Below are 72,089 nucleotides of genomic sequence, written 5' to 3' on the forward strand. Positions count from 1 at the left end.
ATCCTCATTATGAGTAGCGACGAGGATGTGGGACCGTCCAACCGAAACACCTATCTCTCAACGAGGGTCTTATGTCCTTGTAATCAATGCAAGCATGCTGTGCGACGGACAAGACGTGTTTCTTTGCAGCACGTTCGCGAATTTGGCGAGTTCGATCCATCTATTATAGATCGAGTTGTTGCCAATTATAACTCGTCGGACTCTGACGCTGGCCAACAAGCAGCAATCTTGCATCCCAATAGACGTGTTCGCAGGCGCTTTGGTCAAGCAGCATATGTGAGGCCACAAGATGTAGCCTCTGACAGCTCGGGGGATGGTCATGCAGAGCACATTCCCAACGAGGCAATGTTTGAGCCCGAGATTGATGAAATGATCGAGACGATCATGGATTCAGAAAGGCTTATCTATGATGATATGAAAAGTGAAGCCGATACGCCATTGTATAATGGAGCACGTATGTCTAGATTGAAAGCACTCCTGGTTCTTCTCAACATGCAGGCAAAGTTTGGATGGAGTGACACTAGCGTCACAGCGCTTTTCAGGTGATCTATTACAATTAGTTTACTTTAATAGAACTCTAAATGTACAATGATCTGATAGATTTTTACACGACTGTATCATATTTTTATGTTGTGTAGATTGCTGAAAGAGCACATACTACCAGCTGACAATGTGATGCCAGATTCCCGAGATGAAGCAAGAAAGATTTTGCGAAACTTGGGGATGGATTACAATTCTATCCACGCTTGTCCTAATGACTGCATTCTTTTCAGAGGGGAATACACAGACATGGAGAAGTGTCCGAAATGTGATTCCGAAAGATATCGAGTAGATCTCCACGGGACAAAAATTCCACAAAAGGTTTTGCGACATTTTCCTCTGCTTCCTCGCATCAAGCATTTCTTCGAATGTAAGTCCATGGCCGCCCTAGCATCATGGCATGAGGAGAATAAATCTTCGGATGGTGTGCTACGAATTCCTGCAGATTGCGCAGCCTGGAAACATATAGATGGAACATGGTCGGATTTTGCCAGGGAAGCTCGAAATTTGCGCTTAGGCCTGGCTATGGATGGCATAAATCCATTTGGTCAAAGATCAACATCTTACAGTGTATGGCCCGTTGTCATCGTCAACTACAACATTCCCCCGTGGTTGACTACGAAGAAGGGGCACCTATGGCTAAGCTTGATTGTGCCAGGGCGATATAAAGTGGGGAATATGGATGTGTATCTTCGTCCACTATTGGAAGAGCTACAACAATTGTGGATTGGCATAGAGGTGGTGGATATGAGCCGACACACAGGACGACGGAATGCTTTGATCAGAGGCATTCTAATGTGGACCATGCATGACTATCCCGGGCTAACAGAATGCTCAGGTGATGATCTATTGACACTCCTCACTCAGACACTGTAAATATTGTTTTTTCCCATAGTTGATCTATTATCATGTGTATACATGCAGGGCTTCAAACAAGCGGATATAGAGCATGTGTCACATGTGGACCTAGACTGAATGCACGTAGGGCACCCTCACTGAAGAAGCAAATCTACGAAGGTCATCAAGCGTATCTTCCAGAGAATCATGTGTTACGCGACGGCTTTTTGGGAAGAGAGCCACCAAGGATGTCTGCACAAGCATGGTTAGAGCAAAAGGAGATGTGCGATGACGGATTGCCTCAAGGGATGAAGAGACTATCTCTATGGTACGAGTTACCATACTGGCCCCGACTCATGATCAATCACTTGCTCGATCCAATGCACATATTCAAGAATGTGGGTAATCTACTATGGGACCATTTGACCGGCAAGAAAGATACTTTGGGAGCCAGAGTTGACCTTAGAAATGTGGATCGTATGGAGCAATATTGGCCGCAAACAGCGTCTGATGGATCGAGAAAACTCCCTAAAGCACCATGGATTTTCACAGGAGCCCAAGAACGCAAAGTAAAAGAGGCCATTCGATCTTTGCGGACCCCCACTGGCGTAATGCACTCGCTCCGAACGTGTTTTACTAAAGAAGGAAAGCTTACCGGTTTGAAGTCACACGATTGGCATAAAATGTGTCAGGTACGTTCATAGTGGTCTTTAATATCATTGCATAAAATGTGGACTTTAATATCATTGCTGCACATACTTTACAGTTTATTTTACCGGTTGCCATTGAGGGATGTTTGTCTCTCGACATCCGTAACACAATCTACAAACTTGCAAAGCTGGTGCAATGGATCTCACAAAAGGAGATCAACGTAGACTCCATACCATTCGCCAAACTAAATGCTGCGGAGCTTGTGTGCATGTTTGAGAAACATTTTCCTACTACAATGCTAACCATTCAGGTGCATCTTCTTGTTCACATAGTTGATGAGGTGGAAATAGCTGGCACAGTTCATTCCAGATGGATGTTCTTCTTAGAGCGTTTCATGAAAACGCTTAAGGGATATGTGCGTCAAAAGGCACGTCCGGAGGGTAGCATGGCAGAAGGTTGGTTGGTATCAGAGTCCCTAGTGTACATTGGAGAGTGGCTAGACGGAGTTGATAAATCCCGGGACACGCTATGGCGAACCATAGATGATCAGCGCATATCTGGGATTGTCATGTGCAATCTCGGTGTTGAGAAGAAGATGACGGAAGATCTAGAGGCTAAAATCAACCGATTTTGCATGCTTCACAATCCAGTGATGCAAAAGTGGATTTCACAATATGAGGATGCAAAGCAAGAGCGACAAAGGGCACGAATCGAGTGGAGACGCGGAAGACGACCACCGATGCACTATCCAGCGGTTCTGGAGAGCCTACCAACCTTCATGAGCTTAAGGTGGTTGCACAACCAATTGAAAAGCGCACAACAATGCGGTGACGAAGTGACTGAAGAAGAGTGGGAGTACTCTCGGGGTTGTGCGACCAAGGTAAGTTTGCAATGTACGACTAGCAAGTGACTTTATTTATAAACGTTTGAACGGCCACTCATAATCTTTGTTCGTTGTAGTATAAGTCATACACAGCAGCATGGTGTAAAGGTCGACATTTTAGGGTGGAACGAATCGACAAAAAGCGTTTTACTCAAGATTGTGGAATCATGGCAAAATTTGAACAGTCTAGTCGACGACGTTCCTCTGATGCAGATCCTGTGGTGGCGGAACTCACTTACTTCGGCACGCTGCAAGAGATTTTGAGGATCGATTACAGAGGATTTTTTGTCGACTTGTTGTCTCTCTCTGCTCGTGTACAACTTGGACTATGCGTTGTGTGATTTGAGGTATGTAGATTTTTTCGTTTCATGGATTGTAGTATATTGTTTTTGCTATTTTGTAGGGCTTGCGACGTTTCCAACTGTAGCAACCGACTGCCTACTCATTCAAGCTCGCCTATTGCCTTGCTGCATTGTGTGTGTGTGTGTGTGTTTGTAACACACCATCAATCACTTCTTCTCTTGTTGTTCACGGTGTCCTTCTCCCAGTGCTACCGAAGGGCACTCGGAGCTCGACTTGCTGCACAGTTAGCTCGATTTTTGTTTGCAATCCGACTTGCTGCATGCTTCCTCAATCCTGGCTGGTCCTACACACACACAATGTGTGTCTACTCGATTGCCTGCAATTGAATATTGTTGCTCCCTCTCTCTCATTTCCCGCAAAATTTGCTTTGTCTGTTCGCTCTTGATTGCAAATGTTACCTCGGCTGTGTTCCCTACTGCTCGTGATACCCAGATTTGTTGGCAAGCTTACACACACTGTGTGTGTGTGTGTGTGTGTTATACACAACACTATCTCGTCTCGTTGATTCTGCTTCAGAAGCGTCAGTATATTTGTTATTGTTGTTCCTTGCCTGGCATGGAGCTCCAATTACCGACTCATGCCTTGGATTTCTTTGTTTGAATTCAAGTGCTTGGCATTTCTTGCTTACTGCTCAGTACCCTTTGCCCGTGAGCACACCAAACTTCGCAGCAGTGTGTGTGTGTGTAACTACACACACCAATTGATGTCAATTGATATTTCTTCACCTGCTCTTGTTGCCCGATCTTGCTTTCCACTGCAGTGCTCAATGGCTTCAATCTCTTCTCACGAGTAAATGATTGCCCTCGACATTGAATCTGCTGCTTCGAATGCTCAATCCGGTAGAGCTCCCTCTCTCGAGCTCCAAACTTTCGAGCTCCGAGCTCCAAGCCCGGTTATGGCTGAGCTCTCTCCCGTGCTCCAAGCTCCGCGATCTGCAACCGCCACTGTTGCCGTTCCCACCTGAGCTCTGATACCAATTGATGTGGTTGGAGTGCGCGTGTGCGGAGTGTGCTAGAGAGGGTAGGATGCAAGAGAAGGGGGAAGAGAATTGGGGAAGAAGTAGTTGCACAGAGAGTTGGGTTAGTGGAGAGGAAAGTGAGAGAGTGGGTCAACTCTCTCACTTTCTCTCCCTATATTGATTAGGGAAAAAAGTTAATAAGGGTGGTTTCCCACGACCACCTGGCCTACACCCCAACACTGCATGACAAGCGCGGCGTAGCTGGAACCTGGCGTGGCCTACTTAATAGGAGAGTGAGCTGGTTGGAGTTAGAGAAAATTGATACACGTGCTGCCATAAGAGTAGCTCTATAACCAAGCATCATGGGGTCATGATTCATAACTGTTATGCGTTGCAAAAACTACCTACCGCACCAAGATTGAGCCGACCATGGACAACTGGGAGGAAACCGAAGCCCTCCTTTTCACTCCCATTTTCCATAAAAGAAATGTTCGTTTTTCATAATTAAATCACCTCCTTTAACTGCAACACTTTAACCTTCTTTCCTTATGAGCGTGAGGCATGGCGCTCCTGCCCAATACTCTAAACACCCAAAGAAATCTCAATTTGGACCCCTAGACCACACTCCCACCTTAGGTGGCCTTAACTTGGCCCCTTTACCCTATACCAAATGAGGAGATTTTACTTTTCCTATTCTACTTAGTCATAGGGATCTAAAGTGAAAGACCGACTTTTGGTGAGTAAAAAGAAAAAAGAAAAAAGGTCGGCATCTCTATTTCATAAGCAGCCCGACAATTAACACAATATGAGATGGTATCAATAGTACATAGCCAATCAGCGCGGCATAAGCCAACAAACCCAAACCATAGGTGCGCCAAAAAGGAAAAGGCGGCAACCTTAAATGACAAGTAGCCGACAATTTAGTTCAATAGACAATGGTCTCAACAGTATGTAGAGAGCAAAGCGGCATAAGTCATTAAACACAAACCAGAGGCCAGATACCCGACGCCCTTTCAGGCAAGGAACACCACCATTCCTTACATAATACTGCACCGCTGTCCCTGCAAGTGCTATGAGCAAACAATAACAACCTTCGATATCCCCCCATTTTTTTTATCATTAAACTGTTAGCGCAAAACTTTTACACAATATTATGTCAAAGGACCAAAATGATGCAAATTTTACAGGTCTGATCACTTTGTTCATGAAAAAAACACCATTAATCCAAACCCTATGATCGTAGTTTCCAGTCACCGATTGCTATTAATACCAAGGAATATCAACACCTTAACAACCTTAAGGCGGTGTAGAATACTGTAAAGAATGCAATAGTTTTTTTAAAAAAATCTAGCCTTAGTACCAACTTGTGAAGCCTCCTTACGTTCAACCATCTCCATAGCCACACAGTAAGCAAATGTTCAGGCCCCAAAAAACTCTCTTTCACATACACACACAGGAAATGCAAGAGCCAAGGCTAAGTGAGGGACATAGAGCAACCCTCACCTGGTTTTAAATATCCAGTTTGGTACACGTTCTGAGGAGCCACAATTCAGACGGATTGTCTTTGATCTGTCATCATCACAAGGAGTATACTATCACTACAAGAGGTTGTGTGCTCTTGTGACGTTGTTAGCGACGGAAATACATTGGGTTTTTATAACCCCCGGCGTCGCTACGAGCGTCGCTACGAGAGCATCGCTATAGGCGTCGCTATATGCGTCGCCATATAGCGACGCATATAGCGACGCCTATAGCGACGTTTACACAGAAGACTATAGCGACGCTCATAGCGACGCTTATAGCGACGCCCGAGAGAATATTTTTTTGGTGGCAGGGCATTGAATGCCCTGCCACCCATCAACCATATTGTACTTGATTCACTTTTTAAAAAAAGTGCAAAGGTAGATAATAGACCCAAAATAGTCACCCACAAGACGCATTGTTTGCAAAATTGACAATTGTACACATCATAGGCAAAATGAATTGATTGGCAAATGTAATAATGACATTTGTACAACATCATAGGCATAAAGAATTGATTGGCAAAAGGAACTGCGGTGACAAATGTAATAATATACATGGTTCAAAAAGACGTATAAAATCCGTCTCATGATACATAAGCTATGAGAAACCCTAAACTAATGCTATCTAGGTACGGCTAAACTGACGTCGTCTAGTCAGACGTCTCATCGCGTCCAAGCGGCGTATTTGTCGGATTCTGCAAAAAAAGACAATAAGACAGCTTTCAGTAAGTATAAACATATAACGACATTTATAAAACAATACAAAAAATAAAAAAGAGTAAACCCTAATACTAACCATGCCGCCGCGAGAACTGAGAATGTCCATAAGGGCGTTTAAGCCCTTCCTGCCTACGTACTCGCGCTCGTACGGTGTGGGATCACGTCCTGTCATCGACCACTGTCAAAACATACAAAGATTTCATTATGTTAGAACTAAAAAACTCATAAACCCTAAACTATCGAACATGCATAAAGAGCAATGTGAAAAGACTTACAAAATCGGCCTCAAATGATGCCCATCCACCGCTCCCCAAGTGGTGCGAGCTCCCTGCCTCTACTCGCGCTCTGGCTGCATCCTTTTGTTGCTTCCACTTGTCGGGATTCTCGCGCGCTGCTTTCTTCGCATTCTTCCAATCTTCTTTGGCCAGCCAATATGGCCTGTTCCACCCATTCTTGATTGCTTTTTGCACTTCGGAAAGCTTGTGTTTGCAGTATTCGCGCATTCGAATCTTCATCAGGTCTTCATTGAAGCGCTGATCCCGTGTTGGAACGGGAAACTCATCATGAAGTATGCTGATGACTCTGTTTTTTAAATCACTTGGTACTTCACTCCATTTGTTTAGTATGTAGTGTCTAAACAGCTGAGAGCAAAGACCACGCATGCGCGAGATCACCTTCTTGTCGTCATCATCCATGATGATGCCGCCGCTGATGTCGACGGAGTAAGGCAAGCCCTCTGGCCGGTGACGCGTGAACCTGGGTGTCCCGGCAGGGGTCTCTAGCGGCGTGTCGATGGGAGTACGGACGTCAGGTGTCTCCACCGGCGTCTGGGCCCCGAAGCGAGGAGTGTCGAGTGGGGTGGCTCCTGGCGGAGTAGGTAGAGGTGTGTAGCTTCTAGGAACAGTCAGTCGTGCAAAACCTGGCGTAGATGGCGATGCCGTGGCTGGTGTGGGGGCGGGCAAAGAAGGGGAGGGTAAAGAGCCTCATCGAACACGAGGCGGTGTGGAGGCATCGGTGGCGGAATCCCCACAACAACCGCCACCGCCACCACTAGAGCGCCGGTGTCTAGACGAGTGTGAAGCTCGTCTCGTCGACGCCGAAGCTTCGGAGCGCGCCGAATGCTCCGAAAGAGAGGGAGATGCGGATGGTGTAGGAACGCGCGATGATGCGCCAGAGCGATGACGCTCCACGTACCACTGTCTCTGCTGCGGTGACAAAGAAGAAAGAAACTCCTCATCATCCATACCTGCATTAAACACACGAATATTTAAACTTAATATTGAATGAATAGAGTAGACAATGACTCAAAGACCATTAAATACAATAACGTAATGACGCATATAAATACAATGACGCAATGAATCGAGTGATAGAAGAGGCAAGTCGAAAACTCAGAATTTTCAATCAAAAGATGTGAGCGCGAGTAGAAAAGAGCGTTATACACCATGGAAGGTACTTAGAGAGCCAGAGCTTTTACAACACGGAGCAAAATTGTTCAAATACAATATTTGTGGCTTTAAGAGATCTCTCTCTCATCCTCGCATAACTCAGCATAACTTCCTATATCTATATAGAGCTCTCCGTTTAAACACATATCCTCTGTTTCATTTTGTAGCTCCTCTGCATGCACCCCATATAGAGTAGTAGCATCTTGATGCTCGTCTGGCACCACCGCAGCGGCTTCTGATTGAGCATCTTCTCTGATCTCCTCCATTGATGTCGTTGTGATTGGCACATGGTAGCCTTCATACGTCCTTGCACTACGAGGGGCTACCTCTATGACGTACCACCAGTTTGATGTAGACTTTGTAGGATGAAATATTACCTGCCAGAGCCACATAACTTACATGAGAGCTTTCAAGCACATAACTTGTAAAAGGGGGATGTTAACTATTTACATACTTACTTGTTCACAATGCTCGGGTAGTACGAAAGTGTCTCTTAGGTCAGTCCATTTCTTAGTAGAATCCACCTCAAGAAAACCAGACTCTCCTCTACGCACAGTAGCGTTGCGACCCTCCATGATTATCTTGAACCATTGCACGAGCAAGATAGATTGAGAGAGCTTGTGCAGATGCACCTCCTAGAACGGAGTGCTACGCCAACACGACGAGAGAGAAGAGGGGAGAGGAGAGGAGAATAACACAGACACTGGGTGCAATCTCCCCCCGTGCAAGAGTGACCACTTCCCTCTTGCACGTATTTCATTTATAGATTTCTTGAATGGTCAAAGTGATTACAAACTGGCCGGTCGGTCATAAATGGCCAAAGCTCATAAAAGAGCACTTGAATAATAAATTGTACAATATATATGTTTCCATTCGCATAAATCCTAGCTCGGTCCAGTCTTTTCCACCTGTCAATTGCAGTAAATAATAAAATATCAATTCCATAACATACCTCTCCGTTGGAGAGCAACTGTCCTCAGTTGCAAAGATAAAAATCTGCAAACAATACTTGTCAAAAACAAGGATTATAAATCTGTATCAAATAATTAAAAAATCCATAAAATTAGACAACATTGCTTATGCCTGTCGTCATCCACATACTACCTATTCTAGTGTCCCATACCACTAGAATAAGCAGTATATGTCATACCCTGATGAATCAGGATATCATTGGTCACACTCATCATCAATCTCATAACGTCAAGTCTCATCACATAAACACTACGGTAATAATTACCAGATACCAAATCCCAATTCAATTCCAGCTCCACAATATAATTCCAAATCCAAATCACTTTCATTATGTACCTAGGTAACAAAATCATACCAGTTACAGTGGTGGTTAGCCATTGCATCATGATTTTGTGATCGGTGTTGCCTAAATCGGCAAATCTACACCAATAAGACATGCTGCCTAAATCGACGAATCTGCAATAATGCTACCTAAATGTCAGGACAAGGGTCCTGTAACCTAAGAACTAGGATGGTCATGGACTATGGCCAGGGGTTGGGCTAGACAGTGTGAACAGGGGATCCGTCTAGGGCAAGGGGCTAGGAGTCCGCCTATATAATGGGAGGTTGGGAGGAGGATCTTCGGTCTAGTTTCCCCTAGTTCTTACACTGGTATCAGAGCTTAGGTTGTCTAGGAAGTGTCTCTTCCACTCTCTCTCTAGACATGCTCACTTTTGGCTCCTAAAAATAGGGCTTTAAGGTGTGAACCGTGGCTCTTTTAGAGATTTTACCAAATTTAGCAAGTTGGCTTGCCTAAATCGGGTATGTTGCCCGTTTTGGACGAGGGGGTGTGGTGCACAAAACTGTGCGCGCTCAGGCTTGAAGGGAGCACCTTGGTCAAGATGTTGTGCTTCTAAGAGCACTTGGCCTAATTCTGCCATTACAAGCCGCACACGGTCTTCTTCTTGCTCGCGTTACCTGCTCACGCTGCTTGCAATATTTTTCCTCAAAAAAATCATTTTAGTTCACATGGCATGGCCAATTGAAACAAGGTTTTGAGTCTTGGACCTTCTTGGTGGTCCTTCCCACAAGCAAGGCAACTCACAAGCAAGAACCTCCGTGCTCGGTGCAAGAATCAAGCCGTGTCGGCTTTCCCTCGGGCCTATAACGGCTTACAATTCCGCTCAGTTCTTGCAGAAAATTCCAGATTTCTGCATATTTTTACAATTGCGACAGTTTCAGTTGGAGTTCATGCAACATAATCGTTCGCCGATTAAGAAAGCTTCAATAATCAAGCTTCTTCACAACGGTGACAATTCGACCATCTCCACTACAAGATTTCAGTTGTCTTGTGAACCACGGGCGATTTTGCGGAGTTCATTTTTTACACCGCTTGTGCAAATTCTTCCTTTTTCGACGGTCAGGTGCTACGACGCACAAGTGGAGTTAGCTATACTTGGCAAGTGCTATCAAACATCAGGTATTTTTTTCTGAGTACTTCTTTCACTGCACAGTGTAGCCATGGACTCGGATATCAACATGACATTCGATTCTCCTGATCCTACCAATGACGGCTCGCAGCCGGATCCTCTCAAGGAGAGTACCCGCGACGCTACGGCGGTAGAAGATACTTACGAATTGCTCGATATTCAAGAATTTCGTGCACTTCAGACACGCATGACAGTCATGGATGAAAATTTTCAAGCTTTAAATGAAATGTTACTAAACTTTCCACATTAGTCATTCAATTAATGCAACACGAGTCTAAGAGTCCCGCTGACACCCACATGCATGAGCACGTTAGAACACAAGGGCAAGGCCCAATTAATGAAACACTACATACTCTCACTGCCAAAGAGGTGGATGACTTGTTAAAGAACTTTAAACCACCAGTTTTCAAGGGCGACGACCGAGACCGCAATAAGGATGCAGTGAACATCTTTCTCAGTAAATGGGATGGAATTCATGCCTTACGACGTACTCCGGATGCAGTCAGAGCTCTGCAAACGAGCTTAACTCTAGAAGGCAAGGCCTACAAATGGTGGATGTCTCTCAAGGAGAAGAACACCATACCATAGAGTTGGGCAGCCTTTGAAGCAATGTTTAGCAAGGGATTTTTGCCTACAAACGAGGCCGATTGGAATTGGACCGCTTGGGACACATGTTCCATGCGCCAATATCCATCGCTCCTTGAATATACCTCTCACTATCGGAACGTTATCCTCAAGTTGGAAGGCTTGGATACCTTTCAACAAGTACGAGGGTTCATACGAGGTCTGACTCCAGAGCTTAAGAAGTATGTCAAGACCCAAGACCCTAAAACACTTGAGGAAGCCATAGTGAAAGCACATATTCATGATGACCCTGATGATAAGAAAACACATAATAGTAACGTGCCTGCTAGTATACATGGTAATACAGGCACTCAGTATGGGCACAATAAAAGAAAATTTCTAGTTGCTAGTTCAGATGCATCTAAAAAACCCAAGGGGTCCAGGGGTCCTCTCTCTCCTGAGGATTTTGATAAAGCCAAGAAAGAGAAACTATGCTTTCAATGTTTAGGAAGAGGCCATGGCAAAAAGGATTGTCCCAAGGGGATATTTGCTGCTCAGGGGAAGGAGAAAGCAGTGCACACGGTGCAACTACTGCCTCTTGAGTCTTCCTCAAAATTCTCCACAGTGGAAGTAACACACACTGAGGTGGTGCATGAATGTTGTCTCACAGCTTCCATGTGGCAACAAACCTTTGGACCACATGAGTTAGTACGCATGCACGGATATCTACAAGGGCACAAGGTGCACATCTTGGTAGATGACGGTGCTACTCACAATTTCATCAATTATGGATTGGTGAAAAAGCTCAAACTGCCTCAAACTCCGAGTACCCACCGCTACAAGGTAGCAATGATGAATGGACATGATACTGAAATATGGGATACTCAATGCCGAGCTGTTCCATTGGAAGTACAAGGGTACTCTACTTGTTTGGATTTTCAGGTTATGAACATGGAAAGGGTGGATGTGGTTCTTGGTAGGGAGTGGTTGCATAGCCTAGGACCATCACTGAAGCGTAGCTATGAGCACAACAGCTTGATGTTTGATTCCCATGGCACACATGTGTTGTTGTTAGGAGCAAAGTATATACCTTCATCACCACAGATTTGTGTTGCTGAGCTGATGCAGCTCGTTTCTGATAATGAAATAGAACAAGTTTTCTTGTGTTACTCACTATCTCATTTTCTTTCTAACATTGAGTTTGTTGAACATTCCTCAACGCAGCATGCTTCTCTCTTCTCTATTCCACCAATTGCTAATTCTACACAAGCAAACATTGCTAATCAATTACAAAAATTATTAACGGAATTTCAAGATGTATTTCCTAATGATTTGCCATCAGGATTACCGCCGACACGCTCAATACAACATGGCATTGACGTGGCTATAGGCTATAAACCTGTTAGTAAACCACCTTACCGTATGAGTTACTCAGAGGCTACTGAGGTGGAACGTCAGCTTGCTGACTACCTTAGCAAAGGGTTTATATAGCTCAGTTCTTCACCATGGGCTTCGCCTATCCTTTTAGTGAAGAAAAGGACGGCAGTATGCGCATGTGCGTAGACTACCAAGGCTTAAATGCGGTTACAGTTAAGAACAAATACCCATTGGCAAGGGTAGATGAGTTATTTGATAAGCTAACTCATGCTCGTATTTTTACGAAAATCGACTTGCGGTCAAGATATCACCAAGTCCGTATTCGGCTTGCCGATATACCTAAGATTGCATTCCGAACACGGTTTGGACACTACGAGTTTTGGTGATGCCCTTTGGGTTAACCAATGCGCCCACAACATTCATGACACTTATGGATAGTGTCTTAAAGCCATATTTGGGCAAATTTGTCATTGTGTTCCTCGATGACATTCTAATTTTTAGTGCTTCTGAAGGAGAACACTTACAACATCTCAGGCAGGTATTTGAGTTGTTACGCACAAACAAGTTATATGCCAAGGAATCTAAATGTGATTTTCTCAAGGAGGAAATTCATTATTTAGGGCATGTTATTTCAGCTAATGGACTATACATGGATCAATCCAAAGTGGATACCATCCGGAAATGGCCACCTCCTAAAAATCTGAAAGAATTACAGATCTTTTTAGACTTTGCCAATTTTTACTGAAGGTTTGTTAAAAACTACGCTCACATTGTTGTCCCTATGACGGACCAACTAAAAGGCAAAGGTAAAGCTTTTCAATGGGGTTCCGCTCAACAGCACAGTTTTGAAACACTCAAAGATGCATTAGCTACAGCTCCTATACTGCCATTGTAGATCCTTTGAAACCATTCATTTTGGAAACGGATGCCAGTGATTGTGCTATTGGAGCAGTCCTGTTACAAGACGGACAGCCGATTGCATTTGAAAGTAAAAAGCTTGATGCAGCTCAGCAGAACTATTCTGCTTACGAACGCGAACTCTATGCAATAGTGTTTGCCTTAAAGACATGGCGGCACTATCTGTATGGTGCTCAGTTCAAGATTGTGTTTGACCATGAAAGCATCAAATGGTTTACACAACAAACAGATTCAAAGGGTCGAAAAGCCAGGTGGGCCGAGATCCTTTAGGAATATGACGCCAAATTAAGGTATCACAAAGGCCGATACAATGTAGTGGCAAACGCTCTCAGTCGAATGCCAGAGATCATTTGCTCTTGTTCACGAAACTTCGTAGTGAATTTCTAGATTCTCTCAAGGGCAAATATGAGCATGATGAAACATATTCCAAAGTGTGGAGCCATGTTCAAAAGAGGGATCCTTCTCACTCCAATGCATGTAGTGTACAATTAACCTCCACACCTAGTTCTCCTTTATCAAAACCTAGTTCTCCTTTATCAAGTGTTCAAAAGAGGGATCCTTCTCACTCCAATGCAGGTAGTGTACAATTAACCTCCACACCTAGTTCTCCTTTATCAAGTGATGAAACATATTCCAAAGTGTGGAGCCATGTTCAAAAGAGGGATCCTTCTCACTCCAATGCAGGTAGTGTACAATTAACCTCCACACCTGGTTCTTCTTTATCAAGTGATGAATTACATCGATGGAAACATTTTACCATCGACAATGGGTACCTACTCCACAAGGGGAGAGTTTGTGTACCGATGGACACAGACATTTGGCGCCAAATTCTTTATGAATGTCATGATAGTCCAAGTGCAGGGCACCCGGGGATTAGAAAAACTTATTCTCTCGTACGACGACAGTTTTACTGGCTAGGTCTACATGGCTTTGTTCAAGCTTATGTCTTGCATTGCCAAAAATGTCAAGTTAGCAAGGCAGAGCGTCTGAAAGCAGGAGGACTCTTACATCCTTTGGAAATTCCCAATGGAAAATGGGAAAGTATCTCTATGGATTTCATTGTAGGTTTACCAATCACTATAGGAGGTCATGACTCAGTATGGGTGGTCGTAGACAGGTTGACTAAACTATGTAAGTTTATTCTGATCAAATCAACGGTTAAGACACCGGAACTAGCCAAGTTATTTGTGGACAATCTATACAAATTGTATGGGTTGCCAAGTAACATTGTTAGTGACCGTGATCCCAAGTTTAACAGCCACTTTTGGAGAGCTGTATTTAAAGGATTGGGTACACAACTCAACCTCACTGACAGCTGATCATCCAGAAAAGGATGGTCAAACAGAATGGGTTGACCAGGTGCTAGAGGATATGCTAAGAGCATACGTCAGCAAAAAACACTCAGATTGGGAAGAATACTTACCTATTCTCGAGTTTGCCTACAACAGTTCTAAGCATGTCACAACAGATTTTAGTCCTTTCATGCTCATGTATGGGTTTCAACCTAGGTCACCAGTTACGATGGGGTTGGCAACCGAAAAACTCCAACAGGTTAAGGATTTTCTCCAAGACCACATGGATATGCTGAAACTTGCTCGTCAGAATGTCCAACAAGCACAGGATTGGTATAAGAAATACGTTGATGAGAAACGTCGGCAAGTTACCTTCGAAGAAGGGGAGGAAGTATTTTTACGTGTGCCAGAATATTCAGAAAATCTGAAAACTGGACCGACACCTAAATTATCTCCCCGATATTGTGGGCCTTTCAAAATACTCAAGCGAGTCGGTGATCGTGCCTACAAACTATTACTACCATCACATTCTCGCATTCATCCAGTGTTTCATGTAAGCCGTCTACGAAAGCGGTTACATGGGGACGACAACGTCATTGACCAACAGGTTTTGGTTGATTACATTGAACCTCCTACCTTACCGCATGAACCTGAACGTGTTCTGGATTATCATGAGTTGCGTACACGACATCACGTACGACAACAAGCCTTAATCAAGTGGAAAGACCGACAGAAGGTGCCACTTGGGAAAACATTAGTGTTCTTAAGAAGAAGTTTCCCACTTTTGTTTTCGAGGATGAAAACTCTTCTTAAGGGGGGAGTAATGTTAGGACAAGGGTCCTGTAACCTAAGAACTAGGATGGTCATGGACTACAGCCAAGGGTCGGGCTAGACAGTGTGGACAGGGGATCCGTCTAGGGCAAGGGGCTAGGAGTCCGCCTATATAATGGGAGGTTGGGAGGAGGATCTTTAGTTTAGTTTCCCCTAGTTCTTACACTAAATCGACGAATCTGCATTTTGTATAAGTTTAAAAATCATGAATCTGCAAGTTATCAATGTGCTGCCTAAATCGACGAATCTGCACTAGGATGAGCATTTACACACCGCCTAAATCGGCGAATCTGTGTGCTTGTGACCAATGGACTAGACAAGACATAAAGGATAAAAAAGTATATTTACTACGTTGTCAACATCACAATGCAGTATATCACCAAAGGACTTACAAATGGTTGTGCACTATCCCATAGAACCTTAGCTCGCATGAGTAGCTGCATAGCTTACTGACAAATCATCTCAACAAAAATTTCTTTCAATACAATTAGAGGGCATGACCTTAGCAGTGTAAGAGGGTATCATAAAATCAAATAAAATATGGTTAGGAGATTAGTACGAAAGCTGTAAAATGAGTTTGCAAAATAAAGTAAAGAGATTACTTATTTGACGTCCTCGCATTATGGTCTGCATAGTTTATATATAAAAAAAGAATCCTTAAATGAGTTAGAGAAATGTAACAAAAACACATGAAGATCGTGATAAAAATCATTTGATTAAGGTCAAGTAAGACAGATACTTTAGTTTCCTTAAAATTGTGGTAAACCAAATAAAGGTAATGGTGTTGAGCAGTGCTACTGTACAGCAACTAGTAAAATATAACAATGTGCCATTTGAAGAGGAGGAAACCTAGAAAATCTTCAAAATAAAAAAAGTGCAGCCAATTGTAAGTCACCAATTAAGAATGCATGACATTTGATAACGTGATCGATACAAGGAATTGCAGAAAGAGCATGCAATATAGCCTAGCCGGAATTAGATGAAGTTGCAAAAAGTGGTCACCGAGCAAGCTAGCAGTAGGAGTATGAGCATAGAACATTTTGTACCAACTTGTGCTAATCAAAACATTAACCAGCTGAAAATAGAATGCTAACAACATTGCTACGTATCGCAAAGGATTGAAAATATTGTGCTACGTACCGAAAAAAAGATCATGCAAATCATGCCATAAAAATCCACAGATGATAAGTAAAATAAAATCTCTGCAAACAGTGTGATGGAATCCATTGAAGATATTAGAGTTATATAAACCTAAATCTTATTATCACTTTATGAAGCGTGATTGTGGTCGTCTCCAGCGTATCATTTCGTAGTTGTGTTTCAAATACTTTCTGCCTTGATTAGTGTTGTTACCCACCACAAATTTGTACCATTCGTCAGTGTCTAGTCACATTGTAATCGTCGATAGGGCATATCGTCAATGTAATTGTGAGGGGGGGGGCTCTTTTGTGGAGGTGTCAAATGCAGCAGACGAGGGGGAAAGAGCGAGAAATGAAATGAAATAGAATGTTACATTAAATGCCTTCAAAGGCCAAATTTATATTGTGAGTCAAAATTGATGCAATCAGTGTGAATCTAATCCAATGTGATCTGTGTACTAAAAATAAGATGAGGTAAAATGAAAGGCTAAAATTAAAACCCTAAAAACATCACACTAAAATCGTCATCATCATTGTTGATGACTGAGGATACATGGCATCAGGCGTTGTGCGAGAAAGTAGTGCATTGCTCGCCAAAGAACGTCAACAATGTGCGCCTCTGTAAGCAGCGATACTGGGAGGGGAAAGAGGGAAAGTGAAATGAAATAAAAGGTTATATTACTCATCATCAAAAGGCCTATGAGACAACGTTGATGAAATCTTTATGGATTGAATACAATGTATGGGTACAAAATTGTAATCAAATAAAGTGAAAAACTAAAAGTCTAAAGGCATTAGACTAAGTTCGAAATAGCTTCGTCAATGTCCGTCTCTGTAAGTAGTCGGGGGGACTCCAGTGTTGTGTGGGCATCGGATGTAGCGAACTGAGAGAGAGAGAGAGAGAGAGAGAGAGAGAGAGAGAGAGAGAGAGAGAGAGAGAGCGAGAAAGGGGGGGGGGGGGGGTGTTCCAATGGCGTACAATCTTATTACACCACTCTTATGAATCTAATACAATGTGTGGGTGTTAAACTGAAATGTATAGTGCAATGCCAGAACCAAAAAAAAAGTCAAACTATCAGAGTAAAATAATCATCGTCGTCATTGTGCCGAGGTTGCCCGGCAGCGGCCATTGTCTGCCAAGGTAATGCACCCGTCCCTTTGTTAATTTTTTTTGTCCTAGACACTGCGCAAAGGCGCCATGCAGGGTACTGCCGCTAGCGTGGGTAGTGAGGAGAGAGGTTGGGCGGGAAGGCTTCATGTCTGTTGAGGGGTGTGGTTACTACTCCTCACCTCATATTATCGACGCCCTAATGATAGCTCCCAAGCCTAAGCTCATCTGCGCCTCTGCAAGTGGTAGTTATGTGAAGGAGATGAAAGGCAGGGTAGACTCGCACCAGCAAAATGACGCATGTGGCCATGCACGGTGGAGGCACGAGGGGGGAGTGTGATAGTGGAGGAGGTGGCCGGCCAGCTTGAGCCGAGTGAAGAATCGAGGAGACGGAGGATGTTGCTGCTTCCTTCCAAAAAAAAAGCTCTCATCCACGCCAAAAAAATCTTTATGTGCAAACCTTTGGCCAAACCATTCAACCTCGTGTACTGTGGTAAAATCACCATGCCCAATTGACTGCTTGATTGTGAACTGAAGAGGATCTTTCCACAAGCACTCTAGTAACCTATCATTTGATGGTGACTATCATCACCAGCAACTATTTTCACCACATACTACCAATTGCAAGCTGCTGCCAACCTTTCGTCAACTATGGGCTCGCTTCATTTAAGTCTCTCTTTTCCAGCTTCCATGCAACTCCGTCCCCTTCCAAGCACTAGTCGGATCCCCTTTTCATCTCCCATTAGCATCATACTCATGCTATTGTGGTTGGTAACTGGAAGCTAGGAACGGTTGTGAGTGCATGTGGCTTGCAGGCGAGAGTGAAAGGGGTGGTGCTACAGCTTACGAGCTAGAAAAAGAGAGAGTGAACACACACTTGATGGCAGCATGTGATCATCTGCATGTGTGGGCTGAAGACCTGTGCGCTGCAATCAACTGCGCTCTTGCATGGCCATCAAAAAGATGGTGGGTGAGACTGGGAGTGATGTGACTACAACTCCGAGGGTTGGTGGGGTAGGCACGGCTATAGAGAGCGGCTTGTGAACGTGAGAGAGAGAGAGAGAGAGAGAGAGAGAGAGAGAGAGAGAGAGAGAGAGAGAGAGAGAGAGAGAGAGAGCGTTCAACGATGTTTTGTGTGAGTGTGTGTGCATGGTGGCTAGAGTTAGGTAGGGAGTGTGGGGCGACGGCTGAAGACAGAGAGAGAGAGTGAGACACCAGTGGTCATGCATTAGTTGGTGGCTTGGGCGATCGCCTTCATGTCTACTGACCTGCATGCAGCCCATTATAGAGAGCTGATAACGTACGCAAGCAAATGTGTGTGGTTGGCACGCATACCATGCAACCAAAAGGGTGTGCATGTGGTTGGTAGGTAAGAAAAAAGAGAGAGAGGCGGGCTGAGTGTTGTTCGAGAAGTGACCACCGCTGCAAATGTTGCATGGCGGGTAGGAGAGAGAGAGAGAGAGAGAGAGAGAGAGAGAGAGAGAGAGAGAGAGAGAGAGAGAGAGAGAGAGAGAGAGAGAGAGAGAGAGAGTCCCCTGCACACAAGCTGCGCCCATCCCTCCGACATGCCGACAAAAAATAAAAATGAAAAAATTCTACCATTCCTCCATCCAAAAGACTTGCTCTGTACAGTGCCTTCAGCCAATATAGCTCCAACTGATGTGTGAGGATGACAATAGACTGTCCAGGTCTCTCGTCTGTACATGCTTCAGCTACAAGCCACAGGGAGCGCGCTTGGGATTGGTTCCCACTAAGAGAATAATAAGGTGTTTTGAACTCAAAATTAGACAGATAGGTCTTGTTCTTCGGGGATTTTTTCTACACGAGAACCCACTCCGGTTTCTCCAATTGCTTAGTCGCTCTTTGGATTGTCATTATATAACATTATATATATATATATATATTTATTATTATTATTATTATTTATTTATTTATATATAATCCACTTTTTATTATTCTCTTTCTTCTACAATCTCTATATGTGCTTCATTCTAATTTACCTTAATCGAGATCTTAATTGAGCTAAACATGTTCTAATTTTACATTACATCACAATCTAAGTACTTGTAATATCCTATCTAATGCTATGCACTATTCCTGTTTTTGGTAATTGAGTATCCCCATATGATTTAATTCAATTAATTTTATTATTATTATGTTTAATTAACATAATATTTACACTAACAATCACTTACTATGACAATAAAGAAGGGACTCTCTCTCTCTCTAATTCCAGAAATCACTAATTATATCATGCAATCAACACTAATTGGTGCAATTGACAGAATCTACATACATAAGAAAGCAAATTACTTAGCTTCTGCTTGTCAATACTTTAATCTTGGAGCGTAGCCTAGGCTCCGATACCACTGCTACAGTCGGAAACGTCGCAAGCCCTGCAAAATAGCAAAAAAAATATACTACAAGCCATGAAACGAACAAATCTGCATACCTCAAATCACACAACACATAGTCCAAGTTGTACACGAGCAGAGAGAGACAAAGAGCAAGATAGATTGAGAGAGCACGTGCAGGCGCACCTCCTAGAGCGGAGTGCTACGCCAACACGGCGAGAGAGAAGATGGGAGAGGAGAGGAGAATAACACAGACACTAGGTGCAATCTCCCCCCGTGCAAGAGTGACCATTTCCCTCTTGCACGTATTTCATTTATAGATTTCTGGTTGTGTGCGTTTCTCTGCAACCCTAATTTCAACAAGGATTTTCGTTTCAAGCTCTTTAGGAGAGAGTTTATTTTTACCTTTGTAAACTCCTTCTCCTTGGACCGATTGTTGTTGAAATGGCCGTGGGAAAAATTCTGGGCATTAATTTTTCCCTTTGCATCACTTTTGTCTTTATTTCCATGGGTTTGACATTCCGTCCAACCCCTTGTTGGAAATTGATGTGTGAAGCAACCATGGTATGGTAGATTACTTCCCTAATAGAGTCAAGCCGTTGAGAGTTGACATACTCGGCCATCTCTTCAAGTAATCCCGCACATAATTGTTGTTTTTGCTCAGCAAAGTCTATCTTTTGAAAGACAGTAGCCTTGAGATGTAAATCCCAAAACGTGTCCACATATTTGTGGATAGACTCATGAGAGAGAAGCCTTAAACTCCGCCATTCGGTGAGCACTTTGTCCTTTGCATCACCTACAAGGAATTGCTTCATGATGGAAACTCGTAGAGTTTTCCATGTCTTTGGGGCTTCACCATTGCCTCAAAGGCTAGCCCACCATTGATGAGCCGATTTTTGGAAGTGCATAGCTACATGGCGTAGCTTGGAGGACTCTTGAAGCCCTCTTCTCCAAAGGCCGCATCAAATTCTTGGATAAAGGCCAATACTTTGTCGATAGCACCAAAGGTGCCATCATAGGTGAGAAAAAAGATACTCTTTCCTCTCTCTTTGAACTTCTTGAGCTTTTGTGACCTTCACCATGCAAGGTAAGATTTGCGATGTCCTCCCCTCTTATATTCTCTAGGAGAATAGCCATAGCTTTCATCGGTAGAGGAGGAAGGTGAAGAAGAAGGAGAAGAGGGTGAACTCTTTCTTGCCCTTTTCTTCCTTGGTTTCCTCTCTTCCCTTTTGGAGTGACGAGGAGAAGGACTATGGGTTAACCGTTTCCTCTTGGGAGAAGTTGGAGATCGTTTAGTCCTCCTTCTTCGTGGAGCCACATCTTCGGAGGAATTTAGGGATTCATTGCTTTCTTGATCTTTGGATTCCTCCTCTTGTATGGGAGAGAGTCTTATTTTAAGGGTCTCTTCAAGAGGCCTCGTAAGCTCTTTCTCCTCTTGGAGAGGAAAGGAAATTCCATAAGCACGAAGTTGTTGAGTAACTTCGGCTTGCAAAGTGGCGTTGCCCATGGCTTGTTGCAACCTAGTGATAAGATAATTAACAAACATGGGGGCATCATCATTGGCACCTTCATGTGCAAAATCAAAGTTATCAATGTTCATTCTCCTCTCTTGGTTATTGTCAGCCATGCTAATTAAACTTATGTGTTTACTTAGTGTATGCTTTGGCAATTCAAAACCTTAGTTGCTACTCCTCTTAGCCTTTGAAAATAGGCACTTAAGTATCTACACCCACGGCTCGAATTGGTTAATTATAGAGAGTAGTGGAGTGAGTCTAGCATAGCAAAGTTGTCGAGGGATAGCTCCTTCCGGACTTCTTATGGCTCAATAATGTAAAACCGTAGGCAAGTCTAAAAAGACTCCATTATTAAGACCAAAGCTCTCGAGGTGTGCACCGTATCCCACATAGTGGGCTCAACAAAATCGATAATAGATCCTAGACCCACTTACCCTAATATAATTAACAAAAACAACCATTAATAGGCTACTTAAGGACCTCTCTTCTTAAGCAAGAAAAGAGAAACCAAATGCTCAGATACCAATGTAATGGAAATTGCCTATGCACTTTGAGAGTAGCGGAATTATGAAATTAGGTGAAGCACTTTTGAGAGATTCTTTATGAGCATAGTGGTTGAACTTAATTGATGGTAGCAACATAAACATGGTACTTACTTAACTTGGCATGAACAATACTTTTGCAAGAGAGAGAGTTTAGAGAACATGACAATAGTTGAGGACCGGATTCATATGGAGTCGGTCCCCCCTCCAATAGGCATTTGTATTATAGTTTCTCCCATTAAGAGAGACTTGGTACAATACAATCTTTGTGTTCCTTGTAACCTAGGTGATGCAATGAAGATGGAAAGCTTCATGCATCACAAGCATAACATAAATTTGAAGAAAGCATTAACTATCTCAAGCCTCAATCCCAAGGCCTCAAACACCTTCGAAGGTGGAGAGAGCTAGCGGGGAATGAGGATAGGGAAGAGGAAGAAGAAACATTCCATAGGAGAAAGAAATAGTTCCTCACTTATCATTACTCTTCTGGCTAGCATACATGATAGCATAGTAATGAAGATGGAGAAGATGGCAAGTTTAAGCATTGAAGCATGACTCTTGGTTGAATTTGCATTCCATAGCCAAGAGTGTTGGTGTAGGCTTTCACTCTCACAAGCTTGGAGAAGGAGGTGGTGTTCCTCAACTTTCACCAAGTGAAAATGGCTTTGCAAATGAGTGTGTGTGTGTGTGGAGTATATCCCCCTGGTGACCTTTCTGCATGTTGCAAGCTCATTGGACCCCTCTCCCCCTAGCCAATCACATGTAGCATGCAGTCAAGTACATGGGTAGTCTTTTGACAAGTGTCCTCCTTACCCCGAGAGAGAGAGCTTGAAAATATCTATATATTTTCTAGATGGAAGTAGAAGCTCATTGGACCCCTCTTTAGCTCAACCAATAGCATTCAAGCACACCATGTGGTTAAGCTTAGTGAGAGTCTGACATGTGTCTCATGTGCTCTTTTAGATTTCCCCTAACTTTGAGATTTTTATGCATAGGAAGTTTCTCAAGCAACTTCCTCATTAAGTGTGTAGGTTCTCTTTTTGACTCAAGCATCTTACCCCCCATTCATAGGAAGCTTCTCAAGCAACTTCCTCATTAAATGTGACAAGTACCTCAAGTACCTTAGTCATCAAGCATGACAAGCACCTTAGGTGGAGTTCCCACCTCAAGCACAGCCCTAGCTTGCTTAAGTTTAGGTCGGGTTCCCACCTCAAGCATAGCCCTAGATTGTTTAAGTTTAGGTCGGGTTCCCACCTCAAGCACATCCCTAGCTTGCTTAAGTTTAGGTCAGGTTCCCACCTCAAGCTCAGCCCTAGTTTGCTTAAGGTCAAAGGACTTTTAACGCTAACCATTGGAGGTCTTTAATGAAGCTAACCCTAAGGTCTTTTAAGCTTCATTAGTTAACCTTTCTCTTTGACAGACCATCTCTCATTTGGGCCCCTTTACCATTGGCCCCGTGTTGAGATAGATTCGGAAGCACATGTCTATATTCTACCCTTGTTCCCGTTTATTATCCCATATTAAATAATCAGTTTAATATGAGATAATTATTTGGGTTGGTTAGATATTAGATATTTAATGACAAGGAAAGTGTCCATATAATCTTCCTCATGCATAATCTTCAATTCCAGCTCTTTACGCAGCAAAGCAATTTTAGCCTCATTGCGGCTTTGCATAAAGACCTCCTAGAATATCCCAAGCTTGTTTTGCAGATTTTGTTGAACGAATGTGAGGAACAATGGTGTGCTTCACAGACAACACAATCAATGCATGAGCTTGCTCATCCTTTACATCCCAACAAGCTTGTTCTGTCGTAGGCAAAACAATTCTAATAGCAGCAACGCGTGCAGCAAGACCTGCAACATCCTCAACATTGCCTACATCCTCAAAACTAGGACGTACATCAATGCCCTGCACAATGTTCCTAACGCCCTTTGACACAAGAACATGTTGCATCATATAAGCCCGCATAGGTTAATTGTCCCCATCCAACCTGTCATATTAATCAATATCTAATTCTCCTAAATGATTTTCTCATGTTACTCTGATAATTTAATATGGGGAAGTGCCAGGGGAGAAAAAGCTAGAATATTGGTTAAGCTAGCAGACTGGCCACAGTAGGGATCCAAAGGAGGAAAAATAGGGATCCAAAGGGGGGGCCATCTGCAAAAGAGCTATCTGCAACAATGGGCTCAAAAGACCCTCGGGTTCAGCCCATTAAGACTTCCAAAATGCTAAGGTTCCAAAATTCAAAGGTTGTGTCCAAAGGTCAAACATTAGGGGAATTGGATGCTTTGTGTGTGTCCCAAAAAGTCTTTGTCGAGCCCTACATAGGAGGGGGCGATCCCAAGATGTAAGGGATGAGAGAGAAACACCCACACACACTCACAAGCTTCATTTGTACACAAGGGAAAAGAGGGACATATGTCAGCTCCCTAGGCCAGATGCCCACAAGGTGTACTCAAATCCTATTGGATGGCCATGGAGGTGGACCAATGAGAATTAGGCTAGAGTAAATCTAGTTTAATTAATTCAAAAACACTTAATAAAGGAACCAATAAGAGTTAAGCTCTCTAAAAGACTATTGGACAATCTCCCAAGGGGACCAGTGAGCATTCAACAACCGAATGGCTTGCCTGATTCCTATTGGCCAAGAGGCAAAGGGGTCCAATGAGAGTTTAGTTGCATTTATTAATTACCTAAAGCTCTCACAAAAGGGGAAAGGTGGACACATGTCAGAAGGCTATCACTTATGCTGCTTAATTTCCATTGGCTAGGCCTGGGGAGGTCCAATAGGGCTGTAACATGAGCATTTAGCAAGGGGGGTCGACCAAGAGAGAGAGGGGGCTGATTTTTGCAAGGCATTATCACACACACACACACACACACACACACACACACACACACACTCACACAATATCATGTGTGAAGCAAAAAAGACTCTCTCTCCTTCTCAAGCTTTAATGGAAAGCTTACCACCTACTCCAAGCTTGTGAGAAGGGATGCCTACACCAACAACTCTTGGCTTTGTGATGCAAATCCAACCAAGAGCCAAGCTTCAATGCATGCTCATCTCCTCCACCATGCTAATTACTAAGCTAAGCTATGCTAATATGAGTGATTATGTGAGGAGATGTACATCTTTCTCGTAAGAATACTCCTTCTTCCTCTGAATCTACTGTCATACCCTGCTAGCTCTCACCATCTTCGAAGGTGTGTGAGGTCTTGGGTCTGAGACCGTGAGGGAATTGATGTTGTGCTTGATAAGTGTTTTTGCTTAGTGCATGAAGTTTCCATCTTCATTGCACTAGCCAGTATTGAAGGGACATAAAGAATTGTATTGTAAAATGTCTCTCTTGATGGGAGAAACCATAATACAAAGCCTTTTGGAGGGGGGACCGGATCCATGCAAATCCGGTCCTCAACTGTTGTCAATTGCTTAATTTCTCTCTCTTTTGAAGTATTGTTCATGCTATCTAACTAGGTGTTATGCTTTTTGTTGCTCTCTCCACCCAAGCACTCTTGTTATTCTCATTAGGAAGCTATTCTAATGAAATGATCACTATGTTCATGCTATTTTCCTCTACACACAAGTTACTAGGCCATTAAATGTTACACAACCTGTTCTCAGCAGCAAACATCTTGAACACATATGTGTTGTTGTCAGCCATGGTAAATGCTGCACTTGATGTGAAAACTGTCCGAAAAAGGAGAAACGAAGCGGGAACAACACGTGCTATATAGCAAAAACCGTAGAAGACTGTAAGGCATCTATTATGCCGAAAACGGCACGGACACAAATTTTGCACAAAATGACCTGCCTGTAGTGGAAACGGAGGCCGAGCCTGAATCAAAAATCTGAGCAGACTTAGCTCTATGAGCTATCCCAAAATATTGGTCGACTTGCGAACGCTCGCCAAACCTCACTGAAATCAGAGAAAGTGGGCATGCGCGTGCTGGAGCAGCTGACGACTAAGCCCGAGAAGACGCAACCTGCTCTAATACCAATTGTTGGAATTAGGGTTGTAGAGAAACGCACACAACTTGGAGAAGACGAAGGAAGCTCAAGGCACACAATAGAGTGTGTTACTTAGTGTGAAATGGAAAGATTGATAGTTCTAGAGTGATGGGTGTATATACAATGCTTGGGGGAAAAAACCTCCTAAAGAGGGAAAAAATGCCCTGGTGGTCCTAGTGTGTTCACACACATAACTACCACATGTATACTAGTATTTCGAGTTTGCATCTGGATAAGCAAGAAACTCGTCGCTTAGGCAAAAAGACTTTCCTGAACACTATGTGAGGTATTGATAAACGGTCTTCTCATTTAAAGAATTTTTTAAAAAATCACTTCACTAAATTGCTCTATTATTTTCTATGCTTATTAAATCTATCTTTTATTGTAATACGAAAATATTAAAATATTCTTTTGTTTTAATTGTGAATGTATCTTATTTCTTTTATTTTGTTTCAAAACGATGAGGTGCAATGTGCACTATTTATCTTATTATTTAAGAGGGGCCCTTCGCAATATATAAGCCATTTGCAAGGTAGGGGGTATCGACTAGAAGAAAATAAAAAAATGGCTCATTAATGGAGATCACGAGAAGTTGCATGAGGAGATTTAGAGGTAGAGGATTGAGAAGGGGGAGGTAGGACACATGGAGGCCATGCCTCCCAGAAGGGACCTGTGTGTGTGTGTGTGTGTGCCGTAGAGGACAGATAGGGATGCTTCATAAGGCATAGGTGAATAAAATCTCTCTCTCTCTCTCTCTCTCTCTCTCTCTCATTGCAGAGAGCAGAGGTAGGGATGCTTCATAAAGCATAGGCGAATAAAATCTCTTCTTCTCGGTCTCTCTCTCTATAGCTCTTGCATCCTTCCTCGATATAGGCATAATGGAGATGACGTGGGGGGACTGCTTTGTAGGTGCAAGTCCATGAATGGCGGGGGAAGCTTAGGTGCAAGCTCACAAAAAAGACAAATTTGCAGGCTCCCATGGACGCGTCAAGAGGTAGGGAAGTGCAACACATAGACTGGAGAAGGTTTTGGCGATTTGAGTAGTAAGTGAGAGCTAGGCAATGAGAGTAGAAGAAATCTTGAAGATTTTAAGCGAACCAATAAGAGCCACTTTTAAAAATATATAATACAATTTTATATTAAAACAGAGCAAAAATTTCATATGATTATAAGCACTTATTTTAATTTACTCTCCTTTGTCCCCCCCTAACTTAGCAGACTAGTGCCTCTTCACCTTGTTTTAAATTAACCTGTTATCCTTTTAAAAGGTAAAGTTATAATCCAAAAAACATTTTTTGTGGGAGCGTATATGTTTTATTTAAAATTTTGATGGATACAATTGTGTTGGCGTTTTTAAAGGCCCAGCTATGGCCTCCATGCACTATAGTCTCGCGTGGGCATCCACTTCATCGACATCTGTATTTCTGAGTACCATCGCTGCTCACTCTCAACCCGCTTGCTGGAGACGCTCCCTCCACATCAGCTCAGCTCTTCAACGCTCTTCCCAAAAGCTCTCTTCAGGTCTCTCTCTCTCTCTCTCTCTCTCTCTCTCTCTCTCTCTCTCTCTCTCTCTCTCTGTGTGTGTGTGTGTGTGCGCGCGCGTGTTTTGGCTCTAGCTGCAATTTTCCGATGCAGATCATTGCAGTTGAGCCAAAGGTTAATAGTGGAAAATTCTCAAATGTTGCTTAACTCTCCCGTGAGCGCGCGCGCGTGCGTGTTGGCTCTCGCGCGCTGCTACTTTCCGATGCAGATCATTGCAATTGAGCCAAAGGTTAATACTGGAAAATTCTCAAATGTGGCTTAACTCTCCCGTGAGCTGAGACTGAGAGAGAGAGAGAGAGAGAGAGAGAGAGAGAGAGAGAGAGAGAGAGAGAGAGAGAGAGTATTAGCTTGTATGTAGATGAGAAAGCCACCGAGTTCAGGTTCGCTCACATGTGCATAGGGTATGGTGTGCACTTTTGTACCCTGCTCTGATGGGTGCGTGTGTGTACAGGTTTTCTCTGTTGGGGTTCGGTTTGCTGGCTGGTACAGGGGGGGGAAGGATGAGAGGCCACAGAGACTTTGGCTTGTAACGATGTCCGTAGTTAACCTGGGGCTGCTCATCACTTGGCTGTTGGGAGTTACGTGGGATGCTTCACAATCTGTGGAGAGTTTGGTGGCAAACATAGATAGAGAAACTTACGAGTTTAGCTTCATTCTGGAAAAGTGCGGCTTTAGCATTAACTTGTTGAAGGAGAGAAAGAACTTGAGCAATGTCATCAGAAGACTGATGTAACAGCAAAAATTGGAAATATGAAATGACCACTCAGGAAAAAGATAAGGAAAATTAGACATAAAATTAGAAATTTATTTTTTGGTATAGGTTTCAACAATAGATTTCACTTTGAACTTAGTTGGTGAAATACTTTATCTTTTATTACTAGCTTATGTAAAAAACAGGATTGTGCTTTTACTTTGCTGTTCAACAAAAGTTGACTTACTAAAGAGTGTATTACGGAGTTACGAAGTAAAGGGTGATACATAAGACATGCAAAGTTCAAACAAGAGAAATCGACATATTTTAGTTGAAGTTTTTAGTAAGCTAAGACCTTTTAGGTCATGCACTCATGCAAAGGGTGACTCTACAGGTTTGCAAGAGTGTGCATACTTGCTATGCTTATAGGTGGAAGCCTAGTAGGGTAGGGTCTTGATGTATATTCTTGTAGACTCTAGAGATGGAAGTTCTTTTTGTAGGGACATGTATTTCATGGTAACTACGGTTTTGTTAATTTCCTTAATGTAATGCCTTTGTCATTGCAAGGCTTCAACACGTCAAGTCCTCTATGAAGTCACGATTTTAACTCAGCTCACGGAAATTTGTGTTGATGTATGGTCTTGTTTGTGCATGCTGTATTGCGTCGGGAGCATATATCGGTAAGGTTATGCGAGTGGGAGTCATCGTATGTAGTCAATACTACGCATGAGGGAGGTGTTGGATGACTGCCATGAGTCTATAATTCCTTCATCATGTTGGGAAGCAAGAGGAAGAGAAGAACAGAGAGATGATACGCAGAGATTGCAACCCCAAAGTGTGTAGAATACTCACACTGTTGGGAAGAGAGAGGAAAAGAAGAACAGAGAGACGATACGTAGAGACTGCAACCTCAAATTGTGTAGAATACTCACATTGGATGCATATGTATAGAGGGGACTTAGGGGCTATATATAGAGCAACTATATATATAGCTCTACACATAAATGAATTTTGCCCGTTCTTAAATTCATCTAGATGTATGTTCAAGTTGTATTAGAGTACCATCAGTTGAAAAAAGTGAAATTCTTCTTATCTTCTCAGGACGTATCCTCTACTAATTACCTTTTGTGGTATATTGATTCTTTCTATTCTAATGCTTGTATTTAGTGCTTGGCTTCAATATGGCTGAGTCTGCCCTGCACCTCTAGAGTCAAGACAGTAACTTAGTTTGTTGGAATTTGTATGCTCATTTATGTTTGTGCTAGGAACAGTTGCTGACATGTAGTCCTCAACCCACCATGGGGCCTTGTAGACTGTTGATGTTAACGAGTACTATTATTAGGCTGTAGTATCTATTCAATTCAATGCATTATGATTATTTTGTCTTGTTCATAAGTCTATAACTTTATTTTCCCATTCGGTGAATCTGGGCTTTTGCTGAGCTATATAAATTCTTGTAGATTTATCTAGGTATGTATTATTGAGAGCTGGATTCTGTGGCGGTTGTGGGAAATGCATTTTAGTTCAAATCAAAGTGTCATATTTTGGTTTACTAAAATTAATGTTTCACAAAGCTCATTGGTTGAAAAGCATGAAGTCCTCTTATCAAATCAGCTGGAACGTTTTTTGGAAAGTTTAGTGTGTTAGCAGGAATGATGTGAAATTTTTCTTATTACTGTGAGGTTGGAGATGTCTATTATCTTCATAACAAAATATAATTTTTATCCTTTGTCGCCCTTTGGCCATCGCTTAATGATTAATGAGACCTTTTGCTGCTTATTGTTTTCAATTTGTTCACATTTGTCTGACATCTGAAGGCTTTTCTCTGAAGGCTTTGCAATTTGCTATGTTAGAAACATCATAGCATGTTTTCATATAATCCTTCAGTCTTTATTGAAGTTTTCTGTGCAGACCATTTTTTGCAGAGCTTTAAGAATTGCAGTCATCGGAGGATACTAGCGAACATGGCTGGTGTTGATACTACCGTGAGCGACAACAGGAGGTTTCTTCATGTTGTATATAGAGTGGGTGACCTAGAAAAAACAATCAAGTGAGCAAACTTTTGTTTGTATTATTTGACATGAAGGCCTGTAGTTTATGGACTGACACATTTTGATCTGAATGCACAGGTTTTACACGGAGTGTCTTGGCATGAAGCTTTTGCGGAAGCGAGATATCACAGAAGAGAAATACACCAATGCTTTTCTTGGCTATGGTCCAGAAGATACTCATTTTGTTGTGGAGTTGACTTACAGTAAGCCTTACTGTTTGAGGAGTACTCTTTTACAGAAGACTTCCTTCACTCTGTGCTCATTGATTGCCATGGTTCCTCTGCAGACTACGGCGTTGATAAATACGATTTAGGAGCAGGTTTTGGCCATTTTGGTATTGCTGTTGAAGATGTGGGTTAACTTATCAAGCTTTGTGATTTAAGATAATATGATTGAAAAAGATGCCCCAGTTAGTTACCTGAAGAATGTTGTTGCATCTGATACTCTTATGTTGATGGAGCTATTTAGGTCTACAAAACTATAGAGCTTGTGAAGGCCAAGGGTGGTAAGGTTTCTCGAGAAGCAGGTCCGGTCAAAGGAGGAAGTACTGTTATTGCGTTTGTTGAAGATCCAGATGGCTACAAATTTGAGCTGATACAGAGAGGCCCCACCCCAGAGCCTCTTTGTCAAGTCATGCTAAGAGTTGGGGACCTTGATCGTTCTATCAAGTTTTATGAAAAGGTTTATAGTTTTCTCTACCTGGAGTAAAGGCTGTGCTAGTAATAACGGTTAAAGCTAAGCTCCTTTCTGGATTTTGTAGGCCTATGGAATGCAGCTTCTTAGAACAAGAGATAATCCTGATTACAAGGTTTGAACTTCTAGCATGTTTTTCTTTTTTATTGCTTTATGTTTTGTGTGTTTACTGGAAGTTCTTTCAGTACTTGTTTCAATCAAACTGCCAGGATGTGGGGGTGCTTCTGTAGTGGTTCATCTAGCATTTTAATTGTTATTGTTTTTTGTGAGGTTGATTTGGAAGTTCTCCAAATACTTGTTTCAATGAAAATTCCAGGAATGTGGGGTGGTTTTTTTTTCTTGATATGCAGTTTGTATACTTGCATTTGAACTTGAGACTATAGATATTCTTCCATTGATCTTCTTAGAGCAGAGTTTGGTTTTTATTTGGGGCGTGGATGAAATGGGTTTGTTTTCCAGAAGATTCGGTTTTGTAATTGTTTGGCAGGTTGGTGTCTATCTGCTGTTAGGACAATAGGCTCTACATTTGGTGCTGTGATGTGAATGTGAGATTAATTTCTCTTTCTTCATTTTTGATAATAGTACACGCTCGCAATGCTTGGATATGGACCAGAGGACAAGTCCACTGTTATGGAGCTGACTTACAACTATGGGGTGTCTGAATATGAAAAGGGGAATGCATATGCTCAGGTAGCCTCTTTGTTGCTATTATTTAGTATTTCTCGTCATATTGTTGGGTGTTACCCTTATTTTTTGCCATCTTTGGGCAGGTTGCGATTGGAACTGACGATGTTTATAAGACTGCCGAGGCTGTCCGTGAAGCAGGTGGAAAAATTACTCGGGAGCCAGGCCCTTTACCGGGGATCAATACTAAGATATTTGCTTGCCTTGATCCAGATGGCTGGAAAACGGTAATTTCTTATCTGCTGATAAGATGTTGTTTGTGGTCTATTTCAGCTCCATAATCTGGGTGTTGAAAACGTGATGGGTTTTTCTTTTCCAAGATAGAAGTATCTGGTCTTTTATTGTTTTTGGCCATTTTTGTATGGGAGGAACCTTTTTACTCGGGTCTATATGGTTTCTGTCGCATGATTGCACTTTAATCACTGAGGCCCTCGCATCACCTGCCTTTGAAGAGCTCTTAGGGTAGCATCCTTATTTTTCTTGGGCTCAAGGAAATTGATGTCACAAACTGCTGACGTGTCAAGCCACTGAAGAACAGAACCGACTTGCAGATCCCGGCCAAAAGGGCCTAAACCCTAGAAGCAGCAGCAGAAGAAGCAGAGCAGTAGAAGAAGTTTCACCAATAGGCAAAGTCTTGAGGAGTTGCCTTATTTTTAAGAGGAGTTCCCTGCAACTTATGGGACCCCATCTGATGGGGCCCAATTCACTAGAGAAATAAAGCAAGACCAAAACACACACACACACACACACACACACACAAGATGCACAACCAACTGATGATGTGGTAGGAGTGTTTGGAAGTCTCGGATTTCGTGCTGAGGTGCTGACGTGGCTGGTGCACGGATTCTTGTAAAACGCGTTGACAATGCTGACGTGGCAACTGTACGGATTTTTGCAAAACGCACTGGTTGCTTTTGAGTTTGAAGCTTTTCATGTAACTGCTTTTCATAGGCCAAGGGCCTTTGAATATGTGCCATGGGCTCATTCTTCTGTTTGAGTTGGGCGGGTGTAAGATCTTCTGCAAACCAAAGTGTGGCGTCTTTGAGAAGCCTCGATTGCTCGAGGAATTTGATTCGATCCGCCTTGGTCTTGAAAGTGAGGATCGCATGGTTGGTGCGGTGTTCATGCGTGAGGGTGGTGATTGTTGCTTGATTCCAATGTACTTCCGTAGGGATTATTGCCTGAATTTGGGCAAGGGACTCATTGAACTTGAGGTCCCCCTCCCCTTTTCAATTGCTTGGGAGCCTGCCAATGCGAACATTGAGAGCTATGTCACAAAGTGATGACGTGGCGGACAACAGAAACCCTAATTTCTACCAGAAACCCTAAAATTCCTGCAAACCCTAATTTCTGCCAAAAACCCTAATTTCCGGAAATCGCGGAGGTGGAATATTATTATTATTATTTTTTTGGGGAAATTTTGAGCGACGCAAATCTCAGCTTTTCGCTTTGATTTGGGAGAAAGAAAGAGAAAAAGAGAACTTGCTTTTTACTGACTCTCATTGAGAGAGAGAGAGAATCTGCTTTTGCTTTCAAGCTTTTGGGGCTTTGCTTTTGGGGCTTTGCTTTTGGGCATCCCTTGTAACCTTTACACTTTAAATTAGTGGTGAGGGCCTCACTTCTCAGAGCATCTGGACGCAGAGTCTGAGAGTGAAACCCTAACCGCTCTCTTGTACTTTGATGATTGATTAATATCAAAAGAAATACCGAAAGGGGCGCCAGTCTTTGGGGCCAATATCTCTAGGCAAGAAACTCCGCCGGGCCAGTGCAAATCTATTGTGATCTGTGAATTGTTTTGAAGTGGTTATTTGGTGCTATCGCGATTGATTCTTGACTTGGAGTGTCCAAGTCTATTACAGTGGTATCAGAGCACGACCGATTTCTCTTCTACGGGAAATCCGATCCCCTAATTTTTTTTCCCGCGGCACCTATGGCTTCAGCCAATGATCAGTCGACTCCCTCTGCATCTGGAGATGCGGGCTGGGATCACAACAAAGATTCAGACAGAGAGTATGGCCCGCCTCGGCCTACTCAGGCGGAGCAAAGAGAGATGGAGCGTCGTCAATTGATTGGCGATGCAACAAAGATGATGCTCAATTTTGCCAAGGACTCGAAGATGGCAAAATATATGCCTCTTTGGAAGGTACAGATGGAGTGGCAAAGAACCACAACACCACTCCCGGACCCGCTCTCAAGAAACCTTTTGCCTCCAAGAAATATACGGAGAAGGAACTAGAGACCGTGGTTGATGCACGGATTGCTCAACTTTTCGACGTGCAAAAGAATGGCAAAAAGCACGGCAAAAAGCAGAAGAAACTTCCCAGGATATTTGGGTCGTCGGTTGACATTTGACAAGGCAAAGAAACGGAAGAAGCGTGTTCGATTTGAAGGAGTACCCAGTTCTTCTTCTTCTTCTTCTGACAGTTCTTCTAGCTCCTCGGATTCGAGCGAAGAAGACAGAAAAAGCAAAAAAGCGAAGCAAGAAACAAAGCTTCGGAAAGGGCAAGAAAAAAGGCAAAGAAGGCTACATCTCGCCCAGAGACTGACAGTTCTACTCAGGACTCGTCTACAGACAGCTCAGATTCCGATGACGGAAACTTTTATGCGAACAAGAAGAATTTTTTTTACAAAGCCAACCAGTATGACTTTCTCGAAGATGAAAGCAAGAAAGTCCGAGAGTTTAAGGAAGGTGGCCACTCGATCAAGTTTGATACTTATTCAGGATACTCAGATGCTTCGAAGGCTTTGTCTTTCATACAACAGTTTGACATCGCTTTCGCGGGAGGACGCTATTCAGAGCACTCCAAGATTCGGAGAGCTGCCTCTTACTTTAAGGGGAATGCTCGTACTTGGTGGTCCACGCTTCTTTTAAACAAGACTGCGCCAGTTAAATGGCTGAAATTCAAGAGGCTTTTTATTTCTTCTTGGTTGACTCAAGAGTTTGAGCGAGATATACGAGCTGCTTGGAACCATCTCCGGATGACCAAGAGCGATACAGTGAATTCTTACTGTGAAAGATTCTGGAACTCTTTTCTACCTGCCTCTTCATTCAAGAAGATCTCGTTCAGAGAACAGATTGAGCGGTTTACATTGGGTCTACCTACAGAGATCCGAGACCACTGCTTGGAACAGAAGTCAGCTTCTACTCAGGAGTTGACAAGTCATGCGAAGGGAGGCTTTGCCATTCACTCTGGCAGTCTGACCTACCCCACAGATGAGGCCATGACACAACGAGCCGAACAGACTTTTGGGAATGAAAGTAGAAAGAAAAAAGAGCAACCCAGAGAAAAAGAATGCACGACCCAAGCTTAATCCTGAGGAGAGAGCTCGCTTCATCAGAGAGGGGAAGTGCTTTGGATGCGGGGAACATGGACATATCTCCGCGAAGTGTCCTAAAAAGGCACAGAAAGAACAGAATGATAAAGACGACGACAGGTCTGAGAGTTCGAGAGCAGCTGAGGAATGTGGCAGAAAAGGCAGATAGAAAAGCAGAACTGGTACCACATGGCGTGGGACCTACACCGAATCTTATGAATGAAAGTACAAACTTTGCCGCTTTTGGGGCAAAGTGAAGGATCAGGAAGCTCTTTTGAAGGAGCCAAGGCCAACTTCTTTTCACTTGGAATTGGCGGCTCGATTTGGAATTACGCCCAATAGACTGACGCCATAGGCGGAGGTAGTTCAACTGGCACCCGGATGGGATGTTGCCATTACACCGAGCATTGGCAAACTTCGTTTACAATGACAGGGGTGTTCAGGGCACGTGAGTGACGTTCTACTCAGGATCCCTTGGTATCACAAGAACTACGCCGTGGTTGACTACCGGGCTGAGAAAGCGACTTTGATAAATGAAGGGCTTAGAGATTGTACTTGATGAACTTCAGTTTCTTACTCATTCTTTTGGAAGAGAACTGAACGATGGATAAAGGTTGAATATGTTTTGACCTGATCAAAAGAACGCCAAGATTTTTCTCCACACTCATGCCGATTGCTTTCGAGAGGGCCTAAAGATCAAACCATTGATCTGATACCTGGAAGCACGCCACCGAATCGGCCACCTTACCGTGTGAGCCGAGTACAGAATGAAAAGATTATGAACCTAATGAAAGACCACTTGGAAAAGGGTCTTGTCCAGCCTAGTACTTCACCATATTGCTCTCCAGTGTTGTTGGTTTTGAAGAAAGACGGATCTTGGAGAATGTGCATCGATTATAGCACTCTCAACGAAATCACCATCAAGAACAGATGTCCGATTCCTAGGATCGATGATATACTCGACAGGTTACAGGGATCCTCGTGCTTTAGCAGGATTGACTTGAAGAGTGGATATCATCAGATCAAGATAGCGCCAGGAGATGTCTACAAGACAATTATTCAGACGACTTTTGGGTTATTTGAGTTTTTGGTAAGCCTTTTGGCTTAACCAATGCTCCTGCGACATTTAACCGGATGATGGACATGAATTTTCGAGAGTACATGCTATTTGTTGTCACTTTCTTTGATGACATCATTGTTTTCTCCAAGAATGAGACAGAACACAAAGATCATCCGCTTCAAATCTTTCAGGCATTACGAGATCACACATTAGTGATTAATGCAAAGAAAAGTGAATTTTTCCTACTAGAGGTACACTTTTTGGGACAGATTGTGTCAGCAGCAGCAGGAGTGCAAATGGACCCGGCCAAGATAGAAACTATCCGTGATTGGCCCGATTTGAGGAATGTCCATGAAGTTAGAAGCTTCTTGGGACTGTGTTCGTACTACAGGCAGTTCATACGAAAGTTGGCAGAGGTTGCTTCCCCTTTGCATACCTTGACACAGAAAGGAGTACCTTTTTCGTGGGGACCCACAGAGGTGACTGCCTTTCGGACATTGAAAGAGAAATTGACTACAGGACCAGATTTGACTTTGCCGGACTTGTAGAAGTCATTCGAAGTATATTGTGATGCTTGTGGTCGTAGTCTGGGTGCGGTCTTGATGCAAGAAGGCCATGTCATAGCTTACGAGAGCCCTTTGTTCTCTAGGCCGGAGATGACAACACAGATCTATGAGAAAGAGCTTTTGGCGGTTATCCATGCTCTTACTCAGTGGATAACCGCCACTGAGTAAGAGCATGGATAACCGCCACTGAGTAAGAGCATGGATAACCGCCAAAAGCTCTTTCTCATAGATCTGTGTTGTCATCTCCGGCCTAGAGAACAAACGGCTCTCGTAAGCTATGACATGGCCTTCTTGCATCAAGACCGCACCCAGACTACGACCACAAGCATCACAATATACTTCGAATGACTTCTACAAGTCCGGCAAAGTCAAATCTGGTCCTGTAGTCAATTTCTCTTTCAATGTCCGAAAGGCAGTCACCTCTGTGGGTCCCCACGAAAAAGGTACTCCTTTCTGTGTCAAGGTATGCAAAGGGAAAGCAACCTCTGCCAACTTTCGTATGAACTGCCTGTAGTACGAACACAGTCCCAAGAAGCTTCTAACTTCATGGACATTCCTCAAATCGGGCCAATCACGGATAGTTTCTATCTTGGCCGGGTCCATTTGCACTCCTGCTGCTGCTGACACAATCTGTCCCAAAAAGTGTACCTCTAGTAGGAAAAATTCACTTTTCTTTGCATTAATCACTAATGTGTGATCTCGTAATGCCTGAAAGATTTGAAGCGGATGATCTTTGTGTTCTGCCTCATTCTTGGAGAAAACAATGATGTCATCAAAGAAAGTGACAACAAATAGCATGTACTCTCGAAAATTCATGTCCATCATCCGGTTAAATGTCGCAGGAGCATTGGTTAAGCCAAAAGGCTTACCAAAAACTCAAATAACCCAAAAGTCGTCTGAATAATTGTCTTGTAGACATCTCCTGGCGCAATCTTGATCTGATGATATCCACTCTTCAAGTCAATCTTGCTAAAGCACGAGGATCCCTGTAACTTGTTGAGTATATCATCGATCCTAGGAATCGGAAATCTGTTCTTGATGGTGATTTCGTCGAGAGTGCTATAATCGATGCACATTCTCCAAGATCCGTCTTTCTTCAAAACCAACAACACTGGAGAGCAATACGGTGAAGTACTAGGCTGGACAAGACCCTTTTCCAAGAGGTCTTTCATTGGGTTCCTAATCTTTTCATTATGTACTCGGCTCACACGGTAAGGTGGCCGGTTCGGTGGCGTGCTTCCAGGTGTCAGATTAATGGTTTGATCTTCAGGCCCTCTGAAAAGCAATCGGGATGAGTGTGGAGAAAAATCTTGGCGTTCTTTTGATCAGGTCAAAACATATTCAACCTTTATCCATCGTTCAGTTCTCTCCCAAAAGAATGAGTAAGACACTGAAGTTCATCAAGTACAATCTCTAAGCCCTTCATTTATCAAAGTCGCTTTCTCGGCCCGGTAGTCAACCACGGCGTAGTTCTTGTGGTACCAAGGGATCCTGAGTAGAACGTCAATCGCCTGCCTTGAACACCCCTGTCATTGCAAACGAAGTTTGCCAATGCTCGGTGTAATGGCAACATCCCATCCGGGTGCCAGTCGAACTACCTCCGCCTGTGGCGTCAGTCTGTCGGGCATAATTCCAAATCGAGCCGCCAATTCCAAGTGAAAAGAAGTTGGCCTTGGCTCCTGCAAAAGAGCTTCCCGATTCTTCACTTTGCCCCAAACGTGGCAAAGTTTGTACTTTCATTTATTAGATTCGGTGCAGGTCCCACGCCATGTGGTACCAATTCTGCTTTTCTATCTGCCTTTTCTGCCACATTCCTTAGCTGCTCTCGAACTCTCAGACCTGTTGTCGTCTTTATCATTCTGTTCTTTCTGTGCCTTTTTAGGGAACTTCGCAGAGATATGTCCATGTTCCCCACATCCAAAGCACTTCCCCTCTCTGATGAAGCGAGCTCTCTCCTTAGGAGTAAGCTTGGGTCGTGCATCCTTTTTCTCTGGGTTGCTCTTTTTCTTTCTACTTTCATTCCTAGAAGTCTGTTCGGCTCGTTGTGTCATGGCCTTATCTGTGGGGTAGGTCAAACTGCCAGAGTGAATGGCAAAGCCCCGCTTCGCATGACTCATCAACTTCTAAATAGAAGCTGACTTCTATTCCAAGCAGTTATCTCGGATCTCTGTAGGTAGACCCAAGGTAAACCGTTCAATCTGTTCTCTAAACAAGATCTTCTTGAATGAAGAGGCGGGTAGAAAAGAGCTCCAGAATCTTTCTCAATAAGCATTGATTGTGTCTTTCTTGGTCATCCGAAGATGGTTCCAGCAGCTCGTATATCTCGTTCATATTCTTGCGTCAACCAAGAAGGAATAAAAAGCTTCTTAAATTTCAGCCATTTAACTGGCGCAGTCTTGTTTAAAAGAAGCGTGGACCACCAAGTACGAGCATTCCCCTTAAAGTAAGAGGCAGCTCTCCGAATCTTGGAGTGCTCTGGATAGCGTCCTCCCGCGAAAGCGATGTCAAATTGCTGTATAAAAGACAAAGCCTTCGAAGCATCTGAGTATCCTGAAAAAGTATCAAACTTAATCGAGTGGCCATCTTCCTTAAACTCTCGAACTTTCTTGCTTTTATCTTCGAGAAAGTCATACTGGTTAGCTTTGTAACAAAAAATTCTTCTTGTTCGCATAAAAGTTTCCGTCATCGGAATCTGAGCTGTCTGTACACGAGTCCTTAGTAGAACTGTCAGTCTCTGGGCGAGATGTAGTCTTCTTTTCCTTTTTCTTGCCCTTTTCGAAGCTTTGTTTCTTGCTTCGCTTTTTGCTTTTTTTGTCTTCTTTGCTCGAGTTTGAAGAGCCAGAAGAACTGTCAGAAGAAGAAGAACTGGGTAAGCCTTCAAACTTGACACGCTTCTTCTGTTTCTTTGCCTTGTCGAATGTCAACCGACGACCCAAATATCCCGGGAAGTTAGTGCCTTTCTTCTGCTTTTTGCCGTGCTTTTTGCCTTTCTTTTGCACGTCGAAAAGCTGAGCAATCCGTGCATCAACCACGTTCTCCAATTCCTTCTCAATATATTTCTTGGAGGCAGAAGGTTTCTTGAGAGCGGGTTTCGGGAGTGGTGTTGTGGTTCTTTGCCACTCCATCTGTACCTCTTCCAAAGAGGTCTGGTTCATATATTTTGCCATCTTCGGGTCCTTGGCAAAATTGAGCATCATCTTTGTTGCATCGCCAATCAATTGACGACGCTCCATCTCTCTTTGCTCCGCCTGAGTAGGCCGAGGCGGGCCATTCTCTCTGTCTGAATCTTCGTTGTGATCCCAGCCCGCATCTCCAGATGCAGAGGGAGTCGACTGATCATTGCGTGAAGCCATAGGTGCCGCGGGAAAAAAAATTGGGGATCGGATTTCCCGTAGAAGAGAAATCGGCCGTGCTTTGATACCATTGTAACAGACTTGGACACTCCAAGTCAAAAATCAATCGCGATAGCACCAAATAACCACTTCAAAACAATTCACGGATCACAATAGATTTGCACTGGCCCGGCGGTGTTCCGTGCCTAGAGATATTGGCCCCAAAGACTGGCGCCCCTTTCGGTATTTCTTTTTATATTAATCAGTTCAAAGTACAAGAGAGTGGCTAGGGTTTTACTCTCAGACTCTGCGTCAAGATGCTCTGAGAAGTGAGGCCCTCACCACTAATTTAAAGGTTACAAGGGATGCCCAAAAGCAGAGCCCCAAAAGCTTTTAAAAATAAAAAGCATCAGTTCTCTCTCTCTCTCTCTCTCTCAGAGAGTCTTTTCTCTTTTTTTTAAAATTAAAAAAAAGAAAAATTCGCGTCACTCATCATTTTCAAATATATATATATATATTTTTTAGCCTCCGCGATTTTCGGAAATCAGGGTTTCTGGCAGAAATTAGGATTTGCAGGAATTTTAGGGTTTCTGGCAGAAATTAGGGTTTTTGTTGTCTGCCACGCCATCACTTTGTGACATAACAGCCCCTCTCAGCTCCTAGATGGGAAACAAATCCAAGGGAGCTAGCATGAGAGGATAATGTCGCTTGTGGAAGAAGTTTGGTGAAGATGTCAGCAATGTTATTTGACGTCGGAATGTACTCTAGTTGAATAGAGTCATCCTTGGTCTTCTCACGAACCACGTGGTATTGTATCTCTACATGCTTGGTCTAGGCATGGAACACCGGATTCCTCACAATGGCTATATAACTCTGGTTGTCAAAGTACATGATGGTTGTCTGCTAGGGAAATCCCATCTGAAAGTAGCTTCCGTAACCACACTGACTTACATGTAGCACTGCAAACAGTCCTGTACTTTGCCTCTGTGGAAGAAAAGGCAACGGTCGACTATTTCTTGCTGCTCCATGAAACTGCTCTTGAGCCTACAAAAAAGGTGTAACTTGTAGCCGACCATCGTCCATCTAGATCTCCACCCCAATCTGAATCATAATTCTTGAAGTCAATTCTTCCAGCCGCGTAGTGAATGCCTAATGACTTGATCACCTTTAAATATCGCAGAGTCCGAAGAGTCTACTCTAAATGTAACTTGGCGGGTCTCTGCATGAAAGAACTGAGAAGTCCCACTAGGAGACTAACATCAAACCTAGTGTTGAGAACCCAAATAAGAGAACCGACCAATTTCTGATACTTTGTAGTGACCAGTTTTCGATACTATGTAGCACTGCTACATTTGAGAGGTCATGTTGTGACAATTGCTGATTGGGATCCGTAGGTGTTGGGATAGGTTAACACTCAACCATATCAAATGCTTCCAATGTCACAGGCTTGGGCACCCCAAGCCGATTATCCAACACGACACACGAGAGAATCACTTAAAATACTTCACAACTTTAAAATTAGAGTCGACACGCCCGGCACAGCTCCGTACCTTTGTGCTAGAGGTATTGTGCCCAAAATCTGGCTCCTTTCGGTATTTCTTTTTATATTAATGCTTGAGAAAAGTACAACACCCAAGTGGTCCTCTGCTCTCAGACTTTGCCGCCAGATACTCTGAAGAGTGAGGCCATCAAGAGTCCTTTTATTCTTACAAGGGATGCCAAAAGCAGAGCCCCAAAAACAATTAAACTTAAAAGAAATTGGTTCCTAAAGCAATGATCCCAAAAGCAACTTATTTCCAAAGAAATTGGCTCCAAACGTTGCCAGAAACAGCATCAACGCAAAAAGCGGAATTCCATACAGCTTTGCCACGTCAGCCTGCTAGCGCATTTTGCGGGATTCCGTACTGTTGCCACGTGGCATGCTGTCCGTACAACCTGTCACCGCACTTTACGGAGCTGCTAGCCACGTCATCATTTTGTGACATTCAACAACTCTTGAATATAGCGTTCCTCAGAGAAAGATGCCCCTCTATCTGTCATATCTCCAATCCAAGAAAGTAGTGAAGCAAGCCGAGATCTGTCATCTCAAACTCCTTAGCGAAGGTTTCCATAGTATTGTGGATGTGCTCAACATGGCTACTTGTAATCACAAGGTCATCCACATAGAAGATAACAAGTGTCACCAATCCTCCCTTACGGTGAATGTATAAATCTGGGTCTGTAGTAGATCTTCGAAGGAGTGTCGTAGGAAGAAAGAGTCTATCTTCTGGTACCATGCTCGAGGGCCTTTCTTCACGCGATAGAGAGCCTTTAGCAACCTAGAAACCATGTCTCTGAAATTTGGATCCTAGAACCCTCGAGGTTACTCCACCTACACCTCCTCCTCTAAGTCACCATTGGGAAAAGCCCAAACAACATCCATTTGAAAAACCGGCCATCCGAAAAAGGCAGCAAGGGCAAAAACTATCTGAATGGTCTCCATCCTCGTAGTCGGGGCAAAGTTATTGTCGTAGTCCACACCCTGTCTCTGAGAGAAGCTCTTCTCAACAAGTCGTGCCTTGAGCTTGTCCAAAGAACCATCAGATTTCTACTTGGTCTTGTAGACCCATTTGACACCGATCACCTTTCGCTTGGCAACCGCATAACCAACTCCCAAGTGTTGTCTTTCTTGATGAAATCAAGTTCTTTCTGCATGGCCAACTTCCACTTCGGTTGTGACAACACCTCCTCAACTGTCTGTCCTTCATCACTGTCAACATCAAATCATAGTTCACTTGTAATAAAGTCCCATCTACCTCAGCAAATCTGTCACGTGCACATCTAACCCTATGTGCATGTGGACAAGCTGTTCCTACTTCTAGGGTTTAGGAAGCCTAGGAAGTGTTCTAGCACCCTTGTGAGCCTGTACATAGGCCGTGCATGTCTAGGCACTTAGCGTAGTTGCATACCCTCTGATTGCACACCTAGCAGAAGCATGATTTACCACCGTATGAACTCAAAGTTGCAAGGCATATGAACCACCTCTTAAATGAAGTCAATTTTTAAAGTGACTTATTAAGTGACTTTAATTTCTGGAATCGTGGGGGCTAGCTCGAGGTTGCTCGACCCACTCTTTGGCAAGTACAAAAGAAAGGCTTGGCGCATGAGAAGTAGTAGAGAAGATGTTGCTACATTGGCTTTATTTGACAGAGAAATAGTTTTAAACGAATTGTTGGAATTTTAAGTGAGAGGGTTTTTCTCACTGGAGACATCCGAGTACTGATATTTCTAGTGCGTCATTCAGAGTGATGACGGGAGCACTGTGAAAGGGAATATCTATAAGGCCACCAGGAATGGGTACTTTTGATGCGTCACATTGGATGGTTGACAGGGAGCATGGGGAAGAAGTATTCGACTTTGTGGGAATGGACATCTCTGATGTGTCATAGGATGGGTGACATAGAGGATCGCGAAGGAGATTGTACCGTAAGTTCTTAGGAAAGGACTAGGTGATGGGTATTCCTTTTGCCTCACAACTTACAAGGTGGCATCGGAAAGGGAATATCAAGGGTCAGGAGGAAATTCCGAACTGTGTTAGAATTGTGCACAAACATGGGTAAGCACTTGAATGAAGATGGGTTCAGAGGAAACTTCGAGGAAAAACGGATGCTTTCTGAGAAATCGGGTTGCTTTTCAAGAAAGCAGATGCTTTCTCGCGAGGAACCTATGTCTACATTGCAACTGTGCATGTGATTGTTTCTAGGGATGCCTGGGAACTTGGAAGTGCTGTGTATGCATTGTTTTCAGCTTATAAGGTTTTATTGAGTTTTTGGGCAGATTCATACCATTTTTAAAAGAGGCCGGCCGCCCACTTCATAAGTGGGCAGCCACCCTTAAAAATAAAAGAAGAGCAAAACCCAGCGCTGCCTTCATGAAAAACGTGTGCCCCCCCCCCCCCCCCGGGGCTCGTTGGTGGCGCAAGTGATCCCTTCAGCTTTGGCGCTCCTCCTCCTCCTCCCCTACTCCCGCCGGCAAGACCGCCCCTATTTCCGCTAGCTGCCAGGAGCAATAAAAGCGAACCTCTCCACACACTCACACACAGAGAAGCAAGCACTAGAAGAAAGCTGCTGCTGCTGCAGATTGCAGCCATGAAGCTGACATCGCCGGAGATTATGGCTCCCCCGATTGTACCAGATGTTGCCAAAACCCGGTAGGCGAGTTCCAGCGCAAAGAAGTGCCTACTGAGAGTGTTTTCACCGCAACATGCTGCTGTTTTTCTCTGTTTTCAGCCCATCAACGTCATAGATGGGGATGATTTACGAGAAGGAACCCAAGAACACACCTCTTCTGTGTTCTCTGTGAAACCGGCCTGTACTTTCAAAAAGGGCGGTAGACCTTAGACTTAAACCTTATTTGCTTTCACCCATTTAATTTAACGCCCACTTTACCTGTACTTTCAAGACACAACAAAGGGGAAAGGGATACAGGCTGCTAGAATGCACCTGTATGAGAAGACCAACACCAGATTGGCCCCTAACTTAGGCGCCCCTTTCGGTATTTCTTTATTGTTTAAAAGAGGGATAAACATTGTGGTTCCCTACAAGCTGCCGCGCACAAGCTTGGCTGAATTTCAACTGTTCCGGCCCGATTTCGGCAGCATAACTGTACTAGGACCCTTCACAGTCAGTATTCCCACGCATTGAATGACTTTCCTGACGCATACTGGCACTTTGCAAAACCTGGCGAGAATCTGCAGCACGCTGAATTCTCTGTTTTCAGCCCCGAAAATGCGCCAGATCACCTGTACAGCGGTCCCCTCACGTCCCCAAACCTCCTGGGGGTATTAGGGTCCGTTTAGGGCCAAAACCCTAAACCTGCAAAAATACACAGCAGGCTGTAATTCACTGTTTCGGGCTCCGTTTTGCGTGCCGGTCGCATCTGTAGCAAGCCCTCGAGCTCCCGCACGTGTAGGGCTACTTGCCCTTTGAATCGGACGAGATTTCTGATGTGAAACCTCTCCGAATTCACCTGTACCTGCGGGGGATTAGCCATTAGCTAATCCAGTACCTGTGCAAGAGGCTCTTGCCTCGGCAATCGCGCATGAACCCACATAATTGTACATTGGTCAAATGAAAAGCCCACTAGTGGGGCATAACATACTGCCATAGGGGGGAGAGAGAGTAGCGCGTAGCGTGCAGGGCATCACTTCTGGCACCGCACTGTACATAAGAGGGAAAGGAAGCACTCCATTGAAGCTCTCAACCTGTGACAGCATGAAAATGAGCCTTCTCCTCTCTAAAATCAGCGCCCCCTTCTCTTGCATGAGGAAACTGCACATTTACAAGCCATTTCCCGTTTCGGGGTTGTCGCCTAAAAATCTCGACCGGTTGCTCAGTTGACTTCGCGGTAGAGTTGTAAAATGTTCCCCTAGTCATACCGGTGGTAATGACGCGAACACATTTTCAGGTCCCAAAATAACAGTTTCCTAAATTTTAGGAGATGCTGCCATTGTATCTTTCTAGGTCATCTGACCCCCTTTGTACACTGCAGCCACACCCAGAACTGAAATGTAGCCTGTGTAGCAAAGGATTCCACTTTGGCTAGTCAATGACCCCACTTTGGCTAACCATAGTCTTTGTCCAACCTTAGTGCGCTCTTGCCCTCGGGCCTGGACTCCCTCTGAACAGTTCCACACTAGCTATGCAATGCAGGGCAGTTAGATTTCCCGAGGGGTGTTTCCAAAAAGTGAAAATAAATAAATAATAAGGAAGAAATCAACAAAAAGGATAGATAGTAGTCACACGCTGGTGACACTGTGTGCAGAGATCTCTTCTAGGGAATTGCTTTTCGAGAACCGAGTTGCGTTTTGAGCGTCAGGCTTTTGAAGATAACGATTTCCATGTTATGATCTTTGAGTGTTTGTTTGCAGGTAAACTTCCTCTTCGTGAGGGAGTAGGAGCAAAGGAAGGCATGAGTGTCACAAACTGGTGACGTGGCATGCCCGGACATTCACAGCGAGCCATCAGAAATGCGGAACCAGTGCTGAGGTGGCAGACCTGGATTTTTCGGCGTAATTTTTGTTGACAGTGTTGAGGTGGCCTGCCGTACGGATCTCCGTTTTTCATGCTGACAGTGTAAGGAAAATCAGCTTTTACGTTGGCTGAATTTACATGGGCTGATTTTGGCAGCTTTTGAGCCAATTGCTTTATTTTAAGAAGCCTAAGGGCTTTTTATTTTTGGGGCTCTGCTTTTAGGCATCCCTTGTAAACCTATAAATTAGTGGGCAGGGCCCTCACTTCTCAGAGCATCTGGACGCAGAGTCTGAGAGTGAGAACTCTCCCAGTCTCTTGTACTTTGAACACAGATTAATACAAAAAGAAATACCGAAAGGGGCGCTAGTCTTTGGGGCCAACATCTCTAGGCACGGAACTCCGCCGGGCTGTGTCGAATCAATTGTGAATTGTGAACTGTTTTGAAGCGAATCTCTGTTGTGTCGCGGTAGAATCTTGACTTGGAGTGTCCAAGTTTGTTATAGTGGTATCAAAGCGCGGGCAATTTCTCTTTTATTTGGAAATCCGATCCTTTTCTCGCGACACTTATGGATTCCAACAAAGAACAATCGACTTCCTCTGCATTTGGGGATGCGGGAAGAGATCACGAAGAAGATTTTCATGAAGAGTACGGCCCACCTCGGCCTACTCAGGCAGAGATTGAAGAGATGGAACGTCGACGATTGGTTGACGACGCGACAAAGATGATGCTCAACATTGCAAAGGATCCGAAATTTGCAAAATTTTTGACTCAGACATCCTTCGATGAGGTGCACTCCCTGCAGAAGGCCACATAGCCACCCCTCAAACCGGCACTCAAGAAACCTCCTACTCCGAGGATGTTTACAGAGCAAGAATTGGAAGAGGTGGTTGATACACGGATTACTCAGCTTTTTGACGCGAACAATAAAGCCAAAAAGCACGACAATAAGCAAAAGAAAGGAATCGATTCCCCAGGTTATTTGGGTCATCAATCAACTTTTTTGCTTCGGCAAGAAAGCAAAAGAAGCATGTCCGATTTGAAGGAGTATTCAGTTCTTCTTCTTCTTCTTCTTCTTCTGACAGTTCTTCTAACTTGAGCGAAGAAGACAGGAAAGGGAAAAAGCGAAGCAAAAAGCAAAGCTTCGGAAAGGGCAAGAAAAAGGCAAAGAAGCCTAAGTTTCACCCAGTTTCTGACAGTTCCTCAGAGGACTCATCTTCAGATAGTTCGGACTCCGACGATCACAGATTTTACGTAAAGAAGAAGCATTTCTATAAAGCCAATCAATATGACTTCTTGGAAGTTAAAAGCAAGAAAGTTCGAGAATCTAAAGGTGGACAGTCAATTAAGTTTGACACTTTTTCTGGATTCCGAGATGCTTCGAGAACTTTGGCCTTCATACAGCAGTTTGATATAGCTTTCTTTGGAGGGCATTACTCAGAGCACTCCAAGATTCGGAGGGCTACCTCTTTCTTCAAGGGAAATGCTCGAACATGGTGGTCCATTCTTCTATTGAACAAGAAAGCGCCAGTTAAATGGCTGAAATTTAAAAGGCTTTTTATTTCTTCTTGGCTGACTCGAGAGTACAAACGAGATACACGAATTGCTTGGAATCATCTTCGGATGACCAAGAGAGATTCTTTGGACGCATATTCCAAGAGATTTTGGAGCTCTTTTCTACCAGCCTCTTCATTTAAGAAGATCACGTTCAAAGAACACATTGAGCGGTTTTGCTGTGGATTTCCTATGGAGATCCGAGATCACTGCTTAGAACAGAAGTTAGATTCTATTCAAGAACTGATGGGTCATGCGAAACGGGGTTTTGTCATACATTCAGGCAATATGACTTACCCCACAGATGAGATCATGACTCAGAGAACTGAACAGACTGTTAATAATGAAAGTAGAAAGAAGAAGAGCCCCCAAGAAAAGAAAGGTAAGGATTCACGACCTTGGCTCACTCTTCGGGAGAGGGCCAACTACATCAAAGAGAGGAAGTGTTTTGGATGCGGGGAACATGGGCACATCTCCACGAAGTGCCCTAAAAAGGCACAACAGAGCAGAATGAAGAAAGGCAAGAGAGTTCGAAAGCAACTGAGGAACGTGGACGAAAAGGCAAGATGAAAGCAGGATTGGTTCCAGATTGCATGGGTACTGACCCAAGCACGATTGATGGAAGTACAGAACTTTGCCGAGCTTGGGGCATAGTGAAAGATCAAGAAGCCTTGATTTTTTTTGATAAAGGAGCCAAGGTCACCTTGGTGCGGCTCGAGATTACACCCGATTGGATGGGACCACAAGCAGAGGCAGTTCTAGCGGCACCCGGCAGGGACGTGGCCATTACACCTATCATTGGCAAACTTCGGTTGCATTGTCAGGAGTATTTGGGGCACAAGGACTTCTTCATGATGCCCTTGGAAGGTTGTGATGTCCTCCTGGGAGTCCCTTGGTAACGTAAGAACAATGCAGTGGTCGATTATCAGGCGAAGAAAGCGACTTTGACTACTAAAAAGGGCCGAAACATTATACTTGATGTGAAACTTAAGGGCTAGTCTGTCCCTATTGTATCGGCTTCGGCCGTTTCGAAATTAATGAAATCCAGTCTGTTCGTTCACTCGATCTTTTTGAAAGAGTTAAATGATGAACATAGGACAAATATGTTTGAACTTGATAAAGAACATCAAGATTTTCTCCACACTCATGCCGATTGTCACGAGGACGTGGCAGTTATTAACCATGTCACAAAGATGTGGCAACTGCTAACCTTGGTTGTTGGTTTCTTTCCAATGGGGTTTATTTTATTTGTTTTGAGACCCTCTTTTTGAAGTAGCAAACGGTCGGACATTGTATGGCCAATGTGAACGGTAGTTTCACCCGCAGTCGGGAAGTGGTCGGCACTGGAATTCGTATGGTAAGAGGATGTCTAGGCTCAGAGCAAGATCATATAGGTCCCCCTGTCGTACTTAGCAAGTTGGTGGATACTAGGAAGTGAACTCAATTAAGGTGTAAAGTCAAGGTGGGACTACCAACAAAAAGTATCCGACAGTTGGGCCACATTGCACTTTTGGATGCGGTCCCGATGAGGATAGATGGTCAGAAGACCAGTGGGAGCCCATCGGAAGCATCTCCTAAAATTTAGGGAACTGCTATTTTGGGCCGTGAAATGTGTTCGCGTGGTACTTCTTCGGCCTCATATAAGTCATGTTTGTCATGGTGATAATGTCTGTATTATTGGTCATCATCCTGGTAGTAGTCGTTCATGTTAATGGTCTCGGGTTTCAGTGATGGCCATTGCTAGAATCGTACTCTAGAAATGTAGTGGTATCCAGAGTGTCTTACCAATCTTTGCATGTCATCTTTCCACAATGTAATAGCTGCTCCCATTGAGCTAAGGCGTGTTTCCAAGGCCTCTTTGTACTAAGTTTTGTTCAAGTTGCCCCACTTTGGGTCTAGATTTTGTCTTTCCCTTCTCAGCTTCGGTTTGTCTATCATAGTCCATCCTTTATTCATCCAGAGTGCATTTTTTGATCTTTGGTCTTGTTCGAGGCCAACCACGAGAAACGAAGAAAACGTTGAAAAATTTGACAAATGAAGTGAAATGTCACAATCAGGTCCAAAGATGGAAATGGCGAAAAAGTTGAAAGCACATCACTCAAAAACATCGATAATGGAGAGAAGTGTGAATAATTATGTACATGCGTACAAAACGGCAAAAAACTAGCCAAAACGGTTCCAAAATGGTGCAAAATAGCAAAAAGCAACGGTGAGCATTGGTAGAAAATGATGAGAGGATGGAATATGGCGAAAAACGTTGAGGGACGTAAGCTTGTGCTAGATTGTGGTTCTACCCTTGAGAAGCTGTCATCGCCCTTCCACCTTGTGTCAATGGCCTTTCGTGCCAAAGCTCTGATACTAAGTGTGACACCGGAGGCCTAGGCGTCGAGTTGAGCTGCTCTATGTGGGGTTGAAACCTCAAGAGGGACAAGAACAAGGGACACGAGGCAGGGGCATCATGAAAGTTCATGTATTCAAAACTATTCTTGAAAACAGACACACGTCAAGTCAACATTGAGTGGATAGGGGAACCGAGCATGTTACCCCTCATATAGTGTGATGCCCGAGCTGGGGCACCGAGTTGAGCTGTGCTGAGCTGAGCCCATGAGCCACTTCGGGATGAGTTGAAAATCATCTAACAATCACAAAACGTCTGCACTCACTTGCATGAAACGAGGGACGAGCGAGGCAGGGGCAACATGAAAGTTTATGTAGTCAAATACGCGCTGAAAAACAACCACAAGTCTACAACGAGTGGACAGGAGAAAATCTAGCATGCTACTGCTTATGTACACCCCTGGTTCGAGAGAGGTTTAGTCGATAGATTTAGAAAATGTTTTTACAATGGCTCATTGTGCAAAACTTGGAGAGTGGGATTGATAGATAAGAGTAGTCTAACAGCTACTTGTATTTCTATTATATGCATACACTGATGGGCTTGCATCACATCCTTTGTTTTCCTATATTGCTAAAGCATTCCTGATGTCCTTACTGCCATTGTATCAGCCTTCGTGTTTTTTATCAAACTATAAGCTGTCTTTTTTTAATTTATATTTTGTTGAAAAATTACCAAGGTAAATTAGTTTTTCTGCTTAATCCATTTTGTATTGTGCCTTGTTTTTGTGTGTGGTGTGTTTTAGCCTCTTCTATTATTCGTAAGTTCAGAATGTGCACACACACACACACACACACACACACACACACACACACACACACACACACATAAATGTATATCTGTATATATTTAAATGTGTGCATGTGTGTGCTTTTGTATAAATGTGTGCGCACGCGTGCATGTGGTGGAAAACTGAGTGAGTTTTTGTACCTTGCAGGTCTTTGTGGACAATAAAGACTTTTTGAAGGAGCTGGAGTGATGGAATTGAGCAGTCTTGGAGTGTACCCATTCAACACGCATATGTAATGTGAAGGTTTTTAGATTTTGTGCAATGTAGGGACTAAATGCCTGCGGTTGATGATACATGTAATACTTGACAAAGTTTGCTGCTGGCCATGGACAAGTACTGCTATTGAAATAAGTGTTAACGTTAATTTTGTTACATCAAGCTCGGTCCTTCACTTACGGCATCCTTCATGTCAATTTTAGACATAACAAAAAAAAAGTACTCGTTGAATGATCTTTTCTTTGGGTCTCTCTCTCTCTCTCTCTCTCACACACACACACACACACACACACACACACACACACACACATACACACATTTTTTTTTTGTAATGTCAGATTGAATTACAAATGGGAAACCTCAAGGCGAGGAAAACCCATAGAAAATATTATAAGCTGTAACTTGGAAACAATCAAAGTAGAGTTGGTAATGACTAATAGGGAGCTTGTCCAAGTAATAGGCAACTTGAAGAGACTGTTTAAGAGATATCTTGAAGAAAGAAACATATTCCACTTGAATCTGCTGACGAAAAAGTATGCATACGATCGAAGGAAAGGTAGGGTAAGCCTGGGTAACGCGAGCGAAGGGCTGAAGAGATGCTATCCACAAACTGTCGCGTATGAAAACAAGACCACATTAGATGTGGAATACTCTCAATGCGTGCATCACAGCGAACGTGTTGCGAAGAGGCCAATCTCTTAGAGCACAATAATTTGCCAGTGGGGAGAACCCTAACAATACATCTCCATGTAAACAATCGCTCCTTGAGTAGCTTAGCGTGCCACACTTTCATAACTTTACTCCGCCACCAAGTAACACTTATTCATATTCCATACCTTGTACAGTGTTCTTGGATCCAGGACGATGACTGCAAATGATAGTACACTTTCTTTGCAGATATCGAACCAATCAAAGAACCAGTGTAGAGCCAATTGCAAATTCGATTGTCTTCAACAAGCGATGGGATGGGAGATGTAGAATCGATCAACTCCTTAATGGTGTCACACATGCGCCTGTAGTGTAACCCAAGTCCAAAGGGAAGAGCAGCCTGTTTGAACGAGAGGACCCGTTCTTCAACGTCGATCAAATATGTTATCTTGTCAATACCTTTGCGAGAGAGAAAGTAAGCCTGTCTAGGAGAGTGTTGAACAAGAGTCGGAGCAAAAACTCTAATCGAATGCAAACTCTCCAATCGAAGTGAATTTCCAGAGGCGTCATCTCTACCATTCCACAACAATTCCCTCGTGACCAACTTCCAATCTACCACTAGATTGGAAGCAAAGGGACATCCTGGAATTATAGCTTCAACTTTACCAAAAACCACATCCCAATACGACGGCCGTCAATGGCCGAAGGCTGGTGTGGAAACCCATGAGAGCACAAAAATGCAAGCTTTTGCGTCCAGGGTTGTTTTTGCTCAACTAGAACCAACAACAAAGTAGCCTTCCTTGCTTTAACATGAGAAGACAAATGAAGGATATTCAGACCATCACAACGTTTTGGAGTACAGAGCTTATCCATTGCAAGCAATCGTAAGCCTTTTTTGTGAGAGAGAGTGGACCAAAAGTGCTCCAGAATCCGAAACATGAAATCCTGAAGACGATGGGGTGGCCAATGCAACAATGGCAAAAAAAATTGCATGTATGCCACCAAAATAGATTGCACTATTCTAAGTCTTACAAGGAGCGGCCAGGAAGACAATTTCCAATAATGCAAATTAGACCTTAGTTTATCCTCAACCCATTACAACAATTTCGCATTGTTAACCGACCAAGTCAACGGCTAACCAAAATGCCTCACAATTTGATCAGGCTTCACTGTCTCACCTAGCCATAACATAGCATACCAATCCATTTGATATAACACAACAATTTAGATTTTTGAAAATTCACTTGTAGACCTGCAGCCAACCCATAAACATGTAGTGCTTCCATAACACAACGAACATCCTCAGGTTGATTTCTAGGCCAAAACATGGAGTTATCCGCATATCCTTGTTCCACAAAATGATCATGAGTTGCAGTTGCAATCTCTGTAGGTAGCTGACCAGATGCTGTTAAGGTGTTCAGATACAACAATAGATGTGTAGCAATAGCAATACATGGCACTCAAAGGGCATCCTTGCCTGACCTATCGACCAACCAAGATCCCATAATTGAGTCAGCTCATCATCAAGAATTTCGGCAGATTGACTATTTTCATAAAGAAAATAGACTACTCGACGCATCCTGAGCCCAAAGCCCAAAGTTGTATGATCTGAGCAATGAAGTCCCAATGAACAGTGTCAAATGCTTTTTCTATATCAATCTGCAGGATAAACACATCTTGTCCAATATCTTTTGCATACTCAATTCCAATGAAAGCGTTAGCAATATTATCCATAATTTGTCGGCGAGGGATAAACCCATACTAAGCCGGATGTATGCTGGAAAACAAATGGTCAACAACACGTATAGCTGTCATTTTTGACAACAATTTGTAAACGATTGGCATAAGCGTTATTGGATGCCAATGTGAGAAGTATTCACACAATGCTTGCTTAGGCAACAATTTCATCAGTCCTTCTTTCCACGATTGCGGCAAAGATTGTGTGGTCCATGCATGAACTATCATGAAAAGGAGAGGCTGCTTAAGAGATTCCCAAAAGCGAAGGAAAAAGTCAACCGTAAGCTGGTCCCATCCAGGTGATTTCCAACGACCAAGATGCAACAAATTGGCGTGCAACTGATCCTCAGTAAAATTGGCCTCAAGGGTAGCTACATCATTCATTGTCAATATAGGATGTACATAAGACAACAATAACTGTCTGGCTTGCAAAACCTCACTCGAGGGATCCTTAGACTTGACAAAAACTCTTAAAAAATGATCCACCATGGAGTCCGCCAATTGACCTTTCTTGGTCGTCCATTGTCCAGCCTCGTCTTTAACCCTTTTGATAGAGGCAGATGTCCTCGAATAATGCAAGTGCTTAAAGAATTGTTTCGATGAACAATTTTTATCCATAAAAGCGTATTGTCCAGATCTAATTTTTCATTTTTAAAGTTTTCTCTTATCATTACGCATCAATGACGTTTTAGCTCCGCATAATTCCTCTTGTTTTGAATCAGTAAGCCTTCTAGTATCTGCAAAACTTCTTAAGGCTTGACAGGTCGCTTTATCTTCCTGCACTTTGTCTCAACTGGTACATGTACCACGAACCATAATCCTTTATGACTGCCAATGATCCAATCGTGCTCTATATCCAGCGCGCTCTCTCTCTCTCTCTCTCTCTCTCTCTCTCTCTCTCTCACACACACACACACACACACACACACACACACACACACACACACACACACACACACACACACACACACACACACACACACACACACGGCTAGTTATAGCGTGTTGCTATTTCCTTGGTATTATTAGCTGAGGGCTGTTGGCTTGGGGAACCTTTGGTGAATCATTGACCTGAATTTACTTGGTGATTTTCGAAAAAAGTATCATCGAGTGCTACCCTAATGGTACCTAATCCACACACATATGGAACTAGTAATGTATTGATACTGTTGCTGCTTGTGTACTGGTTCTCAAACTGGTACTGGTACTGATGCTACTTATGTATTGGTACACACACACACACACACATGGTTGATTATAGCGTATTGCTATTTTCCTGGTATATTTTGCTGGGATAGTTGGCCTGGGGTATCTTTAGTGAATAACTCGCTTAAATTCCCTAAGTACTGTATAAATTGGTACCAGTACTGGCACTAACTGGTACTATTGGATTATATTGCTATTGGTATTGGCACTCTGTACTAGTACACACACACATGGCTGATTATTGCGTGTTTTCATTTCCCTGGTATAATTCGCTAGAACTGTTAGGCCTGGGATACCTTTGGTACTGACTAGTACTAATGGACTATACTGTTACTGGTAATGGCACTATACACTACAGATACTGAAACTGCTATACTGCTACACTTGTACTGGTAGTACTAGGTTGTACTGGTACTGGTACTACTGGACTATACAGGTACTGGTACTGGTACACACGCACACTCATATGGATGGTTTTTACGTGTTGCTATTTCCCTGGTTTACTAGAAAATATATATATTGTTAGGTGGTACCTAACCCTTAGTTATTAAAGGGTTTATGGGTTGGCTACCCGGCTCTGTAAATGATGTCGTCTTCTTCTACTTAATAGTGAGGTGGCTCCCTCCTGACGGGTCTGCAATACTGCGTCCTTAACACACACACTCTCTCTCTCTCTCTCTCTCTCTCTCTCTCTCTCTCTCTCCCCCCCTCCCCCTCTCTGTACAAGGTGGTGCTGCTGCACCATCCCCCTATTGAAAGCGGGCTCGCCATATGGCTGTGAAGGACAATGGCTATCTTCTCCAAACCCTACAAAAAGGTGAGCTTTACATGCTCACTTAGCATTGGTTGTGCGTGTGTTCTTGGGAGTTGTTGTCTGTACATTAGAACTGTGAAGGTTTTACCTGCAAGGGGTAATGCTAAGTGTTGGATCAATGGAAAAAGGCAAGGATAAGCAAGCTATTGTGGAGCTGGCTGCTCCGACTCAATCACAGATGACGTTTTGGCATTGAAATGGACTGCTATCCAAACTAATTGATGGGTTGTGATTCACATGTTGGTATAGGAAAACTCTCATGCATATGACATTAAAGGTACTTTAATGGCAACTTCTGTTGAGATGTTTTTGCATTTACAACACTGGTTTTTTACTCACCTTGTGAGTAAGGAATTGCTTTTTCCTATCATATGTATGTATATGAACACCCTTTCGATGTCTATGACTTTGGTTTAAAATTCACTGTTGAGTTTAGGGATATTTGTCGATTCATTTCTACGGTTGGTTATAAGCATGTAAAGAAGCATTGATAAGTTGTATCTTCTTAAATGTGACCTTGAAAGGTGCTATATTGATAGAGGTTTTGTCTAAATATCTGGTGTATGACCCTATATAGTGGGGTTGACACACTTGTGGGGTGTAAGACAGTGGCCTATATGGTCTGGCCTTATCTCATGAGAGCTTGCAAAGCCACAGGGGCTCCAAATGATTTTTTTTTCCTTGTATATAAAACCATCTCTGCATATATGAGTAGCTTCACATTTTTTATTATTTATCTTTGAAAACATTCTAGTTGGGTGAAATCTATAACATGTGGGATACCCATGCATCACCTACATATGATGCCAATGCTAAGTGAAAGTTGTGTTCTTTCCATGGGTGCAGGTGAGGGTTACCTTCTCAACTATGGTTTTTAAAGTTCCTTGGCTTGAAGATGGCGGACTATTATATCTTCTGGCCCTTGATTTCAACACTTGTGTATAAAGACTGTTTTGTACTATGAATGAAAATTATACCACCTTTTCATTGACATAGTTTCTAGTGTCTTTTGTAATCTGAAAGGATTCTTTGGTGTATATGTTATATTGTTATTTGAAAACACACACACACACACACACAATATTGGTTCATCTTAATTAAACTAGGACAAACTTGCTGGCTAAAGTCTTTACCCGGTTTGACTTAAGGCTTGCCTGGACGAAATTGCCTATAATGCTTGAGAAGAAGGTTTGGTTGTGTTTTCCTTGTGTCTTGTGGGCGATTACCATGTATATATACCTTGCACTCTCCTCAATAGGAGCATCTAGTTTATGCTAGCTGATGGTTATATTGTCTTAAGGATGATTATTGAAAAGTTGTACCATACACTTTCTAGATGGTTATAATGTCTTCAATCGATGGTTTTATTGTCTTGTGGGTAACTGCCATGAGTTGATAACATGCAATTTCCTTTTAAGGGTAAATTTGAGCTTATACTATATGCATCATTTTGCTTATGTTATATTATATGATGGGGTGTGTGATCACTTCCCTATTATCTTCATATGGGGTTGGTAGTGTTTTATGCTCCCTCTTCCTTGCTGACATCGTGAGTATGCACTCCCTTTCTATGACACTCTCGGCGATCTTTCTCGTCCTGTTGTTCCCCTTTGCTTGAGACTCTATCCCCTCTGCTATGCAGTCGAATCTCGTTTGCTCCATTGGTGTCCTACTAGTGACCAAGACTCCTGCCCTCTTATGCGTTGACGGGCCTCCCCTCTACATCTGTCCCGGTGTTTGATGTCTCTCCTCAACCCATAATGAAATCTTGGCATGGATATTGGTGTACAATTGGTTGTGGGCTTGCCTCCTATAATCTCCTACCTTCACCTTTACAAATACAGGTGAGGGATCCTTCTTCCCTCATTTAGACTTGGGTTTTTCTAGGTTGTGAGAGAGAGAGAGAGAGAGAGAGAGAGAGAGAGAGAGAGAGAGAGAGAGAGAGAGAGAGAGTAGAGAGGAGCATTGCTTCACATAATTCTACTTGTTAAATTGTTGAGAATTCCGCTGCTTCACATGTATCTATTATCTCACTTTGATATTTATATCTCACTTTGACATAAATACCTTGCAGTTGACAAAAAGAAAGGGTTGAATATTGTATTGGTCTCATTTTTCCATGGTAGTTTATACATGTGGTGTTTTTTTGGAATACTTTGGTTGATAGGTTTTATTGAATTTTTTTTTGTTAAACAAGGGGGGATAGATTGGTTTCTCTAAACCAAAAAAAAGGATTGGAAAAGCTTGTTGTTTCGTATGTTACTATGGCTAGTGGAACTAATGGAAGGATCATGAACCAATGAAATGATCATTCTCTTAAGTGTCTTGCATACATTACATTTTGTGCCTTTTTGGGTAGTAGTCTCTACTTTCATATATGGATTCTTATTAAAAAAACACACACTTGATATGTATGGTGTTGGTGTTGCGAAGTGAAAGTTCAAAATAGCTTTCCACGGAGATGGGACTTGTTGAGATATGTCCTTGACCTAGGCCTTTTTTGGTCTCTTGTGAATGATTTGCTTTATAACTCTGGTACTACAAAAAACCATCTCATTTTGTTGGATCAATCTATTATGCAAGCTGGTGTTTCTAGCATTTATTTGGGATTACTTTGGGCATATTTTTAACTCACTTGTCAAGGCAGTTGAGGGAAAGTTATTGATCTGGGCGGAATTGGATGCTTTGCTACCTCATTATAACCTTGTACTTGTTGGCTACTTAATTGGGAAATATGAAAAATGACTTAAGCTCATGGATAACTATGATAGGCAATATTCATATGGCAATTCTAAAGTAGTTATCATCATCTGATAGATATGGAATTGGTTGACAATGCCTCGTCGACCAGGTTTCCTTTGCTTACTAAGTCTCAGTTCATTGTACCTACTTACTCACTATTCACAAGTGGTCCGATGTTTTCTAGTTTTGAAGTATGATTTTAAAACTGGTAAGATTTTGAGTGCCTCTCCAGTTAATTATTGATTGATAACTTATTACTTAATCTCATTAATTGTAAGTTCGGCAAGAAACTACTAAAAAAGTGGGGCTTATTATGGTTTCTTTGATTTTTTACTTGGGTTTCAACTATTGATGAACCTAGTTGATTCTCGCTTTGGATATTGTCATGCTAGCTTGATTTTGATAGTTGAACTCTCACTTCAATTGGCTCGTTGTCCTAATAGTATGCTACTTAGACAAAAAATAATTAAGGATGGCTTGTATAAGGCAGCTCTGATTGTGCTTTTACTAGTAGGATACGGTGGTATTCCTTTTTTTCTGTGTATCAATGGAACTTTTTTGCTGGCTTCATTTTTTTGGATCCTACTATGGCTGTTGGTGGTTCTTGACAAGCATGGTATTGTTTATCCTATTTTCCTCATTAGCTAACTTTCATGTATCTCGTGGCATGATACTTGTTCCTTGCCCAACTAACATGTTATGCATTAAAGGTATGGCGTTTTTGACTCTAGTAAGCTCTGATAAATAGCCACGGTAGGCAATCTTGGTCACAATCGAAGATGGGGATGTCTGCTTCCCTACTATCTTTGATTCATGTCCTCTTATTGTTTGACTAGTTGGTACTAGCATATTGCTAGTTCTTGGTTCTTTGATAACACTAACTCTTAAAGAGCTTTCTGTGTTGAGGAACTTCACTTTTGGGAACTTGTAGTCATTTGTTCTATGAAATATGGCATCTTTCTAACTTTGACTAGATTGGCTTGGCTTTTTTTATTCTAAGTCTTTGATATGGTCTACCTAAGTTTTAGCTCATCATTTTGTAGTATTGTGGCTTTTTGAGTGATTTGGCTTTCCTTAGTTGTTGTTGTTTGACATAGTTCCTCTATTAGCTCTCCTAAGTTGTTGACTTCGGGAATACTCTCTCCAATTGAGTAGTTTTTGTCCCACTATTTGAAGGGTTCGACTTTGGTCCATACAATATGGTCATAGTTACAAACAAAGCTTCTCAAATCACTTCAAAGTTTTGCATACAAGTTTTGGTTAGCTTATGGATGGTTTGACAGGTTTGAATGCTTTGATACAGTAAAAAGTAGTTTTTTAAGATTATGGTTACTACTCTAAGAATGCAGTTTTGGCAGGGTTACTTAACCTCAAAAACTAGTGGGATTTACTTGAGATTTTCTAATACTTTTATTTTTTGTACTATTGTACACTAGCCAGATTAATAATTTTTAATCTTGACATGGATAACAACTGATAGGTTCTTTGACACCTACCATAGGTAGCCAAGTCTAATAAAATGTGTTGTCGTGACTATATGGATACATGTGAGAATTATATCTTGACTTAAAAAGGTTTGGAGCTGCTGCAATCCAACCTTCGAGATGAAGGCGTATTTCATCATCATTCATTAGTTTAATCCTGATGTAAAGGAAAACTGGAATGTTATTGCATTTTGATTATATTGTACAAAAAGGAGTCAAATGCAGAATGATTTTTGTGCAAACCACCTTTCCAACATCTAAAGCCAATCATCTTTTGAACAATTTGTTCTTTTGTGTATAAGTATTATTTCAATACAACACACACACACACACACACACACACACACACACACACACACACACACACACACACACACACACACACACACACACACACACACACACACACACACACACGTACAGAGTCTTCCTTTCTAATCAAATTGAATTAGGGCATGTTACAATCAAGGGACGGGTTGCAAGCCACAACACTACGTGATGCCTAGCCATAGAAGGGATAGACAATGTGGGGTGTTGCATGAATCTCGAGGAGGGAGTGTAGATGGTGGGCACAATCTCTTATGGAGGACATCTAATATAAAAGCATCGCAACAACTATATATTGTACGTTGGCAGAATTACAATTAATCAAAATCCCAATGGCGGTGCCTATAAATAGGACCCGCTAAAGGTTAGTTTGGGACACACTTATCTCTTGGGAATCTTAGCTTACAACTCTTTCACTTTGTCACTCAAAAAAAGATTAAGAGAGCTTACGAAGAGTTAGTGTTGATCATTTGTACTTTTCAAGCTAGATCTTGATTTGAGTCGATCATTCTTAGCCTTGTACTATTGTAACACCAAATTTGAATCTGAATCTTAGCTACATTATGAGTTGCCTTTTCTTCAGTGTCTCATAATCTATTGATTCATTTCAATCCACTCATTTGTCTGAAGTGTAGTACCTAGTTCATTTGAATTTGTTTATTTAGTAATATGGTTTTCGCTTTGTTTGAGTTTGTACCATGTGATCATCTATAGTTTGAACCATTAATCACACATGATACTTAAAACTTCTTGTTTAGTCACTCTGAATCTACTTGTGGAATAGTTGTCTACAAGTTGTCATTCTCTAGCTCATTTCATTTTGGCAATTATGGTGGTGAGCTAAAGCTTTGGACATAACCAACCTCCTGAGGTAGGACCAAAAGTTAGCCATTCACAATGCTTGCTCACAAGGCAAGAGAGATCCTAGAGAATTTATTGAAGACAAGAATCACATCAATACCATTGCCAAAGGATCAGAGCAGGGACTTAGAATCTTTAGCCACGCTTTGAGGGTGATGAGATAGAAGGAGGCATCAAAAAATTTGAAGCAAACCGAGCTTCAAGACAATCTTAGCATTCAACGAGAAGGCAATTAGAGGATTCCGAATGACACTCTAATTCACATAGTTATCAGCATTCCATTAAAAAAGGAAAAGCTGAGGTTACCATGGATGCCAGTGATTTACGGAGACATGAGTACAAACATTCTGAATTAATGACCAAGCCTTAAAAAGGTAAGGAGTCCAAAACAATAACAGAGACGGATGATGATTAGCATGTCAAATCTAGGTGTCAAGAGATAGAAACTGATTACCATGACAAACCAAACCATTGAAAGAAAACCAGGGAAGAGTTAGAAGTTCAGATGGGGTAAATCATATATAAAACCTATGAGAAAGCTTAAGGAGTTGTTACAGGTAGTACCAACTCTGAGAAAGGTAAATTATGAATGTGGAGGGCTAGTCATTGTGACCGTGGGTACTAGCCCTACAAGGATTGGTTGGGCAATAGGGTAAAAATGATAAAGATCACACATATGTAGTGAGCTTTGGGGATAAGGCACTAAGTCCTCGCCAAAGGAATAATCCCCAAAGAATGAGAAAGACTATTTAACCAGCACATGCGTGATTGTAGAAATAAATTGTCTCGCACTAGTTGGGATGATTACAAGTCGCTCGACACTAAATATTGCTATGTTGCGATGGATTGCCTACATTAAGTCCTTAAATCTTGAGTTTAGGCATACTGCAGGTAAAAACAACATAGTGGTAGATATGTTATCCAGGGCAAGATATGAAGATGAAGAAGAGATTATTGATGAGGATGACAATGTCAGCACAAAGTTTTATTCCATTTCTCATGTCAAGGGTGATTACGTTTGCATGTCTACTGCATTTGAGTCATTTTTGGAGGGATTGTATGAAGGTGAATGAAGATAGCATTCTCGACTTTTAGGGGCACAAGGAAGGATAACTTAGAAGTTTATATCCAGTACTTCAAACAATATATTGACCCCAAGAACATCATCAAAGATGACATCGTAGAGTACTTCCCTCAGACATTGAAAGATGTAGCTAGAAAGTGTTACTATCAATATCTAGCGTGCAAGTTGAGAAGTTACAATAAGATGAAGAAAGATTTTATTATAAAGTTTAGTGAGAATAGAGAGGATGAAGACATCCTCTGCGAGTTAAACAAGACACAACAAGAAAGACTGTTAGTAAGACGTTATGTAATGAAAATTAAGGAGGTCGCTAAACACTTACACGAGCCACAATCTACAAAAATGATGAAAGCTTGGTTTTTGAGTGGGATCAAGAGCAAAAAGTTAAGGAAGCAAGAAGTACCAGCTCCAACCAAGAAATACGATGACATAGCTCAAAGAGCCCTCAAACTGGAATATAGCAAGCCCAAAAGGAGAAAGGCCAAAGAGCCAGAATCAGCTCAAGTTCCAATGAATCCTCTACAGAAAATACATAATCAAGCTCCACTTCATTTGACGACAAACACTCTGACCACCCAAAACTAGGAAGAAAGAAGCTTGTACAAAGAAAATTGACGAATTGTCATATGAGATTTCAAACACTAGACCCTCATTGGGAAAGGTAGAGACACGGTGTATCAGATGCAAATTAGACCAACACAGCATTGATGAATGCGTTCAGTGTATGTAGTGTAAAGTTGTTGGTCATGTATGGAATAACTGGAAAATTAGGATACACCACTTTGAAGAAGAAAAAAACATATTGCTAATTGCATTCACCAACCCAAATCCGTTTGGTAAGAGCAAGTGATTGAGAACCAAGACAATAGAGCCAATACCAGTGGAATGGCTAGAAGAGTAAGATATGGTAGAGATATAAGAAGAAGAAGAGATTTTACCAACAAGAATTTCACAAAATCCTCTTTTCTTTGCATCTTTCAAAGACTCGCAAAAGATAACATATGTGTATCTTTAGGTGAGAATATTTTCAAGTCATCAACAAAGATGGCTAAAAAATAATGCAAGAATTCACTAAATATCTCCATCATACACCTCATTGGAACGTTACATAAGCCAAATGACATAACTAGGTACATGAATGCTTTCCACTCAATAATAAAGGTAGTTTTAGCCCTATTTCTGGTGTGATCTTCAACTAACTGTTTCCATTGTACTCGTAAAAAAAGTCATACATTTTGTGGCTAGCTATCTCATCAAGTATCATATCAGTAAAGGATAGTAAAATTGGGTCCTTAATCGTCTGAGCATTCAACTTACGATAACCTACATACACTTTGAGTTTTTCGTGGTTCTTTAGTACCGCTACAATTAGAAATAACGAGTCACTCCTTGCCACCTTTCTAGTTTTCTTCAGAAGGTTATTAATCTCTTCACTGACCTTCTTTGCATAGTTGGCGTTCATCGTATACCTCTGTAATCAGATCGATCAAGCATTGGGCTTTAGTGGTGTTCTATGCTGGCAAACTTCAAAGTCTACTCCCTTTAAATCAGTGTGTTCTAATAAAAAACATTTGTATACTTTTGAAAAAGTTGTTTGGCTTTTTCCTTCACTTTTGGCTTTTGATGTTTTTTAATCTTAATGATTTTCGGATCTGATTCCATGCCCAGGTTTCACTCCTCCACTTCTTGATCATCTGGTAACAACGAGTTGGGTGTCCCTCTGCCCTTTCTTGTGGCCAAGGATTCAACTTCCTTCTCTGTCCTTATATCAACTTCATATTCGTTATAAGAAGTGTCTGAAGTAGCTGGAACCTGATCTTCTTCATGTATATACCGATTGATTGCCACCTTTCGGTGCCTACACATTTTGATACCTGAACTTGGTGTGTACAGTGTCATCACTATTTGGTCTTGCCATACTTGGTGTTGCGTTGTCTAAAGTTGTGGGACCACATGAATTGACTGTCCAAGGTGTCTAGCTCACTGCTTCCTCTAAAGCTCTTCCATCCAAACTTACTGGGCTTTCCCCTTGGTTCAATTTGGTGAGGTTCTCAAGATATTGTTGTTACTTCTCTTAAGCTCTTTTCTAATCTAAAAGGATTGTGTTTAGGTCAACATCTGCTATGGAGGATATATTCACGGAAGTTAGCATTATTTCTATTTTCTTTGTGCCATACTTCTGACATAGCTCTTAAGATTGCATTGCTTTCTTCCATGTTCTGGTCTTATTCGTCTGGACCTGAATTCTTTTGTTTGACACTTGTATAGTGAGTGTCTACCTAGGATGATTGTGTATGGCCCATGTACTCCTCAAGGCTTGCCCAACGTCCAATACTAGAAAGCTTCTTGAAATTTTCAGATCTAATTTTAATGTGGATATTTTCTGCTTGTGCACTATTTTTTGATGTTCAATTCTAATTCTGAATGGTGCAGGCTTCATCTTAGTAATGCCTTTTTTTTTGGACATGTTTTCCATATATGGTTAGACCAACACCTCCATCCAAGATCACTCTAGAAGCGATTCCCACTACTTCCAGAATTTGTAATCAATCTGAGTAACTATCACTTCATCATCCTTAAAATGCAAACAATCTACTATCGTGGCTTTGACTGTTTTTGTCTTTGTTTCTTGATGAACATGACAGCTCCAAGTAGAGTCTTTTTGATGTGATCCAGTTTTATGGTAAGCTTCTATATTCTTTCACATATCTTTACATAAATTTTATCTTGCTAATTTTTTTCTAGAACTTGAATCTGAACTAGATGATCTGCCTTTTGAATAAATGCCCTCAGAGTGCCATGCTTGTGATGTCCTTCTTTGCTTCCTCGGTAATGGATCCTTAAAGGAAAATCATATTATTATTTTCAAACATTTTCTATTTTTAGACCCTTTTTATTAACATTCTCCAAGTCCGCTCTGCAGTGCAAAACTTCCTTCTTTGGAATCCTCATATGAGAACCAATTGTTAGGATTTTAGTTGTCTTCTCAAGATTCTTCACACCAAAACAAATAGTTGGGATTCTGATCGTCTAGGTCGCTGAAGCATACTAGCAAAAACTTCTAAATGGATCGAATCTCTGAGCACATTGGTTTCTCTAGCTTTATTTGCTTCAGATCTTGATCATGATTGATCTGAGTAGTCAAACTTCTAAATGGATCGAATCTCTGAGCACATTGGTTTCTCTAGCTTTATTTGCTTCAGATCTTGATCATGATTGATCTGAGTAGTCAAAACCCTTTTCTCTTGCCACTTGCCCTACTTCTTTGGCTTTCCCTTTAGCTTTCCATACCGCCCTTTGATTTTCCCCACGTCTGGCTTTCTTTGCTCTACTGAGGCAAATTTACTGGCTTCTCTAGAATTCCCTTGATGACAACACCAAAGCTTCTAACCATCATGCGCACTGGTATTGGCTCTACCATCTTTCCCTTAATTATTTTAACCTTGACAGTTTTGAGACATTGTGTTGTAAAGTACCCGTACTTCTCAAAAGTAACTATGCTTTTATGTTATGGAAGGGATAGTTGTTATGCAATGTGGTGTTCAGAAATGGCATTGAAATGGTTGAAGACAAGATCCAAAGCATCCCACATACCAGAGCACCCATACGTGTGTCTGAATCAAGCTCTTTTTTAGGATATATAAACTTTTTTGGAAGATTCATTCATATGTTTGCAGCAAAATCTTTATCGATACATGAATTGATCCAAAAAGGTATTAAGTTTAATTGGTCTCTCGGATGTGAAACAACCTTTTAATCTTTGAAATTATCTATTAGCATGAAACCTGTACTTTGCCCCAACCAAACTGCGATGTAATTTTTCATGTGCATGTTGCTTTCAATCTACAATTATTAGCATAAAACATGTACTTTGCCCCAACTAAACTGCGATGTAATTTTTCACGTGCATGCTGGTGCCTTTGGGATGGAGATGTGTATTGTAGCTCAACCTAAAGGAAAATTTGATAATCTAGTGTACTTTGCTAGTCGAAGGTTCAAAAAGATAGAGTAGGGATATTCAACTATAGAGAGGGAAGCACTAGGTATGATCTTTAACAAGAAGGGGAGAGAGAGAGAGAGAGAGAGAGAGAGAGAGAGAGAGAGAGAGAGAGAGAGAGAGAGTGTAGAGAGAGATGTAATTTTAATATAATTGCAAGAAAAAGATAACTTTATTATATACTATTAGTTTAATAAAAAGTGGATTCTTGCAAAATGGATTGTTTTGTGGTTAACATCCATTGGCTAGAAGCATTGCACCCCTTTCCTATTGAACCAACTAATCAATTCATCCATCCTAGGCAGGCCTAATTTTTGAAGGCTTCGGCGCCCTTCGGAGGCACTTTAACCCTTCAGTGAAGGGCAAAAATATTTTTACCCTTCGAAAGAAGGATAGAATATTGAAAAATCTTTGAGTAGCCCTTCTAATTTTTGCGTAAATATAGTTTAATGAGGGATAGCTTAAAATTTACCCTTCAAATGAATGATGAAGGTCACCCTTCAAAAAGGAGCCTTGATCCTAGGTGACTAGAGGTGTTTCACATGCTCATACTCGTCAAGTTGGGCTTAACCCCAACAAACACCCCCTTAAGCCAAACTTGGGGAGATTTGTACAATGATATATATAATGCTATTGGCTCATGGCTATTGTGGGTAGTGTAGTCCTAGGATACTACTGATACATCTAGGCATGGAAAACATTCATTCATCACACTGGTTCTACATAGATTCTTCACCATGGCTCACAAGGTGTTTTTAATCTCCTATGCTAGGTTCACAAGGTAGTTCCTTGAGTGGTACAAATTTATACCATTCATTCATCTATATATTGTTGATGACGTATAGGGATGGATCTTCATGCTTCTTTGTCTTCTTCTTCATGGTCTTTTTTTTTATGCTTATTAGTCTAATTGGTCGAGAGTGCAAGCTTCATGGCCGATGGACAAAAGCGCGCATACATTTCGTGTGTTGTGTCTTTTGTGCGCATATGTGAATGGGCAGTCTTACTAGCCTTTTTGTCGACAGTGTCTAAGCCCGAATACAAGGATGCAAATGCAAATGATTAGCAAGGTTCTTACAAACAATGATTGTGATAGATGCGAATACAAAAAATTAATGTAACACTTCAATTGACTTCTTTGTGGTAGGCTCCTTGGCTATGACTTTTAGCTCTATTGTCAAGCTACAAGATACAAGCTATGGAACCAAGAGCTCCTAACCATGAACAACTGCTTAATAGACAATAATGAAGGTTCAACCAAGAGCTCCTAACCATGCCCAGTGTGGGAAAGACTGTGCATTATTGTCAAGCTACAAGACACAAGCTATGGAACCAAGAGCTCCTAACCATGAACAACTGCTTAATAGACAATAATGAAGGTTCAAACAAGAGCTCCTAACCATGCATAGTGTGGGAAGGATCACTTAATACACAAAAAAGAAGGTTCAACTTGAACCGTCTGTATGACGCTCTCATCGAGAGAGGCAACAGAAAACACAAGTTAAATCTTGACCATCTACTGTGTAGGGTCGTGACTGTATGAGGATGACTTGAAAGGGGCACCTTGCCGGTGAATCTAGACGAAATTTTAGGTTCTTTTTAGTATTGATGAGGGTTGATAGCAACCAACAATCCATTCGTATTCTGTCCTTGATAGAGTTGCGAGTGTGTTAGCGGAAGCATAATGCATGAAGCGGCAGAATTGAATTCACATCACTAGCATGCCTTGCATAAAGAATGGTAAGCCCTTGCGCAGAGTGATGGCCTCAACCATGAGGACCAAAACTGTAAGTATCTTGCACAATTTAAACTGATAGGGATTTTGTGAGCTGATATCCCCTATTTTGCCAGTTCTCTGAAGCCGTGCTTCCTATACAATTGCCAAAGCACTTTGCTTTGCACAATGACAGTAATTGCCAAGTAAAGTGTAAACATGAAGAAACGGGAAAAACTTAAACTTGGCTAACCTGGTCGTTGTTGTTGCAACTAGTTGTCATGAAAGTTGGGAGAAAAACTCATTCCAAAACGTGGCCCATAGCCATATCTGCACAGACTCCATCGTATGTCCTATAGACGCGTCTGGTACATAAGGCCATAAACTGCAAAATTGAATCCACCTGCAAACACTTTGGCTATTCCTTCCCCATTGTATATGCTCATAGTATATGCCAAACGTGGCCAACTTCAATGAAGGATGTAGAAATTGAAGCCTTGCTTCACATAAGTACTTATGGAGTTTCTGTGCTCATAGCTAGCGGAGACTCCTGCTAACAGACAGATGTCGTAGCAAAGGAAAATCGACCTTGTTGAGCAATTTCAACCAAAATTGGTTAGTGTTGTGTGGCAAGCATCCTTTGTCGACTTCTAGAAGCAGTGACCATTAGTCAGCCATGCCAAGTACTTTGCACCCTTCATCAAGTCGAGAAATAGGTTGTGCCGATCATCTCCTTGAGATTCTAAAGCATCGCGAATTTGCTATGCTTTTGCATCAAAGTCAACCGCTGAGAAGCCGTGCTTCGGAGCCAGGTGGTTGGGAGTCAAGCCGTGCTTGATTCGAGTTTTCAAGCTTATCTTTGGTCTTTTACCAACAATGTAGGCAACAAAATTTAATGTTTCAAATAACTGTGACAAGGCATGCTTGTGCTTGGAGTGCAGAAGATGCACTTTCTGTGATGCATGTAGAGATATGCAATAGAAGTGATACTTCCTCTATCTGAAAAATACGTTTCCTAAGCAATACATAGCCTTGCTGTTAGAAACATCATAACCATGTCATACTCAAGCCATGCTTGATTCAAGCTGGCCAGGGAAGCATGGGTCTTATGCCAATAATGGATGCAACATGGCATGCATAAAACAATTTTTCCAATGATAAATATGTCCCATATGCTGAAGGCGTATGCATTTTGTACATGGATGATCAGGCATATTAGCTAATCGTCCATGCCAAGAAATGTAAGTGACTAAAGTTAATATTAGCCATGTTGGACTGACAATCAAGCCTTGCTTGATAAAGTCCAACCTACCCCTTGGGTGGCCATCATGGCATAAATTGGTATTCACAAACCCAACAGAATGCAGATGATGACATAACCAATTCGAAAGTAAAGGGAAAATCGAAAGCTACTGCTTACCTCAGTAAGTGCTCCCGTCGCCCAGTTTTATCGTCGTACTAATCAAAGGAAACATCGAGGAAACCCTGCTAACAGTTAGATGTCGTTGCCTTATGCTTGCCTTTACAAGACTGTTTGTTTTTCTTGACGCACCTTGCCATCCATACTTGATCTGTACAAATTACTCGATCCGTGTCGTGAATTTGTGAGTTTCACAAAATTTGTGCAAGCTGAAAGCCCTTACTGCTCAAGGACAATCTACACGCGAAAAAGGTGGCGGTCGATCCCTTGCAATTTTGTCGTAGTCATAATTATTCTCCCATCTTGGCTTATCGTGGTCATGGCGTTTGGCCAGTTGAAGCGCAAGCCGTCCCGTAGCCAAGACATTCTTGGAGGCCTTGTTGAAACTCTGCCAAAACGGACTTGCCGTCTTCATGGGGTAGGCGAAGGCCTTGCTCGAATCAAACTGTCGCAGTGCTTTTGTCATGGTGGGATGGGCCCCTTGGGCACCCTAGGGCGTCCAATTAAGAAAAAAAAGTGTGAACCCTTTTCACCTCGAGCGATGGCGGAAAACGCAGGCTGCGGAGAAAAGAAAAATTGATCGCATCGTTCCAACCGCAGCCCTACAGGGCTCCGTGCTGTGACGAAATTTGTTCATCTTGCTACGGCGCACCTTTCAAGCCCGCAACTTTGCAATTCCATGCAGGTCCATGTCGGCCTTCCTCCTCCCTTAAGCGGGTGTGCCCACGGCTCTGCATGCCGACGGTCCTCGTCTGTTAAGGGCTCTTGCCCACGGCCTGTTTTTGCTTCTTGAGCCCGCCATGGAAGCTCTCATGTAAGAGGTTACTCCTACGGCTCCGGTCCCCTCCATGCACGCCCTCCAGTTGAAGAGAGAGAGAGAGAGAGAGAGAGAGAGAGAGAGAGAGAGAGAGAGAGAGAGAGAGAGAGAGAGAGAGAGAGAGAGAGAGAGAGAGAGAGAGAGAGAGAGAGAGAGAGAGAGAGAGATCATGCAAGCCCTGCCTCTCCCCTTCCCCCCTCTTCCATGGCTCCTTAAACCTTGAGCTCTGATACCAATATAAGACCTAGGGTAACTGAACCTAGGATCCTCCTCCCTACCGCCCCTTATATAGGCTAGCTCCTAGCACTTGCCCTAAGCGGATCCCCAGTCCGCACTGGTCCAGCTGGCCCTTGGCCTAGGTCCCTGACCCCCTAGGTTGGGCCTTGCCCCGTAGGACCCTTGTCCTGACAATATGCTTCCATCCACCAACATGCATCATTTGATCTCCAACCGTGAGATAAAACTTTTACTCTAACTTCTTGCATTACGTTATGGATTATGTGGGAGATTTTGTGTGCTCATATATTGGGATTAAAACCTTCTCTGTATCTATTACCTTGATTGCTCTATGTGTTAGGAAAGGGTGTGTGTAACCCCATATCCCACCGAACAAGCTTGCCTAATCTTATAGGGAGTCCCCATGCCGGTCCACACCTTTCCCTTGGCCTCACATTACTCCCCCCTTGGAGAAGTTTTCATCCTGAAAAAAAAACTGGGGTACTTCTTCTTAAGAACACTAATGTTTTTCCAAGTGGCACCTTCTTCACGTAAATCTTTTCACTTAACTAATGCTTGACGATGCACATGATGATGAGATTGTAAATCATGATACTCAAGAATGCACTCAAGCTCATGCGACTGGGTTGGAAGTTCAATGTTATTGACCAAAATCTGATGGCCAATTACATTGTTGTCCCTATGCAAGCATTGACGTAAACAACTTACATGAAAAACCAGACGAATACAAGAGTTCGCATGTAGAGAAAGTTTGTAGGCCATATCACCAACTTGCTTTTCAAATGCTTTGGAACACGTAAAAATACCTCTTCTCCTTCCATGAAGGTGACTTGCCGATGTTTCTCACCAACATACGTTTTGTATCGATCTTGAGCTTGTCAAACATTTTGATGAGCAATTTTTGCATATCCACATGCTCTTGGATAAAGTCCTTGACCTGCTTACTAGTCAACCCCAACATAGCTGGTGATCTAGGTTGAGAGCCGCACATAAGCATCAAAAGACTAAACCATGTTGTAACATGCTTAGAACTATTATAAACAAACTCCAAAAGAGGGAGGTAATCTTTCCAATTGGATTGCTTCTTGCTAACATATGCTCATATATCCTCTAGCACTTGGTTAACGCGTTCAATCTACCCATTGTTTTTGGATGATCTATAGTACTGATATTGAGTTGTGCCCCCAAGAATTTAAAGACAGCCCTTTAGAAGTCACTGTTAATTTTGGGATCACGATCGCTCACAATGTTGTTGGACAATCCATGTAACCTATACAGATTGTAAACAAACAGCTTGGCTAACTTTGGAGTTTTGATGGTGGAACTGGTAAAAAATAAAGCTACAAAGCTTAGTTAACCTATCTACAACCACCCATACTGAGTCATGACCTCGAGCGGTGTGGCTGGTAGGCCCACAATAAAATCAATGGAGATACTCTCCGATTTACCATTGGTAATCTCCAAAGGATGACCTCCTGCCTTCAAATGCTTTGCTTTATTAGCCTAGCATTTTTGGCAATGTAAGATATAGTTTTGAACATACCCATGTAAACATGGCTAGTAAAACTGTCCTCGTATGAGTGCATAAATTTTATTTATTCTTGGACGCCGCAGACTAGGACCTTCATGATATTCATGAAGAATTTGGCGTTGAATGTCTTCGTAGTTCGGTACACAAACTCTCCCCTTGTGGAGTAGATACCCATTATCTATAGAAAAATTATTCCATCTTTGAAGTTCCACTCAAAAGAGTAGAATCGGGCGCACAGAAAGTAAACACACATTGGAGTGAGAAGGATTCCTCTCTTTGGCATGGCTCTACACCTTGGAGTATGCATCATCTTACTCACATGTACCCTTCAAAGATTCCAAAAACTCACTTCAAAGTTCGGTGAAGAGCAGAGAGTTAATATCGAGTATATGACTAAGAGCATTAGCTTCCAGATTGTATCATCCTTTACAATATAGTAGCTTTGCATCATACTCTTGAAGAATCTCAGCCCACATGGCCTTTTGACCATTTGAATTTTTTTGTTGTATAAACCACTTTATGATTTCATGGTCAAACACTATTTCAAATTG

At 42.4% G+C, this 72,089-nt stretch overlaps 1 protein-coding gene across 1 annotated transcript; it reads left to right on the forward strand.

The window, feature by feature from the left end:
• The first annotated feature begins 27,360 nt into the window (after positions 1-27,360).
• Positions 27,361-51,155, forward strand: LOC147444287 (lactoylglutathione lyase GLX1-like). Its single transcript, XM_086526959.1, has 9 exons — positions 27,361-27,542; positions 30,166-30,304; positions 30,384-30,508; positions 30,592-30,656; positions 30,774-30,986; positions 31,066-31,113; positions 31,581-31,688; positions 31,769-31,909; positions 50,851-51,155. Exons 1-9 carry the CDS (start codon positions 27,389-27,391, stop codon positions 50,890-50,892), a joined length of 1,035 nt encoding a protein of 344 aa, XP_086383085.1. The 5' UTR covers positions 27,361-27,388; the 3' UTR covers positions 50,893-51,155.
• Positions 51,156-72,089: the final 20,934 nt, after the last annotated feature.

The sequence above is a fragment of the Adiantum capillus-veneris genome, chromosome 13 (assembly GCF_014529385.1).
Source record: "Adiantum capillus-veneris isolate H3 chromosome 13, ASM1452938v2, whole genome shotgun sequence".
In the NCBI taxonomy this organism is placed as follows: domain Eukaryota; kingdom Viridiplantae; phylum Streptophyta; class Polypodiopsida; order Polypodiales; family Pteridaceae; genus Adiantum; species Adiantum capillus-veneris.

Coding starts and splice junctions, on each gene's coding strand:
- LOC147444287 (XM_086526959.1), top strand. CDS start 27,389: ATGGCCTCCATGCACTATAGTCTCGCGTGGGCATCCACTTCATCGACA. Junction 27,543..30,165: donor TTCCCAAAAGCTCTCTTCAG/GTCTCTCTCTCT, acceptor TTTTCTGTGCAG/ACCATTTTTTGCAGAGCTTT. Junction 31,114..31,580: donor GAGATAATCCTGATTACAAG/GTTTGAACTTCT, acceptor TTTTGATAATAG/TACACGCTCGCAATGCTTGG.